The sequence below is a fragment of the Elephas maximus genome, chromosome 5, assembly GCF_024166365.1.
Source record: "Elephas maximus indicus isolate mEleMax1 chromosome 5, mEleMax1 primary haplotype, whole genome shotgun sequence".
NCBI lineage: Eukaryota > Metazoa > Chordata > Mammalia > Proboscidea > Elephantidae > Elephas > Elephas maximus.
The window spans coordinates 124,027,894-124,099,982 of record NC_064823.1 but is presented as its reverse complement, the minus strand read 5'-3'; positions in this window follow the sequence as shown (position 1 = coordinate 124,099,982).

Here is a 72,089-nt window from a genome sequence, read left to right as displayed (position 1 = left end):
ATGTTCAACAGCAAGTTTCAGAGTCTTCTGACATACATTTTGGTCTTCTCTTTCTTTCTTGTCTTTTTAATGACCCCTTTCTTCATGTATGATGTCCTTGCTGTTATTCCACAACTCCTCTGGTCTTCAGTCATTGGTGGTCAACACTTCAAATCTACTCTTGAGATGGTTTCTAAATTCAAGTAGGATATACTCAAGTATATCCCACCTGAATTTAGAGACCATCTCAAGGTGGCACAGTGGTTAAGAGCTATGGCAAGCTACAGTTGCTAACCAAAAGGTCAGCAGTTTGAATCCACCAAGTGCTCCTTAGAAACCCTATGGGGCAGTTCTACTGTCCTACAGGTCCCTATGAGTCTAAATTGACTCCATGACGATGGGTTTTTCAGGGGTTTTTCTACCCAATGTCATACTTTAGCTCTCATAGATTTGTTGAAATTTCTTCAACGTCAGTGTGAACTTGTGTATGAGTAATTAATGTTCTGTTCTATTGTTGGCCGCTGGCCTTGTTCTGCCTGATGATATTGAGCTTTTCCATGGCCTTTTTCCACAGATGTAGTCAATTAGATTTCTGTGTATTCCATATGGTGAAGTCCACCTTAGTCAGCATTTACATTGTTGATAAAATGAAGAAGTTGTTGGCCTTGCAAAATTCTATCATGGGATCTCCAGCATTGTTTCTATCACCAAGGCCATGTTTTCCAACTACTGACCCTTCTTCTTTGTTTCCAACTTTCACATTCCAATTACCAGTAATTAACAGTGTATTCTGATTGCATATTCGATCAATTTCAGACTTCAGAAGTTGGTAAAAATCTTCAATTTCTTCATTGTCAGCTTTAGTGGTTGGTGGGTAAATTTGAATACTAGTCATATTGACTGGTCTTCCTTGTAGGCATATGTATACAATCCTATCACTGACAGCATTGTACTTCAAGATAAATCTTTTTGACAATGAATGCAAGGCCACTCCTTTTCAAGCTGTCATTCCCAGCATGGTAGACCATATAATTGTCAGATTCAAAATGGCTGGTACCAGTCCATTTCAGCTCACTAATGCCTAGGATATCAATATTTATGCATTTCATTTTTGGCAATTTTCAATTTTCCTAGATTCATACTTCATACATTCCATGTTTCTTTTATTAAGGGAAATTTCCAGCTGTTTCTTCTCATTTTGAGTCATGCCACATCAGCAAATAAATGTCCCAAAAGTTTGACTCCATCCACATCATTAAGGTCAGCTCTACCTTGAGGAAACAACTCTTCCCTGTCTTCTTTTGAGTGCCTTCCAATCTGAAAGGCTCATCTTCTAGCACTATATCAGACAATGTTCCACTGCTACTCATAAGGTTTTTACTGGCTAATTCTTTTCAGAAGTAGACTGTCAGATCCTTCTTCCTAGTCTGTCTTAATCTGGAAGTTCAGCTGAAACCTGTCCACCATGGTTGACCCTTCCAGTATTTGAATATCCATGAAATAGCTTCCAGCATCACAACAAGACACAAGCCCTCACAGTAGACAAACTGACAGATGCATGGGGGTAAATAGGTAGACATTAGTGAGCTGAAATGGACTGGTATTAGCCATTTTGAATTGGACATTCATAGGGTTTACTATGCTGGGAATGACAAATTGAAGAGAAATGGTGCTGTGCTCATTGTCAAAAAGAACATTTCGAGACCTATCCTGAAGTACAATACTGTCAATATGGGATAATATCCATATGCCTACAAGGAAGGCCAGTTAAATGACTATTATCCAAATTTACGAATCAACTGCTAAGGCCAAAGATGAAGCAATTGAAGGCTTTTACCAACTTCTGCACTCTGAAATTGGTCAAACATGAAATGAGGATGCATTGAAAATTACTTCTGATTGGAACGGAAATTTGGAAACTTAGAAGAAGGATCAGTAGTTGGAAAATACGGTCTTGGTGAAAATGACACTGGAGAGTCCCTGATAGAGCTTTGAAAGACCAACAACTTCATTACAAATACCTTTTTTCATCAACATAAATGGCAACTATACATGTGGACCTCTCCAGAAGGAATATACAGGAATCAAATCGACCACATCTCTGAAAAGAAACCATGGAAACGCTCAATATCATCAGTCAGAACAAGGGCAGGGGCCAACTATGTAACAGAATATCAATTGTTTATATGCAAGTTCAAGTTAGAATTGAAGAAAATTAGAACAAGTCCAGGAAAGCCAAAGTATGGCTTTGAGTATATACAACCTGCATTTAAAGATCATCTCAAGAATAGACTTCACACATTGAACACTAATGACCGAAGACCAGAAGAATTGTGGAATGACAAATTTTACTCATATTATCAGCCAACCCCCAAATATGACATGTATCAGGGCAAGTATAACGTATGCTATTTTGGCAGAAACTGTTGTAACCTGTATCTATTTCCACCATCTTCCTTATAAATAAAACACAGAGCTTGATTGGGAGAGCAATATGTTCAGCTTTATAAAAACAAAAAACTCAACTCTGTAACCAGGGAGATGTAAATGTGGGTCTATGAGAAAGTCATCCCTTCTGAATAAAAAGGCAAAGCCTCTTTGCCTTTCATTCTTCCCTTTCTTTCTGCTTGGAATTCAGATGCAATACCTGATCATGGGGCAACTGTATTACAACCATTAGGATGAAAGTTGCATGTTTGGGATGGTACAGCAAGATATTAGGAGACTGAATCCTTCATAATATTACAGAGCTACTACTCATCTTTGAGAGTCTACTTCTAGACTTTTCATTGAGTGAGATAAATAAACCCTTATCGTTTAAGCTATTGTTTTCCATTTACTCTAAGTCAAGTGTATTCGTTTCCTGTGTGCCTTTAAACTAATAAATCACATATAAAAATAACTGTTTACCTTTATTCTATCATAAATATTGTTTTAATGCCAGAACATAAATCTGGAGTAAATAAATAGCTAATGTTTAAAAACTTCCCTGAAGTTTCGTACCTCTCCCAAGAGCCAGAAGGAAGAATTATTCACTTATTATTTACATGATGAACCAGACTTTCAATTCCTCCAGAACTAATCCATTATTTTGTGGTTATTGATTATTCAGTTTAGGAAAATTAGTACGCCATAGGTTGCTTCTTGCAAATCAGGTGCCAACTTCAATATCATCATCGCAGACAGTCCTTAGTACAAACTATAGCAGACACCTGGTTATTCTCAGCCATAATATCTTATTTTAAATTCTCTGCATAGTCTTTATCACTCTCTGATATTTTTTCTTATTTGTCTGTTTGTTTGCTTACTTTTAGTCTCTTCTGCCTCACACTAGTATAAGAGCAGAGAATTTGTCTGTCTTATTCACAAATACGGAGTTCCTGCGTGACACAAATGGTTAACCTCTGGGCTACTAACTGAAAGATTGGTGGTTTGAATCCACCCAGAAGTTCCATGAAAGAAAGGCCCAGCAATTTACTTGTGAAAGATCACAGCCATTGAAAACTCAATGGAGTGCAGCTCTGCTCTGAAACACATCGGGCCACCAGGAGTCAGAATCGAAATCGACTTGACAGCAACCGGTTTTATTTTTGATTTATTCACAGTTACATCCCTGGCACATAGTAGACACCCAGTCACGGCTGGATTAAGGTACGTCATAATCTGTGGTACCCCTCCTCTGCTTACTCAGGCATTCAAATGGGATATGTGAGTTATATATATATATGTGTGTGTGTGTGTGTGTGTGTGTGTTAGCGATCCATAATGTAACTTCTTTTTAAATGTTACTCTAATATTACCAATTGAACACAAAAGCGGCCTAAGCCATTTTGTCAGATTGAAATGAAATGGATTATGAAATTTCAAGGGAATGTAGGGTACTGAGATTTTTAATATATGCCATAGTTTCTACAAAAATATTCCACATATTCTACAAAAAAGAAAATGAGTCAGTGAACTTAGACGGTTCAACAATCAATGGAAAATTCTGTTGATCTCTCACAACAGAATATTGACATTTGCCAATTTTGTTTTAAACAGCTCATACTTCAATTTTGTTGCTTGTTTTGTAGTAAATGCTTTAATTATAAATGAACAAATAAAAAGATGTCATAAAAGAAAATTTAATAACCAGAAAACAAATATTACAACAAATTACTATGTTTTATTTTTAGATAGATCTTTCATCTCTGACATATTATAATTAAAAACATTTCTAGTCTTGGTTCTTACAAATTCTTCAATGATTTCATCACAATTAAGCTGCTGAACAATATCTATTTCCATACATAATAAGTGTAATGAATCAAGTCTTTCTTGAATCATCATTGTAGCTGAGGCTTTTTGAGTCTCTTTAGGGACGAAAATGAGCATTCAGTTGTACAGTTTGTCATCATTAAAATTAGGAATATGCATAAAGCAATTTCAAGATTGGGAAATACGCATTGTATTTTATCTCCTATTATGGAATGATACATACCTACATGAGTAAAATTTGTTTGTCCTGAATCTATAAACTTAGTTCTCATATAAGAATGAAATTGTCACACCTCTCCATTAAGGTTTATATTTAAATCATAGGATAAGCCTGTGCTAATTTCTTGGATGCCTTCATACATTCTTCATCAAGTATATCCACACTGTTTATGAAGGAAAATCTATTTGAAAGAATTTCACACACTTTTTGCTCTTCTTTTCATGTAAGATTAAAGTGTGTTAATGATGGTGTAGTATGATCTCTGGCACTCAATACTTCAGGAGCACTTCTGTCATTTACTTTTTTCTTTCTAATGCTTCTGTGAGGGTGAACTACTTGATAATCACTATTTGGCAGTATTTGTTTTGCTGTGTTTTCAAAATCTTCAATATCTTCTCTTAAATTATATAGATACCCTGCTATTGACTGGTAGAGATCTGTGCATGTCTTTAAATTCACTTCTGACTCTTGGAGCGGTTGATTTGTTTGATGAAAATGCTGTAATATATTATTCCACATAAACCAAAAACCGAACTCATTGCAGCCGAGTTGGTTCTTACTCAGAGTGAACCTATAGCACAGAGTAGAACTGCTCCATAGCGTTTCCAAGGAGCAGCTGGTGAATTTGAACTGCTGACATTTTTGTTAGCTTTATGGTTAAGCCAAACAACCACTGCACCACCAAGGGCCCCATTATTCCACAGAACCGACATAAATATATACTCTAGTGCTCGTATTTTGTTGGTGATATTTTCAACTTCTGTTTTGGTTTCTCCTTTTTGTGTCTGGTCTTCAGCAATATTTTATAAGGCATCTAGAATCTGAGTGTACAATTTCAAAATAGCACTCTTTGCTACAGTATGCACTTCCCAATATGTATTAAAAAGACATTTTAATACTTGATCATTGCCTAGTGTGTTTTAAGAACTTCACATCGGTGAGAAGAGGCAGAAACAAATGTGTACAATTATTGCACAGTAGAAGAAAAAATCAACTGTTTCTAGACAACAGTCTAGTGCACTATGTCCTATAAGATTTAAGGGAATGCACAGCATGAGGTATGAAAATGGCACATTCATTATGTTCTAGAATTTTCTGTCGCATACCTTTATATCACCTTGACATATTAATAGCATTGTCATAGGACTGGCCTTTGCACTTAGAAAAATCAATTTTGCAAACTTCACATAAATAGTTAAGTACTTGATTTACAATGTCTTCACTGGTATGACATTTTAAGCCAGTATATGTAATAAATTGTTTGACAGGTTTTCCATCTGTTGGAGACACACATCTTAAAAAATGACTTAGCTAATCTGTATGAGAAAGATCAGGAGCAGAATCTATAGACAAACTGAAATACCAAGCTATACTTATTTCACTAAAAACAGTTGATCGAACTTTTATCACTTACTAAATTTATTAATTCTTCACGTTTTAGACATATACGATGGGTTCCCCTTTCCTGTGTTACCATATTTTGAGAGGTGACCTGCTAAAATGGATCAAACTGAGCAACATGTTTAAGTTAACACAAAAGACTTCCATTTTGGGAGGACCCAAATACTTGATTTCTTCCTCAAAAAGATAGTCCACGTTTAGCAATTGTTATAATGACAGCAATGTAATGTGTTGAAAAATGGCTTTCCAATACTGATGTTCTTCAATAATTTGTGTTTCTAGTTTATCAGTTAAGCCAAAATTATGTCTTTAGTTAAAGATGACAATATACAATCTCTGTGAATTTAACTGTTTTCATATTTATCAAGCATATTTGAGTTGCATCAATAATTAAATCCACCCATAGCAAATTAAGAATTAAATGATTTAGGACACAATAGTTTGCAAACTAAACAATATACAGAGTTGACTGATAGAGAGTACAATAGCCACTCCCTCATAATTTTCACCATTAGCTTTGCACCCTAGAAATCTATTCTGGCTAAAGAACCTTGTTTGTTTACCATTCAGAAATTTTCAAATGCTCCATGGTGATGTTGACAATCACTTGGCTCTCTTTCAATCCAATAATTATCATTAGAAGAAAAAGTATTCCACAAAGCAGGATCTGTATTTCTGTTATTTGTGGAATCTTCAGATGTGACAATTTCAGATTTTAAAAGTTTCACTTTCTCTACCATTATTAGCATTTTTTACTACAGTAAGGAATGGATGCAGAATTTGGAACAGATGTTGTTATATTTGTATTGCTATTAGTAACTTCAGCACTAGCAGTATTAGTACAATGATTTAAACCCATTAAATACAACCATTCAGTGGAAAAATTCTCTTTGGATTCATTGTTTTAGAAAGGAAGTTAATTTTGGAATCATCTTTAGGGATTCACAAATCCTTTTCTTTTTATCTTCTGCAAGCTTTCATTTTTGTGCTCCACTTAGTTACTGCCATTTCATTTTACCTGGATATAAAATCATGTCACTTTTTAAATTTAGTTCTACCATAGCAGATAAATATGAATGAAAATAAAATTTACAAAACAAGTAAAATTTATAAATTAAAATGTACATTCAAATTTGGACATTAGACTTCCAGCCAACATGGCACCATAGACAGAAGCACCACCTCGTCCCTCCACAGCAAAAAACGAAGTAAAACAGAGACAACCATCATTCCTGAAAACTGAAGTGCCAAATGAAGAGAGAGAACTCAGCCAAGCACTGAATGGAGTAAGAAACTGACAGAGGACAGTGAGCAGAGATATGTACGGAGGACCCCATCAGCTAATGTAGCACGGATCCGCCAACTTGGGCTCCAGTTGGGGATTGGCAGACAGGGAGCACAGGAAAGCAGCTTTGCGGAACTCCCAGCAGGAGACAGAGAACCCAGTAACCAGTGATACACGCTTTCCCACTCCCTATTCTCTTCCTGCTGCTCTACCTCTGAGCTTCCTGGATGGCTGTGATGGCTCAACCAGCTGGTAAGTGCAGCATCCAAGCCACGTGGACTTGTACCACCTATGTCGGAGATCAGCAGACAGGGACTACAGGAAAGCAGCTTCACGAAGTTCCCAGCAGGAGAGAGAATACCCAGTACCAGGCAATATATGCTTTCCTAACCCTTCTCTTTCTTCCCTCCACCACTCTGGCCTTCTCTGCTTCCTGCCAGCTGCTGTCTCTTGGCTGGGAGGCAACTGCTTTGGCCTCAGGTTGCTTGGATTAGCCCTGCCCACACTAGCCAGGCCCATGAGCTGATGTTGGTTCTTTCCATCTCTTTTGGTCTCTTCTGTGCCTCCTACCACCTCCCCCTCCTTTCTCTGGAGCACCTGGCTCTGTGTGCCATCTTTGCTTCTTCCTCAAAGGCTGTGAAGCCACACTCAACTGGGAACCACTCCCCCTGGCCATGACACCATGCTGGTGGAATCCCCAGGGTTTTTTTTTTTCCCTTGTTTTGTTTTGCTTTGTTCTGTATCGTTTGTTTGTTTTCTTTTTGCAGTTTAGGAGCCCCTTCTAGCCAGGCTGCAGTGCACAGCTTAGGAACCATTTCCCCAATCTGTGCAGCAGCATAGGTGGGATCCCTGGGGGCATGTCTTTTTTTCTTCTTTCTTTCTCTCTTTTTTTTTTTCTTTTCTCTCTCTTTTTCCCTTTCTGTCTTCATTTCTCAGTTCTCATCTCTCTACACTTACCTTCTTTTCCTGTCTCCTGAATACCTGGAGCTGTGTGACATCTATACCCCCTCTAGCCAGGCTATACTGCACAGCCTGGGAGCTACTTCCCTGCTCTTAGCAGCCCCACCAGTGGGACTCTGGGACTCTTGGGGGCTTTACTTTTCTTTTCCAAGTTTTATCTAGTTATTTTTTTCTTTCTTTTTCCCTTTTTCTTTTTATCTTTCTGCTTTTCTCCATTTCTCGGTTTCTCTTTTCTCCACTCCAACAGCAAGCTCCCTTAGCACTCTTTTTTTTTCCTCTTTCTTTGTTTCCTTGTTTGTTTTTGGCTCCTGTTTTTCTCTCCTCCCACTCCTCTTTCCCACATCCATAATAGCTCCATACATCACAACCTCCTCCCTCTTTCCTGCCTACCTGCACCGTGCACTGAACATCACACCCCCAAGTAGCATAGGCACAGCCTACTGGAACCTCCCCAGCACTGATTCCTAGCCTGCCCTGTCGGCCCTAGTATGTGCCTCAAACCCACCCCAGGCTCTCCCCTCCAGCTGGACCTGCCCTGCTGCACCATAGTTAAGTGACTAGCCCTGCCCATTGGACAAGGAGGTGAAAAGTATCATGACTACAGATGAGCAAACAACAAAGAACGCACAGCCCGCCTGCTCAGACATAACCAAATAAAACAAAAATGCAGGATAAAACAAACAAATCTACAATCAAGAAATGAAGAAAATAACTACTGAATATCCCATAGACAGCAGAAAATATCAAAACATATTAAAAAACAGGACAGGATGGGTCCAGTAGGCCTCCAAAATAAAACACTAGATGACTTTTCAGTAGAAGGCACTAGAATTACCTGACAAGGAAAATTCAAATTTCTAATATTCAGAGTAATCCAAGAGTTGAAGCAGAAAGCAGACAAAAATGAGGAAAAAATAGATGAATTTTTGGAAAAGGCATAAAAATTCATGGAAAATACAGACCAAAAAATGGAACAATTCAGGAAAGTAATACGGGAACAAAATGCCAAAATAAATTCACAACTAGAAATCATACAAAAACAACAATTAGAAATCTAAAAGATAAACAACAAGATTTCAGAAGTGGACAGTATCATAGAAGGGCTCAGGAGCAGGTCTGAAACAATGTGAGACAGAATCAGTGAAATTGAAGACAAACACTTGGATACAACTCTGCTTGAGGAAAAATCAGAAAAAAGAATGAAGAAACCGTGAGAATTATGTAGGATACAACCAAAAGCAAAAATTTGCTAGTGATTTGAGTAACAGATCAGGGAGAGAAAATGGAAAACACAGAGAGGATCATTAAAGAATTGCTGACAGAAAACTTCCCTAATATCACGAATGATGAAGAGCTGACCATCCAAGAAGCTCAACGAACTCCATATAGGATAGACCCCGAAAGAAAAACACCAAGGCACATTATAATCACACTCGCTAAAACCAAAGACAAAAAAAAAATCCTGTGAGCAGCTCGAAAAAAACAAAAAGTCACATACAGAGGAGAAACAATAAAACTAAGCTCTGATTATTCGGCAGAAACCATGCAGGCAAGAAGGCAATGGGATGACATATATAAAACCTTGAAAGAAAAAAATTGTCAACCAAGAATAATACACCCCGCAAAACTTTTGTTCAAATATGAAGGTGAAATTAGGACATTTCCAGATAAAAAGAAATTAAGGGAATATGTAAAAACCAAACCAAACTTACAAGAATTATTAAAGGGAGTCCTTCAGTCTGAGAACAAACATCAGACCACGGCCTGAATCTAGGACACAAGATTGTACCAGCCAAATACTAACCTAGGAAATGAACTCTCAAGGACCATCCAAAGCCAAAACAGTTGTAACAGGGAACCAGAGAGGTTACCTTGTAAATGACAACAACATCAGAACAATAAAAGAGGAAATAAACCGTATAGGTACAGAACTCTCTAGTGGAGAGGAAGGCAAGGCGATACCAAGTAATAATAGACTGGATCAAACCTAGGAAGATAAGGGTAAATTTCAAGGTAACCACAAAGAAAGTTAACAAACCTATTTAACAAAATAAAGAAGAAAAACATAAAGTCTCAATAAAAACAAAATCTACAAAAACAAAAGAAATCCACAAACAAATGGAACTCAGCACAGGAGATTATGCTGAGTGAAATAAGTCAATCACAAAAGTCCATATATTGTATGAGGCCACTACTGTAAAAACTCATGAAAAGGTTTACATACAAAAAGAAACAGTATTTGACGGATACAAGGGAGGGGAGGGGTGGGGATGGAAAAACACTTAAGAAACAATAAATAAGCAGTAACTTTGGTGAAGGGTAAGACAGTATACAATACTGGGGAAGCCAGCACAACCTGTACAAGGCAAGGCCATGGTAGCTCCACAGACACATCCCAACTCCCTGAGGGACTAAATTGCTGGGCTGAGGGCTGAGGGGACCATGGTCTCAGGGAACATCTACCTTAATTGGCATAACAGAGTTTATAATGAAAATGTTTTACATTCTAATTTGGTGAGTAGCGTCTGGGGTCTTAAAAGCCTGTGAGAGGCCATCTAGGATACTCCACTGGTCTCATCCCTTCGGGAGCAAGAATGAAGAAAACTAAAGACATGAGGGAAAGATTAGTCCAAAGGACTAATGGACCACATCTAACACAGCCTCCACCAGACTGAGTCCAGTACAAGATGGTGCCCAGCTACCACCACTGGCTGCTCTGGCAGAGATCACAATAGACAGTCCAAGACAGAACTGGAGAAAATGTAGAACAAAATTCTAACTCAAAAAGAAAGACCAGACTGACTGGCCTGACAGAGACTGGAGAAACCTTGAGAGTATGGCCCCCGGACACCATTTAACCTCAGTAATGAGGACACTCCTGAAGTTCACCTTCAGCTAATGATTGAACAGGCCCATGGAACAAAACAAGACTAAAGGGGCACACCAGCCCTGGGGCAGACAGTAGGAGACAGGAGGGAACAGGAAAGCTGGTAATAAGGAACCCAGGGATGAGAAGGGAACATTTAGACATGTCATGGGGTTGTTAACCAATGTCATACAACAATGTGTGTACTAATTGTTTGATGAGAAACTAGTTCTATAAACCTTCATCTAAAGTTCAATAAAGAAGGAAAAAAAAATTGGACATTAACACAAAAAAAATTTACATTTAAAAATCATTAAGTAAAAAAAATTGATTTGGAACATGTAATTTTGTTCTTCAGGTCTGAGATAGTCGAAAGAAATAGTACTGTAAGGCAGTCAGAAATAATTTCATTCATTTGTCATAAAATGTTTGTTGGCGGGCCCTTCAAAGATCTCCATCAGTGTTTTTCATCTTGAAATACTTAAGGACTTTCGCACTCATTTTCCATTCTTTGATGCTGCATCTTTACAGTTCGTTGGACTATTGTTTATACCCAACAGAAGTGAGAGCTATTGCAAAGAGTATGATACAAACACAAGTGTATGCTCAACCTGAAGACTCGTTTTGGTTCACTTTGAGTAGGACCAGATACATCATGAGTCACATGATTATAATGCCACTGATGTATTCTTATATGGTCAACAAAAGAGAACTGAGTGTGAGATTACACGCAATCAGCCTGGAATGAAATGGAAAATGTAACTGTTATCATATACAAAAATTATAAAATGGTATCAGTTTCATTTACTGGCCTGCCAGTTCCCTTCCAATTCGGAGCTCACTTTTCCTTGTGTCCTCTCTGCTTGGCATTCAGGATCTTTGCTTTGGACAACTGGTGTCCCTGTTTTTAAGCACGTGTTCGTCTTGTTTATTGGGTAATCTGTCCCTGTACCCAATGAGTATTTGTTAAATTACTGTCTGAATGGATGAATCAATAAGCACTGTGAGAGAATCCAAGAATTAGTAGATATAGTTTACCTGAGTAAATTTCAAATATGTAGAGGAAGATGAGATGTTCACTTGAAAATATGAAGCGATACCAAAGCAGCAAGGACAAAAGGTAGGCTCAAAGCTCAATGAAGATGAGCAACAGCAGATTTTCTTCAGAGTTGAGTAAGCCATGCCTTCCATCAGGATGGAGGTAACAGCGACAGCAAAGCCACAGAGGAGGGCTGGAGCAAAGCACATTGGAGCACAACATAGACATGCATTTAATCAGAGAAAAAGGTTTGGTGTCACTTTTAGAACGTTTGTGCTGTGGTAGGGAAAATGTGAGCTCTACTCTGAAGATTGTGGTTTTAGGATTGCCTGGGCCACTAAATTAGCTGACTCATAACATCTCTGTGCCTTAAGTTCCTTAGCTGAAAGAAACGAGATTAAAAGTGCCTACCTCACTGAACTTTAAGAAGGATTTAAAAGGGACTTATGAAAGCAATTTTTGCAGCGTCAGTAGTTACAAAAATGGCTAACAGTTCTTGAGTTCTTATTATGTGTCAGGCACTAGACTAATCGCTTCACACAGATGATTTCTTTTAATTTTCAGAACAAAAAAAAAACCCACAGGAAAAGGCATTAACCAGGGTTTAACATCAAAGGGAAGGGAGAGAGCCTGAAGGGGGTGGGGTTGGGGAGCAGATGGAAAGGGGCTGTGTCTTTGGTTGATGAAGGAGGAAGCTCACAGGAACACCTGCCGTTCTTTGTACACTTAGTCTAACAATTTTTCTGATGATCCACAGTTTATTTCACATTTGGACCATGGGGATGACACCAAAACATGTCACCTGGGTGAGGTGTGGCAACATCCCATTCACACGAAGCATCTACTACTGTGCTTTGGCAAAGAATATACAGTCAGCCCCCTGTATCCATGGGTTCTGCATTCGAGAATTCAACCAAATACGAATTGAAAATATTTGGGGGCGGGGGGGGAGGGTTCCAAAAAGCAAAACCTGAATTTGTCACATGCTGAGGACTATGCTGAATCCACATGAAGGGTAGGCAATTCCCTGCTATAGCCTCCACCATTTCACAGATCCTCAGTCTCTGTCCTGCCCTCCTTGTTTGAGCATTGTTCACCTTGCATTCATTCGATACTTGTGTGCAACCCTTGTTTCTGTGGCTCCTATAAAGCAATTAGGTGGTAAAAGCAATCCCTCAAACGCTAGGTGTAAGGGGGTTGAGGAGAGAGAGAGGAAGGAGTTTAAGGCTAGTGGTGGATGGCTGGATGGCTATGTAAAGCGCCACAACCTCAAGAACTTCGGGATCACAGGTGAATCCGTGTTGGCTGATGCCCAGGCAGCATCAGTGTTTCCAGAAGAGCTCAAAATACTCTTACAAACTCAAAAGCAAGTCTTCCATTGTGAGGAAACAACTATTTACGCAGCATTTACATTGTATTGGAAACCCTGGTGGTGTAATGGTTAAGACAGAAGGCTGCTAACCAAAAGGTCAGCAGTTTGAACCCACCAGGCACTCCTTGGAAACCCTATGGGGGCAGTTCTGCTCTGTCTTTTAAGGTCGCTGTGAGTCGGAATTGACTAAGATGGCAACAGGTTTTTGGTTTTACGTTGTATCAGTTGTTTTAAGCAATCTAGAGTTGATTTGAAGTATAAGGTAGGATGTGCTTAGGTTACATGCAAATATTATACCATTTTATGTAAGGGACTCGAGCATCCACAGATTTGGGTATCTGCAGGGGTCTGGAACCTGTTCCCTGCCGATACCAAGGGATGACTATACATTCAAGAATTCTTCAACTTTATTATATGTGTCCAGTAGTTCACAATCCAAGCATATTTTAAAGGATAGAGTTCTTGGACTGCCATCATGTGCAAATATTTAAGGAAATTAGAATACTGCCAAACGTTCTACAGAAAAGTAGATAACTCTCACATTGAAAGAACGTATGTCATTAGTTTTAAAAAAAACTGCCACGGAGTGAGTCAGTTCCGACTCACGGCAACCCTGTATGTGTCAGAGGAGAACTGTGCTCCACAGGGTTTTCAAAAGCTGATTTTTGGGAAATAGGTCACCAGGACTTTCTTCTGAGGTGCCTGTGGGTGGACCTGAATCGTCAACCTTTTGGTTAGCAGCCAAGTGAGTTAACCATTTGCACCACCCAGGGACTTCATATCCATTAGTTAGAAAGTTCCAAGTATAATTCCAAGTACCTCCATCAAGATTTACCCCAGCACTATGGCACAGGGGTTGAGAGGGTCGGCTCCAGGGCTAGCAAATCTATTTACCACCTGGCTTTGCCACATGTTTGTTGTATGAACTTGGGAATGTTTATCACCACTTAGGGTCTTTATTTCTCATCTATGAAATGGAAACAATATTTCCCTCAAGTGTTACTATGAGAATTAAATGAGATGATGTACATGAAGCAAAGCATAATGTGTAGCTCAGGACAAGTACTGGCAACGGCAATTTTTCTTCTTATTAGTAATAATTTTAGATTTTCTCATTTAGTACCTAGAATTAAAAACTTTACCATACAACACTAGTGACAAAAGTAAAGCCATGATATAATTTCACTACTGGATAATACTTAAAGCATATGACCGCTTTGATAATTCTCATTTCAATATGAGTTGTCATTCAGTCCAAATTAGAATTACAAAAATGCTAAATTCTGCAAAGAATTTCTTTAAAGTTAGTTTTCTGTGGACTATGTGATAGTCCTTTATGGTTTAGTATCAGTCCAAATCAAATTTACAAAAAGGCTGAATGCTGCAATGAACTTCCTTAGAAATTATTTTTCTGTGGACTATATAATAGAACCCTGATGGTTCAGTGGTTAAGAGCTCGGCTGCTAACCAAAAGGTCAGCAGTTTGAATCCAACAGGCCCTCTTTGGAAACCCTATGGGGCAGTTCTACAATGTCCTACAGGGTATCTATGAGTCAGAATTGACTCAGTGGCAGAGGGTTTGGTTTGGTGGGCTATATGGTAGTTCTTACAATTTTGTACTAATTCCCAAAAGGGAAATATTACATGTGATCTGCTTACCCAGAAAATCCCAGTCAAACCTACCATTTAATACCTTAATAAATGTATCCATTTAGTACACGGACATAGTTCTAATCAGCATGGAATCATTAAGCCTTGATGCTCTCTTATTCTTTAGTAGGTTTTATTCTAGTTCTCAAGAAAGATTATTTCAGAATCATCTTAGGAATTCACTTCCTCATTTTCTTGAATCAATATATGCCAAAGGACTCTCCCTCTTTGCCAGAAAATTTGCATAATATGTTACTCTTCTAATTTGTGAGTCTTACTGCCTACGGAAAATATAAAGCAAATTTTAATCCAATTGTTGTTATATGGAAATGATATTCATGCTCATTACTGATGCTTTCCTATGGGTAATTATAAGAGTTGAATTGGTCCCTCATTTAAACTCTGATAATTAATTTGTCTCTCTTAAAGAGACGGATGACTCCTAATCAGAAAATAAAATTTCTACCTAGTTATTCATTTAAATATTTAATAGGATCTTCAGTACCAATTTTGAAACTTTACTCCATCATGGGCAGATTGAATTTTACATCTTGTGCTAATTGTAATCACACTGTGTAATTAAATTTTTGGTAGTCGTACTCATTCTTGTTTCTCCAACTAGAATGTGAATATTTGGTACATCCACCCCTACACATTAGCTATCTGAACATTCCAGAACACTTAATTGTGCTCATGAAGAAACTGTACATTGACCAAGAGGCTGTTGCTTGAACCGAACAAGGGCACACTGTGTGTGTCAGGGTTGTGTCCTTTTACCATACTTATTCAATCTGTATGCTGAGCAAATAATCCGAGAAACTGGACTATATGAAGAAGAATGGGGCATCCGGATTGGAGGAAGACTTATTAACAACCTGCAATATGCAGATGATACAACCTTGTTTGCTGAAAGCTAAGAGGACTTGAAGCGCTAATGAAGATCAAAGATTACAGCCTTCAGTATGTATTACACCTCAACATAAAGAAAACAAAAATCCTCACAGTTGGACCAACATGCAACATAATGATAAACAAAGAAAAGATTGAAGTTGTCAAGGATTTCATTTTAATTGGATCCACAATCAACTCTCATAGAAGCGGCAGTCAAGAAATCAAACGATGTATTGCACTGGGCAAATCTGCTACAAAAGACCTGTTTAAAGTGCTAAAAAGTTAAGGGTGTCACTTTGAGTACTAAGGTGTGCCTGAAACAAGCCTTGGTACTATCAATTGCCTCACATACATACGAAAGCTGGACAATGAATAAGGAAGACCAAAGAAGAATTGACACCTTTGAATTGTGGTGTTGGTGAAGAATATCAACCATATCATGGACTGCCAGAAGAATGAACATACGTGTCTTGGAAGAAGTACAATGAGAATCCTCCTTAGAAGCAAGGATGGCAAAACTTCATCTCATGAACTTTGGGCATGTTATCAGGGGAAAAGTCCCTGGAGGACATCATGCTTGGCATAGTAGAGCATCAGTGAAAAAGAGAAAGCCCCTCAACAAGATGAATTGACACAGTGGCTGTGACAATGGGCTCCAACATAGCAAAGATTGTAAGGATGGTACAGGACCAGGCAGTGTTTAGTTCTGTTGAACGAAGGGTCCTATGAGTGGGAATGGTCTTGACTGTACCCAAGTCATATACCTTAATCCTTATTTTCCTTCATAACTTTGTGTCTTGCTAATAATGGTCTTCTTCCTTGAATATTTTTCTTTTTTGATATTTTCCAATATTTTCTCTCACTGCTTTAACGTTTCATATTTTAAATGTGCATAACTTAAAATCATATGAAAATTTAAATATGTACATCTTTGAACTATAGATTTTTTAATTTGAAATTTAATCTAGGTAATAATCAGATTAGCTGTCCAAAATATTTTTAAACTTTTACTGCAGCATTTTATCACAGCAAGAAAATATAGAACAATTTAAATGTGTATCAGTAAGGTTGTAGCAAGGTTTTGACACGTGCAAAGAGCTGGAGATGGAAAACCAAAAGGGAAGAACACGCTCGGCATTTCTCAGGCTGAAAGAACTGAAGAAAAAATTCAAGCCTTGAGTTGCAGTAGTGAAGGATTCTATGGGGAAAATATTAAAATACACAGGAAGCATCAAAAGAAGATGGAAGGAATACACAGAGTCATTATACCAAAAAGAATGAGTCAATGTTCAACCATTTCAAAAGGCGGTATATGATCAGGAACCAATGGTACTGAAGGAAGAAGTATTCTCTGAAGGCACTGGTGAAAAACAAGGCTCCAGGAACTGATGGAATATCAACTGAGATGTTTCAACAAACAGATGCAGTTCTGGAGGTGCTCACTCATCCATGCCAAGAAATATGGAAGATAGCTTTCTGGCCAACTGACTGGGAAAGATCCATATTTACGCTTATTCCCAAGAAAGGTGATCCAGCTGTATGTGGAAATTATAGAACAATATCATTAATGTCACACACAAGCAAAATTTTGCTGAAGATCATTCAAAAATGGCTGCAGCAGTATATCAACAGGGAACTGCCAGAAATTCAGGCCAGTTTCAGAAGAGGATGTGGAACCAGGGATACCATCGCTGATGTCAGATGGATCCTGGCTGAAAGCAGAGAATACCGGAAGGATGTTTACCTGTGTTTTATTGACTATGCAAAGGCATTCGACTGTGTGGATCGTAACAAACTATGGATAACACTGCGAAGAATGGGAATTCCAGAACACTTAATTGTGCTCATGAGGAACCTTTACATAGATCAAGAGGCAGTTGTCAGGACAGAACAAGGGGATACTGATTGGTTTTAAGTCAGGAAAGGTGTGAGTTAGGGTTGTATTCTTTCACCATACCTATTTAATCTGTATGCTGAGCAAATAACACGAGAAGCAGGACTATATGAAGAAGAACGGGGCAACAGGATTGGAGGAAGACTCATTAACAACCTGCGTTATCCAGATGACACAACCTTGCTTGCTGAAAGTGAAGAGGACTTAAAGCACTTACTAATGAAGATCAAAGACCACAGCTGTCAGTATGGATTGCACCTCAACACAAAGAAAACAAAAATCCTCACAACTGGACCAATGAGCAACATCATGATAAATGGAGTAAAGATTGAAGTTGTCAAGGATTTCATTTTACTTGGATCCACAATCAACAACCATGGAAGCAGCAGTCAAGAAATCAAAAGACGCATTGCATTGGGTAAATCTGCTGCAAAGGACCTCTTCAAAGTATTGAAGAGCAAAGATGTCACCTTGAAGACTACGGTGTGCCTGACCCAAGCCATGGTATTTTCAATCACATCATATGCATGTGAAAGCTGGACAATGAATAAGAAAGACCGAAGAAGAATTGATGCCTTTGAATTATGGTGCTGGGGAAGAATATTGAACACACCATGGACCGCCAAAAGAATGAACAAATCTGTCTTAGAAGAAGTACAACCAGAATGCTCCTTAGAAGCAAGGATGGCGAGACTGCATCTTACATACTTTGGACATGTTGTCAGGAGGGATCAGTCCCTGGAGAAGGACATCATGCTTGGCAGAGTACAGGGTCAACGGAAAAAAGGAACACCCTAACGAGGTGGATTGACACCGTGGCTGCAGCAATGAGCTCAAGCATAACAACAATTATAAGGACGGCTCAGGACCAGGCAGTGTTTCGTTCTGTTGTACATAGGGTTGCTAAGAGTCGGAACCGACTTGACGGCACCTAACAACAACAACATGGTTACAATTAATAAATTATCTTATTTTTATTTTCATGTTATGATGTAGCATTCTATTTTTAGATAGACAAATGTTCACAAAATATTATAAAACATAAACGTATGTGAATTAATGAAGGAATAACTCTACCCTCAAAACACATACCTAATATGTCTGGAGCCCTGGTGGCACAGTGGTTAAGAGTTTGACTGCTAGTGAAAAGATCAGCAGTGTAAATTCACCAGCTGCTCCTTGGAAACCCAATCCTACTTTGTCTCATAGGGTCACTATGAGTCAGAGTCAACTCAACGGCAACGGGATTATTATCATGTCTGGAAGTCTAAGTTTTTCAGGATTACTTTATGTCTATTTTCATGATTTATTCAACAAATATTTTGAACTCTGCCATATTACAGGCAATGTGTAAAGTATTGGAAATCCAAATATCAATAAGAAATTTCAACATTTGGGATTGGGTTCAAAGAATAACAGGGAAAAAAATGTTTTTAAAAACATGCTTATTAGATTTAACCAAATAGAGTAGTTTTTTTTCCTACATAATGAAAAGTCTGCTGGTAGGCAATACAAGGCTGGCACCAGGTTCCAATTTAAGATCCTAGTGGCTCAACAATTAAGCCCTTGGCTTCTAACCGAAAGGTTGGTGGTTCGAACCCACCCATAAGCTCTGTGGGAGAAAGACTTAGTGATCTGCTCACATAAAGATTATAGCCTAGAAAACCCTATGGGACAGTTCTACTCTGTCACATGGGGTCACTGTGATGGTTAAGGTTGTGTGTCAACTTGGCAGAGCCATGATTCTCAGTGGTTTGGCAGTTATGATGTAGTTTGGCAGCTGTGTAATGATGTAATCACTTTCATAATGCGACGTGATATAATGTAATCACCTCCATGATGAAATCTGCTATGAGCAGCCAATCAGTTGAAAGGTAGTTTCCATGGGGGTGTGGCCTGCATCCAAAATAGGTAGACTTTCTGGCAAATTCCTTGGCCTTTGCTTGCTCTGGATACTCCAACTAGGCTCCTTATCTGACCTCTGGTTCTCAGGACTTCATTTCGTGTCTTACCTGAATCTTGAGATTCATCAGCCTCCATAGCCTGTGAGCCAGTGCTTGTCGTCTTCCCTGCTAATCTTGGGTTCACCAGCCTCTGCAGCTACATGAGTCAAGAGAATTCTCCAGCCTGATCCATGGACTTGGGACTTCCCACCTTCTACAGTCATGTGAGTCATTTCCTTGATATAAATCTCTCTCCATATATTTATATATATGTGTGTGTGTGTGTGTGTGTGTGTGTATTTCACTGATTTTGTTTCTCTAGATAACCCAGCCTAAGGCAGTTGCCATGAGTCAAAATCTACTTGATGGCTCGTAACAACATCAACATCTTTAGGATGACTACAATTTTCATGATCTCAAGCTGTCTCCTAGAGCTCCAGGCATCATGCCTGCTTTCTAGGCAGAAACAGGGAAATTGGAAAGAGCCAAGTCTGTCTCATTTTAAAGGGCTTTCCCAGAAGTCTTTTCCAGCAATGTCCACTTGCATCTCATTAGCCAAAATTGTGTAACATGACCATTATAATTTCCTTTTCCAGTGTCTCCTCAGTTGCCAGTCTCTAAACGTTGAACCATTCCAAAGCATGGTTTTCAGAACACTGATTCCTTGGTGATCTCATTCAGTCTTATGGTTTTAAACACCACATATGCATTGGTGATGCCTAAATTTATATTTCTAGCCCAGACTTTGCCTCTAAATTCCAGACTCATATATCCAACTGCTTATTCAGTGTCTCCACTGTAATGTCCAATATGCGCTTCAAAAAATATATCTATAATTCATCTCCTTTTTTCCCATGCATCCATCACCACCAATCCATTCTTTCTGTAGGATTCCTGTCTTAGGACATCAAAACTTCACCCTTCCAGTAGGTCAGACCGAAAATCTAGATATTTTAGTTCTTCTCTTTCTCTTATAATTGTAGGAAAATGCAGCAGGAAATCTTGGTGATTACACCTTTAAAATACATCTATCTGTTGCCATTGAGTTGATTCTGAATCATAGCGACCCTATACGTCAGAGTAGAACTGCCCCATAGGAATTCCAAGGAGCAGCTGATGGATTTGAACTGCTGACGTTTTGGTTAGCAGCCGAGTGCTTAACCACTGAGCCACCAGGGCTCCTAAAAAATATATCTAGAATCAAATAATTACTCATTACCTTCAAAGTTAGCACCCTGATCTAATAATCTTCCAACAAGATTACTAGCATTCGGAAAAAAAAAAAAAAAAAGGTTACCAGCATTCAGGACTTCCCAGCATATATGATATGACCATTGGTTCCAAGAATGTGTTACATGAACACCAAGATATGGGTCCCTTCCAACTTCAGTTGACCATACCTGTATACCTCCATGAGCCATAAGAGTATCCATCTCATTGAGTGACATCATGTGAAAGAGGTTGGGAATTCCTGTCCTAATAAATATGCCTGCTTCTTTCCTTGCTTCCCTACAATATATCCTCTACATAGAATGTACACTGATCCCTTTAAAATATGTCAGATCACATCACTTCTGTGTTCAAAATCCTCCAATGGTTTTGTGTCTCACATAAAGTAAAATCCAAAGTCTTTGCAGTGGCCTACAACTATTTACGCTGATCTCATGCTTCTATAATTCTATGTCTTTCCATTCTCCCCCCTACTCAGGTGTTTTACTCCACTGTGCTCCTTGTTTGTCTACATATATTCCTACCCCACTGCTATCTTAAATCTTTGAAGTTGCTGTTCCCTTTGTCTGGAATATTTTTCCACCAAATTTCCGTACAGTTTGCTATTTCGCTTCCTTCATGTCTTTGCACCAATATTAGCTTATCAGTGAGACCACTTTATATAAAATAACCGTCGCTACCGTCTGACATTCCCCCTCCCTCTTTCAGTTTTCTCCACAATACTTACCACTATAAATCACATTTTTATATACTTAAACCACCTTGCTCAAACAGACAGGGCCTTTACATGTTTTGTTAATTGCTCTGTTCTTAGTGTCATTAAGAGCATCCAACGAAAGAACACCGAAGAGGAAATAACCAAATCAATACCATTCACAGTAGCCCCCAAGAAGATAAAATACTTAGGAATAAATCTTACCAAGGATGTAAAAGACCTATACAAAGAAAACTACAAAGCTCTACTACAAGAAATTCAAAAGGACATACTTAAGTGGAAAAACATACCTTGCTCATGGATAGGAAGACTTAACATAGTAAAAATGTCTATTCTACCAAAAGCCATCTATACATGTAATGCACTTCTGATCCAAATTCCAATGTCATATTTTAAGGAGATAGAGAAACAAATCACCAATTTCATATGGAAGGGAAAGAAGCCCCAGATAAGCAGAGCATTACTGAAAAAGAAGAAGAAAGCGGGAGGCCTCACTCTACCTGATTTCAGAAGCTATTATACAGCCACAGTAGTCAAAACAGCCTGGTACTGGTACAACAACAGGCACATAGACCAATGGAACAGAATTGAGAACCCAGATATAAATCCATCCACATATGAGCAGCTGATATTTGACAAAGGACCAGTGTCAGTCAATTGGGGAAAAGATAGTCTTTTTAATAAGTGGTGGGGCATAACTGGATATTCATTTGCAAAAGAATGAAACAGGACCCATACCTCACACCATGCACAAAAACTAACTCCAAGTGGATCAAAGACCTAAATATAAAGACTAAAACGATAAAGATCATGGAAGAATAAATAGGGACAACCCTAGGAGCCCTAATACAAGGCATAAACAGAATACAAAACATTACCAAAAATGATGAAGAGAAACCCGATAACTGGGAGCTCCTACAAATCAAACATCTATGCTCATCTAAAGACTTCACCAAAAGAGTAAAAAGACCATCTACAGACTGGGAAAGAATTTTCAGCTATGACATCTCTGACCAGTGCCTGATCTCTAAAATCTACATGATTCTGTCAAAACTCAACCACAAAAAGACAAACAACCCAATCAAAAAGTGGGCAAAGGATATGAACACACATTTCACTAAAGAAGATATTCAGGCAGCCAACAGATACATGAGAAAATGCTCTCGATCATTAGCCATTAGAGAAATGCAAATTAAAACTACGATGAGATTCCATCTCACTCCAACAAGGCTGGCATTAATCCAAAAAACACAAAATAATAAATGTTGGAGAGGCTGCGGAGAGATTGGAACTCTTATACACTGCTGGTGGGAATGTAAAATGGTACAACCACTTTGGAAATCTCTCTGGCATTATCTTAAACAGTTAGAAATAGAACTACCATACAACCCAGAAATCCCACTCCTCGGAATATACCCTAGAGATACAAGAGCCTTCACACAAACAGATATATGTACACCCATGTTTATTGCAGCTCTCTTTACAATAGCAAAAAGCTGGAAGCAACCAAGGTGTCCGTCAACGGATGAATGGGTAAATAAATTGTGGTATATTCACACAATGGAATACTACGCATCGATAAAGAACAGTGACGAATCTCTGAAACATTTCATAACATGGAGGAACCTGGAAGGCATTATGCTGAGCGAAATTAGTCAGAGGCAAAAGGACAAATATTGTATAAGACCACTATTATAAGATCTTGAGAAATAGAAAAAACTGAGAAGAACACATACTTTTGTGGTTACGAAGGGGGGAGGGAGGGAGGGAGAGGGTTTTTTACTGATTAATCAGTAGATAAGAACTGCTTTGGGTGAAGGGAAAGACAACACTCAATACATGGAAGGTCAGCTCAATTGGACTGGACCAAAAGCAAAGAAGTTTCCAGGATAAAATGAATGCTTCAAAGGTCAGCGGAGCAGGGGCGGGGGTCTGGGGAACAGGGTTTGAGGGGACTTCTAAGTCAATTGGCAAAATAATTCTATTATGAAAACATTCTGCAACCCACTTTGAAATGTGGTGTCTGGGGTCTTAAATGCTAACAAGCGGCCATCTAAGATGCATCAGTTGGTCTCAACCCACCTGGAGCAAAGGAAAAGGAAGAACGCCAAAGTCACACGACAACTAGGAGCCCAAGAGACAGAAAGGGCCACATGAACCAGAGACCTACATCATCCTGAGACCAGAAGAACTAGTTGGTGCCCGGCCACAATCGATGACTGCCCTGACAGGGAGCACAACAGAGAACTCCTGAGGGAACAGGAGATCAGTGGGATGCAGACCCCAAATTCTCATAAAAAGACCATACTTAATGGTCTGACTGAGACTAGAGGAATCCCGGCGGCCATGGTCCCCAGACCTTCTGTTGGCACAGGACAGGAACCATTCCCGAAGACAACTCATCAGACATGAAAGGGACTGGTCAGCGGGTGGGAGAGAGACGCTGATGAAGAGTGAGCTAATTATATCAGGTGGACACTTGAGAGTGTGTTGGCAGCTCTTGTCTGGAGGGGGGATGGGAGGATAGAGAGAGAGGGAAGCTGGCAAAATTGTCACGAAAGGAGAGACTGAAAGGGCTGACTCAATAGGGGAAGAGCAGGTGGGAGTACGGAGTAAGATGTATGTAAACTTATATGTGACAGACTGATTGGATTTGTAAACGTTCACTTGAACCTTAATAAAAGTTAATAAAAAAAAAAAGAGCATCCAATGCACAGCAGGTGCTGAAAAATATTTTTAAATGAATGAACAAATAAATTTATATACGGATGAGTGGACTCTAGTTTAAAGGAATCAGTAGCACAGAAAACAGCTGGGATTCTTTTATAATAACCTAATCATAAGATATGATAAAACACTAAATCAAGACATCAGCAGATGGAGATAAAAATTGGGCTTGAGAATATTTCACGGGGTGGAGTTTATTATTGGACACGGATTGAGCAACTGAACCATGAGGAAACACACAAAATGGAAGTTCACTATTTCTATAAATTAATTTCAGAAGTGACATCCAATCACTTTTGCCATATTCCATTCATTAGAAGAAAGTTACTTAGTACAGCTCACACTCAGGGTGAGAGAAATTTAACTCTACTTCTTAAAAAGGGAATTTAGGGACATATTTTTGAAAACACCACAAATACCAACCTCTCGAAAGGAAGAAAAGAAGAAAAATAACTTGTTATGAGACTTGAGGAGAAATTATCAGGAATCTAGATGAACATCAAGGAATTAATAACGTCCAGGAAGTCAGTTGATGTAAATGTGAAATCTGTGCTAATATGGCAGAAAGAACTATTATTTACTGAGTGCCCACTATGTATCAGGCATTGTCCTGCATGCATTATTTAAGTATCTCATTTTCTTGTCACTAACAACATGTACTTCCAGTTTCCTCACTAACTGGTATCCCAAAGTAACTGCATGGGTTAGGATTTATTTTTACTTTAATTGGGATTAAAACACAAGGGATGAGGACTTATTATTTTAATGGGTACAGAGTTTCTACCTGAAATGATAAAAAAAAAAAAAAGTTTTGGGGAAACAAGTAGTGGTGATGTTTGCATAGCCTTGTGAGTATGATTAATGCCACTGGACTGTACATATGAAAATGACTTACAAGGCAAATTTTATGTTGTCTGTTGGAGCCCTTGTGGCACAGTGGTTAAGCATTCAGCTGCTAACCAAAATGTCAGAAGTTAGAATCCACCAGCTGCAACCTGGAAGCCCTATGGGGGCAGTTCTACCCTGCCCTATAGGGTCGGTATGGGTCAGAATCAACTCAACGGCAAAAGGTTCAGAGTGGGTTTTTATAAATTACTACAATAAAAAAATATTTTAAACAGAATGGATTTTTTCCCTGCCACATAAAAATCTGGAAGTAGACCAACTATAGTTGAAGGAATGGCTCTGTTCCATTAAGTCTTTCGGGACCCAGGTACCTTGCAGCCCACTGACCCACCATCCTTAAAGTGTGGCACCAAGTGTCATGACACAGGATCACATCCAGAGCTCCAGTCATGCCACACACACTACAGACAGCAGAGGGAGGAAAGACTGTAGAGGAAAGGAGCAAAGGAAATGTGTCAGCTGTCTTTTAAGGCAGCTTAACTGGATATTAATGCCCTTCATTACGTAGATAACATAATCTTACTTGCTGAAAGTGAAGAGGACTTAAAGCACTTACCGATGAAGATCAAAGACCATAGCCTACAGTATGGATTACACCTCAACATAAAGAAAACAAAAGTCCTCACAACTGGACCAATAAGCAACATCATGATAAATGGAGAAAACATTGAAGTTGTCAAGGATTTTATTTTATTTGGATCTACAATCAACACCCTGGAAAGAGCAGTCAAGAAATCAAAACACATTGCATTGGGCAAGTCTGCTGCTAAAGACGTCTTTAAAGTGTTGAAAAGCAAAGATGTCACTTAGAAAGCTAAAGTGTGCCTGACCCAAGCCATGGTGTTTTCAATTGCCTCATATGCATGCGAAAGCTGGACATTGAATAAGAACGATGGAAGAAGAATTCACACCTTTGAATTGTAGTGTTGGCAAAGAATATTGAATATACCATGAACTGCCAAAAAAATGAACAAATCTGTCTTGGAAGAAGTACAACCAGAGTGCCTCTCAAAAGCAAGGATGGCGAGACTATGTCTCACATACTTTGGACGTGTTATCAGGAGAGACCAGTCCCTGGAGAAGGACATCATGTTTGGTAAAGTAGAGGGTCGGCGAAAAAGTGGAAGACCCTCAATGAGATGGACTGACACAGTGGCTGCAATAATGGGCTTAAGCATAACAACAATTGTGAGGATGGCACAGGACTGGGCAGTGTTTCATTCTGTTGTGCATAGGATCACTATGAGTCGGAACCAACTTGATGGCACCTAACAACAACTAGAAACTACCAGACAATACATTCACTTGCATCTCACTGACCACAACTTTTCCATTGGCTGAGAAATACCTTTATCTTGGTAATCATATGCCCAGCTAAAAATAACAGAAGGTTATTATTGTAGAAGAATGGATATATGGACATAAATAATAGTTTTTACAAAAGTAGCATAGAGAATTACGAAAAGCACTCTACCACAGAGAATCTTTCAAAAAAAATATTAGCCTCTTGTTTCCCATAGGCATTGTCTTTTTTAATACAATTTCTCAAAACAGCCTCTAAGGAGTTTTTGACCAAGGTTTATAGATTATGTTGTTGCTGTTAGGTACATCAAGTCACTTCCATCTCACAGTGACCCTGTTACAACAGTACAGAACGAAACACTGTTGGGTCCTGTGCCATCCTCATAACCGTTGATATGCTTGAGCCCATTGTTGCAGCCACTGTGTCAGTCCATCTCGTGGAGGGTCTTTCTCTCTTTTGCTGACCCTCTACATTACCAAGCATGATGTCCTTCTCCACGGACTGGTTCCTTCTGATAACACAGATTATGCTCTTATTCAAATTGCACAATTATCTTTCAGTTTAGCCACCTCTCTGGCTATCTTACATTATCACCATGAAAGAGGAAAAGATATGTCTGCCTACAAATGTCAAATTTTGTCTCCAGTTCAGCAATCTTTGTTCTCAGATGTTCTATCCAGTAGTGATATCTTCTTCTGGTTAGTTACTAGCATTTCATACAGAAACAACTGGGAGAACCATAAAGTATACATAGATGTATATTGATCCTAAATAAATCACTCACATCTATTAGTGCCCTCACTATCAACAGGACAATGTACAAAATTATGTAACTTTAAATATCTGTGATTTGCGCAAGTCCCACAAATAATAATAAGGACCCGGAGCCCAGGTTGAACAATTTTAATTATTTATTACTGATATTTTGAGACAAGAAGAAGTGTGATTTTTCACTTTCCATTGATATGGAAAATGCAGTATATTGGTAAACTTTGAATTGCTGCCCAAAATTTCCTGTGGAGAAAAACACAGGCCAAAGCAGGCTAGGGACAGGTTCTTGCCCCTTAAGCTCATTGGTATAGTTTACACCAGTTCCATTTGTCCCCTTTTGTAAGCCTACCTCAAAAATATTTCATCCTTACTGAGCCTCAGAGAAATAAAATATCATGCCCTCTTGATTTATATTCTTTCCACTATAACATTCTTTCCACTACAGGTAACTGGTTGGAGAGAGACTTGGATGCTATCATTTTTTTTTTTTTTTGACACACAGAATTTGAAAGCAATGTCCTGGATCTTAAGTGTACTTTTGTTTGTAAGTTATTAAATTCCATCTTATTTACATTTAAATAAATAGAAGCCACAGTATCCAAGGTTTATCGTTTTTTGTTTTTTCTTGGTCATTTTTTAACGTAGTTATCCAATCCTGTAAAATACAATGGAACTACAGCATGACATCTAAAAAAAGGGAAAATCTAAATTATTAAAAACTTGAATGGATATAATTTGACATATGTGTATCCTCATATATAACTATGCTCAATTTCAAAGAGAGAGACTTAAGGGCACTGAATCATTATGTCTAGCTGACACTGTGTCCCTGGGTGCCTCTTAATTTTCTAGATCACTGTACTTGGCAAGGTTAGCAAGAAAGGATTAATACATTTTAATCTTCACTGATTTAGTCTTATTTTTCTTCTTGTTCTTGTAACTTGACTATATTTTTCAGTCTTCAACATTTCCTTTCCATCTGGTTAACTTAAACAAATTATATATTTCCAGAGCCTACAAATCTTTATAAAGACTTTTAAAATCTCTTCATGTAGATTATTTTAAAATGTATTTTAACATGATCAGTGTCTTCAATTTTCTTTCCCTTCAATTGTATTTGCTTGTATCTAATCTGCTGAAATACAATTTGATCATGTTGTCTGATATAATGCAAAAGGAGAAAGAGATGTAAGAGGGAGGCATATCGACCTTTTAGTAGTTTATACAATTTCAGAATAATATAAACAAATCAGAAAACTATTTTTCAATGGGATATTTGTGTTTCATGACTTTAAACCCGTTGCCATCAAGTTGATTCTGACTTACTGCAACCCTATAAGACAGAGTAGAACTATCCCCATAGAGTTTCCAAGGAGCATCTGGTAGATTTGAACCACCAACCTTTTGGTTAGCAGCTGTAGCACTGAACCACTATGCCACCTGGGTTTCCTTCATGACTTTAGAGAAATTTAAAATAGGAAAATGTCAAATTTTATCAAAAGTTCCCAATATTGCTTTTTAATCTCAAATGTAATTTTCCATTTAATTTCTTTTTTAAAGCTATATTATTTTCACAGGAATTTGGGGGGAATTGTAAAAAATTAAATTTCTGACTTCATTTCATGGGCAAAATTATTAACACTTAGGTTCTGTGATTTTTCCAAGTCCCCAAATAATAAATAAGACCTAAAACGTGAGAGCCCAATTCCCATTTATAGACATTTTCTGCAATCCCTGATCTCTATGTACATAAGGAACCAAAAAAATACTAAGATTGCAGAATACACAGTAGCTCCCTGATCTATATAAGTATTAGATATACCTGGAGAGAATTAAATAATTCTTACTCCTGCCCACTTTCCCACTGCCTACCACCACTTCAACGTATCTACTGAGTTTGAAACTCTGGGAGTGAGACTCAGAAACCAGGTGATTCTGAGGCAATTTTTGTACAGTGCTGAATGCAACGGACCACCTGTCCTTCCTTTAACCCATATTTCTAGGCCAGGGTCACATTCATAAATGCTACCAAAGGCCAGGTATAGGATCATGTACATACATTGTGTAAACTGCTAGAAAGTGGGACTAACAAGAAACAGCCCAAATCAGCTACATGTTATTAATTTCCCAGATAACCAAAAATTTAGACATTTGTGTTATAAATCCCAAATATTTTAATTGCATGAACCTATTACATGTTTTATGTATACAGGGCCCCATGGGCTACAACTTACAGTATCTGTCTTCCATCTGAGAGATTCTATAGTGTTTGGGGTCTTCCATTTTGGGGCCTGAACCAAGGGTGCTCTGAAACTGAGTTAGTTTAAAAAATGGTCCAGAGGCACACCGTAGGTTGCCAGGTTGTTGGGTTCCAATTGGTGCGTTTAGAGTTCTGTGGAGGAGGCAGCTGTTTGGTTTATGCAGCATCATAGTAATATTTTGCTTATGGCAGATATGAAATTGATAGGTATACATAAAAAAAAATTTTCTTATACATACACAAGACCAAATGAACTGTATGTAAGCAATTTGTCAATTGCAAGACTTCAATGGGGAATATATGTTATCTTAGAGAATTTTTGTTCGTTTCAAACATATGAGAAAACTTGAGCTTGGTTTAGATGTTGGCTTAGTAATGGCACAGACACTTAAAAAGTTTGGCTTTTACTATTCGTTTTGTGAGATGGAAACAGGAAATCCTTAGCCTGAAAAATGGGCATCACCTTTTCTGTCAAGTGTGAGTTAGTTGATAGATTAACGAATGACAGATCAGCACAGAGAATAAAACCTTTCTTTTTTCTAAATCTGTGTGATCAGAGGTTGAACTAAAACACCTGCCTCTGCTATTTGACAGATGTCAGCAGAATGGACGTTTCAGAGGTAGCCATGCTATTATTTACCATGGATTGAGATCCTGTTTCCAAAGACTTTCCACAGTACGTTTTTGGGTAAACTAGTCTCCAAATCAGATACGCGTTGCTTTCCAATTACTTTAGTAAGGACAAACACAGACCATGGCAGCAGATGCTAAATATCAATACGAATAGCTTAGTCCTTCCTGGTCTTCATAATATTCTCAAACACTGTGGAAACTCATTCAGGAAAAAATTTAAAAAAACACTTCTGAGTGCATTTTTCAAATTTCTCTTGTTTCTTTTCTCAACAACTGGAATATAAATTTCCCAATGTTTTCAATTTACAATAGACTCCTCCAAAGTACCTTACCTATAGAAGAAGTTCAACAAATATTTGTGAACTGCTCAGTTATTAGGCATAACAAAATAAATGACTCTCACTTAAGGCCAATATAAGACCTAAGTCAACATGCTTTTTGTTTCGTTTCAAAAAGCTTTTCAACAAATGCATGTAAATTCTTTTTAGAAAAAAATTCCTAATGCAGCATATTTAGAAGCACACTCTCCTTGCTAAGTTAATGACATTTACAAATAAAGCACGTTAAAATCAAATAAAATTATGGCAATGACCAGGTCCTCTACTAAAAATGATTAATATATAATTTCTAAGCTACGAAGAATCCAGCAATTCTGAATACAGTAAACTATTGATTTTATGCCATTGTGTCTTCCCTGAAATAAATGACGACATTTATTTAACATATATACAACTTTTCAAGTGGCTATATTCTTAAACACGAGGTGTGAAAGAAGAATACAACCCCCAAAATGATCAAAATTTAGAAGGTAAAATAAAAGATTCAGTGGACAAAGATACAAAAAGTTTTTTGTTGTTGTTTTTGTTAGGTACCCTCGAGTTGGTTCCTACTCATAGTGACCCTATGTACAACAGAACGAAACACTGCCTGGTCCAGTGCCATGCTCACAATCATTGTTATGCTTGAGCCCATTGCTGCAGCCACTGTGTCAATCCATCTCCCTAAGGATCTTCCTCTTTTTCACTGACCTTCTACTTTACCAAGCATGATGTCCTTCTCCAGGGACTGGTCCCTTCTGATAACATGTCCAAAGTATATAAGTTAAAGCCTTACCATTTTCACTTCTATGAAGTATTCTGGTTGTACTTTTTCCAAGACAGATTTGTTCATTTTTTTGACAGTCCATGGTATATTCAGTATTCATTGCCAATACCACAATTCAAAGGTGTCAATTCTTCTTGGGTCTTCTTTATTCATTGTCCAGCTTTCGCACGCATATGAGGCGATTGAAAACACCATAGTTCGGGTCAGGTGCACCTTAGTCCTCAAAGTGACACCTCTGCTTTTTTACACTTTAAAGAGGTCTTTTGCAGCAGATTTGCCCAGTGCAACGCATCCATTGACTTCTTGACTGCTGCTTCCATTAATGTACATTATGGATCCAAGTAAAATGAAATCCTTGACAACTTCAATCTTTTCTCCATTTATCATGATGTTGCTTATTTGTCCAGTTGTGAGGATTTTTGTTTTCTTTATGTTGAGGTGTAATCCATACTGAAGTCCGTACTCTTTGATCTTCATCAGTAAGTGCTTCAAGTTCTCTTCATTTTCAGCAAGCAAGGTTGTGTCATCTGCATATCGCAGGTTGTTAATGAGTCTTCCTCCAATCCTGATGCCACGTTCTTCGTAAAGCCCAGTTTTTGGATTATTTGCTCAGCATACGGATTGAATAAACATGGTGAAAGGAACCCTGACAAATACCTGTCCTGACTTTAAACCACGCAGTATTCCCTTGGAAACAGTGGTGGCGTAGTGGTTAAGTGATACAGCTGCTAACCAAGAGGTTGGCAGTTCAAATCCACCAGGCACTCCTTGGAAACTCTATGGGGCAGTTCTACTCTGCCCTATAGGGTCGCTGTGCTGGATTTGATTCGACGGCACTAGGTGTGTGTGTGAGTATTCCCTTTTTCAGAAACCCTGGTGGCGTGCTGGTTAAGTGCTACAACTACTAACCTAAAGGTCGGCAGTTCAAATCCACCAGGCACTCCTTGGAAGCTCTATGCGGCAGTTCTACTCTGTCCTATAGAGTCGCTATGAGTCAAAATCGACTCGACGGCAATGGGTTTGGTTTGTTTCTTTTTTTATTTCCTTGTTCTGTTCCCACGACTGCCTTTTCATTTATATACAGGTGCCTCATGAGCACAATTAAGTGTTCTGAAATTCCCATTCTTCCCAATGTTATCCATAATTAGTTATGATCCACATAGTCAAAAGCCTTTGCATAGTCAATAAAACGCAGGTAAACATCTTTCTGATATTCTCTGCTTTCAGCTAGGATCCATCTGATATTTACAATGATATCCCTTGTTCCATGTCCTGTTCTGAACCCAACTTGAATTTCTGGCAGTTTGCTGTGGATATATTGCTACAACAGCTTTCAAATGGTCTTCAGCAAAATTATACTTGCGTGTGACATTAATGACAGTGTTGGATAATTTCCACATTCTGTGGGATCACCTTTCTTTGGAATAGGCACAAATTTGAATCTCTTCCAGTTGGTTGGCACAGTGGTTAAGAGATCGGCTGCTAGCCAAAAGGTTGGCAGTTTGAATCCGCCAGCCACTCCTTGCAAACACTATGGGGCAGTTCTACTCTGTTCTATGGGGTCCCTATGTGTGGAAATCAACTCAACAGCAACAGGTTTGGTTTTGGGTTTTTCTTCCAGTCCGTTGGCCAGGTAGCTGTCTTCCAAATTTCTTGGCATAGAGGAGTAAGCACTTCCAGCACTGCATCAGTTTGTTGAAACATGTCCATTGGTATTCCATCAATTCTAGGATCCTCGTTTTTTGCTAATGCCTTCAGTCCAGCTTGGACTTCTTCCTTTAGTACCATTGGTTCTCGATCATATGTTACCTCCTGAAATGAATGAAGTGACTCCGTGTATTCATTCCATCTTCTTTTGATGCTTCCTGCGTCGTCCAGTATTTTGCCCATAGAATCATTCACTATTGCAACTGGAGACTTGAATATTTTCTACAGTTCTTTCAGCTTGAGAAATGCTGAGCATGTTCTCCCCTTTTGGTTTTCTAACTCCAGGTCTTTGCACATTTCATTATAATATTTCACTTTGTCTTCTCTAGCCTTCTTTTGAAATATTTGGTTCAGCTCTTTTACTGCATTATTTCCTCCTTTTGCTTTAGCTACTCAAATTTCAAGAGCAATTTCCAAAGTATCTTCTGACATTCATTTTGATTTCTTTCTCTCCTGTCCTTTCAATGATCCCTTGCTTTCTTCATGTATAATGGCCTTGATGTTATTCCACAACTTGTCTGTTCATCTGTCATTAGTATTCAATGCACCAATCTATTCTTGAGGTGGTCTCTAAATTCAGGTGGGATATACTCGAGGTCATACTTTGGCTCTCGTGAACTTGTTCTAATTTGCTTCAGCTTCAGCTTGAACTTGCATATGAGCCATTGATGGTCTGTTCCACAGTCGGTCCCTGGCCTTGTTCTGGCTGATGATATTGAGCTTTTGCATAGTCTCTTTCCACACAAGTAGTTGATTTGATTCCTGAGTATTCCATCCAGCCAGGTCCACAAAGTTGCTGTTTGTGCTGTTGAAAAAAGGTATTTGTAATGAAGAACTCATTGGTCATGTAAAATTCTATCATGTGATCTCTGGCATCATTTCTATCACCAATGCCATATTTTCCAACTACGAATTTTTCCTGTTTCCAACTTTCACATTCCAATCATCAGTAATTATCAATGCATCCTGACTGAATGTTTGATCAATTTCAGACTGCAGAAGTAGGTAAAAATCTTCATCTTTGGCCTTAGTGGCTGGTACATAAATTTGAATAATATTTGTATTAACCGGTCTTCCTTGTAGGCGTATAGATAGTATCTTATTACTGACAGTGTTGTACTTCAGTATTGATCTTGAAATGTTCTTTTTGACGGTGAATGCAATACCATTTCTCTTCAAGCTGTCATTCCCAGCAAAGTAGACCACATGATTGTCTGATTTAAAATGACCAGTAGCAGTCCATTTCACCTCACTAATGCCTAAAATGGAAACCCTGGTGGCGTAATGGTTAAAAGCTGCAGCAGCTCACCAAAAGGTCAGCAGTTCAAATCCACCAGGCACTCCTTGAAAACCCTCTACTCTGTCCTATAGGGTCGCTATGAGTTGGAATCAACTCAATGGCGATCAGTTTGGGTTTTTTTGGTAATGCCTAGGATAGCAATGTTTATGCATTCCATTTCATTTTTGACGATTTCTAATTTTCTTAGATTCATACTTTGCACATTCTACATTTCAATTTTTAATGGATGTTTGTAGCCGCTTATTCTCATTTGAAGTTCTGCCACATCAGCAAATAAAGGTCCTGAAAGCTTGACTCCACCCATGTCATTAAGGTTAACTCTAAGGAGGTAGCTCTTCCCCAGTCCTCTTTTGAGTGCCTTCCAACATGAGGGGCTCACCTTCCAGCAGTATATCAGACAATGTTCCTCTGCTATTCATAAGGTTTTCACTGGCTAATTTTTTTCAGAAGTAGACCGCCAGGTAACTCCTTCCCAGACTTTCTTAGTCTGGAAGCTCAGCTGAAACCTGTCGGCGTGTGTGACTCTTCTGGTACTTGAATACCGGTGGCATAGCTTCTAGCAACACACAAGCCCTTATGGTATGACAAACTGACAGATGCTTGAGGGATATCAAAATTAGGAAGGGTAAATGGCTTATGGTAGAACAAGAGATGAAAAGAGCTTTTAAAAAGTACGTGTGCAGGTGTTCCCATAGTGAAGATTTAGAAGATGTCAGAGTTGGGAGATAATAACACATCAGCTAGTATAATCCTTAAACCCATTAAACTGGTTGCTGTCAAGTCAATTCTGACTCACAGTGACCCTATAGGACAGAGTAGAATAATTCTTAAGTGACACATAAATATCCCTTCTGCAGCAACTTCTATGTGGTTATATGGTATTAATACATAAACAATTCCAGTTCTGTGTGCCTCACAACTTCCTGAGGTAACCCATTCCATTGTTGACAACTTGAATTAAGAGAAAATTCTTCCCATGAGTCAAAACTTGCTTCCTTAACATTTCCACCTATTGGTCTCCATTACGTCTTCTTTAGCCAAGCAGGCACAAGTTTTCCTTTTGTACCTAGCAGCCCCTCGAATACTGTAAGCTTGATATTACAACCACCTTTCAGTCCACTCTTCTCGAAATGGACTAATTTTTTTAGCTCCTTATCCTCAGGTGGAGCTCCAGGTTTTGGTCATTTTGGTTGGAGCTGATCTCCTCTCTTAAACTACACCATACAGAACTGGTCACCAAAGCTCAAGTTTTCTCTAAAGAGTACCTAGTAGCATTTATTAGTGGTATTTATGCTCCCTGTTCCTGCTAAAAATATCCTAATTTCTCATTGGGAATCTCTCTCCTCACTTAGGTGTTATTTGAGTGATATTGCCCAAATCCTCTGCTTTAGCCAATTACTCTATTCCGCTTCAGAGCGCATAATCCCATACAAATTAATCAACACAATAAATATTTGCTGAGGCTGCTGGGAAAGAAGAACCACCTGGTCTCTGAAGAAAGTCAAGAATCGGCTTCTACCAGCTAGATATTAAAGAGGAAGGTTGTAGCCTAGGAGTTACTGGAAATCATCTTTCAAATGTGATTGAAAACTCATCTAAGGAGGCAAAGTCAAGAAATGAAGAGCTATGTAGGCCATCTTTCAGTTCTGTGTACTCACCACCCACACCTGCCACCACATACATGCTCACACACACTCATGCATGTTATTTTTTAATGTTATTGCCTCTCCCTGAGATGATCTTCCCACTCCTCTTTCCTGTTTTTACTCCTATCCATTCTTCACATCTCATTTCTTGTGTCACTTCCCCAGAGAAATCTTTCTTAATTCCCTGACTAGGTCAAATCCCATTATCATCATGTATCATCCCATATCACCATATCTTCATGTACTTATCACAACAGCAATATTACATTTATCTGTATGATTATTTGATAATTGTATCTCCTCTGGAATGTATGGTTCCTTGAGATCTGAGGTCTTGTCTGTCTTCTGTATGCAGTACTCCCAGGAACTGGCATACAATAAACATATGCATTATACATTTTTTGAATGAATGAATAATGAATGAATGATACAGTAAAGACCAACACATTAAACAAAGTTTCCACATAGATACTGAGCTCATTCCGGATGGTGGCAGCATGAAATTATGAACAATATCACCTTCCATAAATGAAAATACAAAGAAGTTTAGTGAGTGCAAGGAATCATGATGAGTGTTGAGTGCCAATGCCACAAACCTCAAGAGAGAAGAGTTTTTAAAATGGATGAAAAAGTACTGGTTTAGAAACAGAATGAGAAAGTAAGGAGGGCCTCTGCCCTCAACACTCCACCTTTTTGGGGAAATGGTATCTTCTGACTGCTAGTATTAAGGTGGAAGACTTAGTGAGTGTTCATAGAATAAATTAATAACACAGGTGAATTGACTTCAGAGGACCCAGAAATCAGAAGGTAGAGGGAGAGGAACTGGAGTTGAGGGCAGGGTGAGTGAGGAAGAGGAAGCAGAGGAGGCTATGAGAATCAAGGTAGACATCACTTGTTTAAGAAGGCTCAAACAAGTGACATATTTTACACTATGAAGATAATTCATAATAGGTTCCATACTAGAATGCAGGTCTTCTGCCTTCTTAGACCAAATACTATTTTGCCAAATATATAGCAAAGTTTTTGATAGAGAAGCAATAGTCTCAGAAAATTAAAGTAATATTTGCCTTGCCATTGTGTGTGTGTGTGATTAGAATAAAATCTGAAATACACTTAACTAGTGAAATTATGTATTATGGTTAAAAATATTTTTTTCTACGTTATAATCAAAGCTCCTGAACAATCCCTACATCTTGTACAGTTTCAATAAAAACCGACTGAACATGAATAAATTAACTAAGAGTAGTTGGAAAATGTCAATATTCCTAGATACTTATGGTCAGAATAATGACAGCAATTAAGAGTTGATCGACAGATGTCCTAATACATAGCTGAGACATAATTTTTGAAGGCTTAGAGATCCAAGAGCAGAAGGAGGTATTAGTACAATGAAACAATTGTTTGATGAGTCCAGCCAGAAATGTGTGTGTGTGTGTGTGTGTGTGTCTGTGTGCACCTCACGGTAGATAGAATACAACTTGCTAATGATTAGAATAAAATGTATACAAGTGTTAACAGGACATAGAAGAAGGAGCTGCCAACTCTGCATTGAGGAGGTAGGAGAAGAGTTCATTCATTCATGCAACAGATACCTATTGAGCACCTTTATTAGTACTAGGTACTTATTAGGTACTGTTATGGGCATTGGTGATATAGCAGTGAACAACGCACTGGAAATACTGCAGTGAAAAATAGAGTCAAATATCCCTGCCCTTGTGTGATGACATTCTAGCAGGGAGAGACAGAAAATATATGTCAAGTGTTGATAAGCACAGTGCAGAATAAAAAATGAGAGTGAAAGAATGAGAATGAGGACCTAACAGGGTAGTCATAAAAGGCTCCTCTGATATGGTAACATTTAAGCAGACCCTGACATTTGAGATGACATTTGATTTGGCTCTAAAGAGACATATAGAAAGTCACCAGAAATAGAGGTGGGAAGGAATTTCCAGACATAGGAAATAAGTACTTAAAAAGCTTACGGACCCCCCCCAAAATTTTGTGAAATAAGTTGTTTTAACCTGATGATCATATCCTGAAATTCCTTTGGGAAACCACTTCCCCCATTCTCAGTCCACGTATTTCAGAGTAGCAGTGAAACATATATCCCAGCCCTGACCAATTAAAGCGTCCAGTTCCCCTATAGTGACTAGTTCAGTGACGAGAAACTCAAATTTGTTCAATTACAGTGAATTCCTGGATGTTCTCTTTTCTCCACTGAGATTGCCAATAGCTATGATGACATGACCCTGGAGATTCTGGATACCATCATGCAGAGCCACAGTATGAAAATAACATAATGCAAAGTAGAGCCAAAAGACAAAGTGAAGCCTGATCTTCATTTTTGAGCTCCTAGCTGAAAGCTTGTCTGAAGCTAGCCTTAAACCAAACCAAACCCATTGCATTCAAGTCGATTCCGACTCATAGTGACCCTATAAGACAGAATAGAATTACCCCACAGGGTTTCCAAAGCTGTAAATCTGTATGGAAACAGATTGCCACATCTTTCTCCTGCAGAGCAGATTGCAGGTTTGAACCGCTGACCTTTTGGCTAGCAGCTGAGCGCTTAACCACTGTACCAACAGGGCTCAGAAGCTAACCTTAGCCAGGTATTTTTAAGTTATGTGAGCCAATAAGTTTCACTTTTTGGTAGTTTGAACTTGATATTCTATCACTTGCCAATCAAAGAGTACAGATACAAAGTATATACTATGTTCAAGGAAAGGGATGTCAGATGCTATTTTAGAAATTACGATGGTACTTAGGTGAGTGTCCCAGAAAGATCTCTAGGAAAACTTCATTCTTGCCATTCAAAGAAAGTAAGTGACATTGTAGAAGCACTGAGAAAATGGGGGAGGGGGCGAGGTGGTCATTTGGAAAGTATAGAGGGAAATGTGATGTGTTAAGAATGCCCATCTACACAACTCGAGAGAAGGCACATTGTCTGGATTTCTTATGGGTAAAAACGCATGCATGTGTAGAGAAGTTGCAGCCCTCATCTATTGCTGGTGAGAATGCAAAACAGTATAGCCACTGTGGAAAACAGTTTGGCAGTTCCTCAAAAAGTTAAATTAAACGTGTAATTATATGACTCAGCAATTCCACTCCTAGGTATATACCCAAGAGACATGAAAGCAGTGACACAAAGAGACACATGTACACCAATGTTCATTGCAGCAATAATCACAACAGCCAAAAGGTGGAAACCACCCAAGTGTCCATCAACAGACGAATGGATAAAAAATATGTGGTTTATACACCCAATGGAATACTACTCAACCATAAAGAGAAATGAGGTCCTGATACACACGAACCATGGCTGAACTTTAAAAACATTATGCTGACTGAAGAAAGTCAATCACAAAAGGTCAAATACTCTATGACCCTACTTACATGAAATATCTAGAATAAACAAATACATAGAGACTAAAGTTCGTCAGTGGTTACCCGAGATGAGAGAAGGAAGAAAGGGGGAGTCATTATTCAGGAAGCATTGAGTATCTGTTTATGGTGATGGAAAACTAGGCAGTAGATACAGGTGGCAGTTGCACAACACGACTAATGTAATCAGTGTCACTTAACTGTTCGTGTAAAAAGTATTCTATTGGTAAATGTTGTGTTATATATATTTTTACCATAAAGAAATACAGTCATGTGTTAAGCACACTCAGTACTGTGGTAAGCAGCAGTGTGTAGATTCAAAAATAGATTTAACATTTATATATGACCACAAATTTCAATGTGTTTACAATCATTCTTTGCTTGGCTGGTGCTGCTATATTAAAATAACATGAGAGCTGGGGGAGTATTTTTCACAGTAAAAATGACAGCTCACTTAAGGATCTTGAAAAATTACCTGCTGTTTTAAATTCAGCTAAAGCCATACTTCCCATTTTTCCTATACATTTAATATTATTGTCACTGAACTCTAAGCCACATAAAATTCAAATATAATATACCCTCATCTACCAGGCTATCGGAAACCCTGGTGGTGTAGTGGTTAAATGCTACGGCTGCTAACTAAAGGGTTGGCAGTTCAAATCCGCCAGGCGTTCCTTGGAAACTCTATGGGGCAGTTCTACTCTGTCCTATAGGGTCGTTATGAGTCGGAATCGACTTGAAGGCACTGGGTTTGGTTTTGGTTTACCAGGCTATCTAAATATTTCTTTGGTAGTGCTTCCCTTAAAGAATGTTTTAAAATTCACGTGTATCAGAATCACCTGGGATACTTGTTAAAGAGTCAGACTTGGGGCCACTGAATCAAAATTTCTGGTGTGATGCTCTAGAATGTGCATTCTAATAAAAATTTTTATGCACACTAAGGTGTAAGAGCTGTTCAAATATGGAGTAGAGTAAATACAAGTTAGATTTTAGATAAAACAAGGAGACTAACATTTATAGATACCTATTATATTCTTTATATGCCTTATAAACTCAACATCATTTAATTATCACAACAGAACAATGAGGCAAACACTCTCTCTACTTCAGATGCTCAGACGTACCAGGATACATTCTTCCCCTTGCTCTTACTTCTTGGATTATTCCACAAGGGTGTCCCATCCACAAAAGCATTTTCTAAAGCATTAACAGTACTAATCTGAGTTGGAAATATAGTTCATATGGCTGGGTTGATCACTGACCTCAGAGGTCATCGGAGATGCTTCCCAGATTATCATTTCTTTATAAAAAGTAGTCAGTATTAGACATCTTAAACCTATACCTGCCGCTCCTTGTGACTCCAGGAATTCCCCAAGTCTCAACCAGCCCAGTAAGCTGCCCACTTCCAACGCTGCCTTATAATTCTGACAGGTGGGCTAAAAGAAGATAATGTAAAGAATCTCTAATTTCTTTAACATCTAATTTCATCCAGATGCTTTTACCACTTCAGGAAATTGTGATGCCTTGACCGTTTTAATGTGTTCAATTAAGTCACCATTCTGAAAATAATAAGTCTTTTATTATGAATGTAACATTTCGTGCACTGAACCAAACCCCAGGGGCTCCTGAGAAACCTCGCTCTCCAGGCAGCATGACAGACATTAAATATATAATTATAGTATAATGGATTGTGTTTGCATATCTACGAAGGGATGTATGCAAAGGCATGACCTCTGCCTGGTGAAGTGGTTGAAAGCTTTGCAGAGAAAAGATGTTTGTGCAAAGAGATCACCAGCAGAGAAATAATGAAGGCCATTCCAAGCAAGAGAACAGCATGTATTTACACAAGAGACTTCAAGTGATACAGTGCTTGCCTCTTAAATATCTGCCTCAAATTATTTTCTATCTTCTTCACTCAGCCCATCAGGGATCCAAGGTAGGTGACCTCACCTGCTGTCTCTTTTAGAGCCCAAAATTCAAACTTAACCATTTTTGCTTAGTTTATTGAATCAGCATCATCAGTTATTCAGATTTTAAAGAAACTGTTTATGTTAAGCACTAAATCCATGTTTAGTCCTTCTATCACCTTCAATTGTACCAGAAAGCATTGAATTAGAATCTAGGAAGAATTTCTTACAGAACATGGGAAAACTAGTTGATAAATATTTGGTTATTTCTTCCTAGTAATACCTGGAGAAAAATTATGAAGTGTTTCTGAAACCGAAAGTAGGAGCATGCAAGCATATGGTCTCCAGAAAGTTTATTAATATATTATTAATACTAATGTACCATTAATATGAACTTTATGTTAAACTGCCTTTGATAGAAGGAGTGGGAGGATGAGGACTCAAAACATTCTTGGATATAATTGGTTAATCTTGATCATCATGTCAGCATGATTAGTTTCCTGTGGACTTGACCTATTTTCTCTGAATTACCACATGTGGAAATATCATAATTCTAATTTCTCCAAATAACCACATTTCCACATGTGATAATTCAGAGAAACTAGAAACTCTTGTTTTTCAACTGCAATTGCCTCTTCTTTTTAAGAGCATTTTCTTGAAATAAATGCTGGTGTTATTATTTAAATTAGAAAAATCTCTGTTTCAGCACTTCTGCGTCTTGATTTGTAACTATATCTCAAACCTAAATGATTATCTACATGACTTATAAGTACTTACACTATTATCCCATAACACTATGGAAAATAATTTCAAGTAAGTAAGAACAGAAAATGGGAAAATATATTTTCAAGAGAAAATAGCACATAAATATTCCCTCTAATTCTTGTTTTAGAGGGAATGCTGTGACAGCATATTACAAATTCAGAAACACTAAATTCAGTCTTGAAAACCTATGATCATCTACAAAATATCTGACTGCAAAGAATCACATTATATTTTTCCCACGGCACAGACTTTACTATATTCTTAATGATATGAGATGAGGGAAGAACTAGGCATTTAGGTCAATCATCAGGAAACATAGGTGTCAGGGAAATATTCTTAAACAATTCGGTGGCACATATGGTTTGTACCCAACTTCTAACCTAAAGATTGGTGGTTTGAATCCACCCAGCAGCTCCATGTAAAAATGGTCTGGAAATATGCTTCGGTAAAAACTACAGCCAAGAAAACCCTACAGAGCAGTTCTCCGTGACACATGGGGTCACATTAACTCAATAACTCATTCATCATTCACACCCTGGAAACTGTCATCAACTAAGCTTGTTTGTTGTTGTTGTTAGGTATCATCAAGTTAGTTTCGACTCATAGCAACCCTATGTACAATAAAATGAAATACTGCCTGGTCCTGTGCCATCCTCACAACTGTTGCTATGCTTGAGCCCATTGTTGAAGCCACTGTATCAATCCATCTCATTGAGAGTCTTCCTCTTTTTTGCTGACCCTCTGCTTTACCAAGCATGATGTCCTTCTCCAGGGACTGATCTCTCCTGATAACATGTCGAAAGTATGTGAGATGAAGTCTTGCCATCCTTGCTTCTAAGAAGCATTCTGGCTGTACTTCTTCCAAGATAGATTTGTTCATTCTTTTGGCAGTCCATGGTATATTCAATATTCTTCACCAATACTACAATTCAAAGGCATCAATTCTTCTTCGATCTTCCTTGTTCATTGTCCAGCTTTCTCATGCATATGATGCGACTGAAAGCACCAAGGCTTGGGTCAGAGGCACCTTAATCTTCAAGGTGACATCTTTGCTTTTTGTCTTTGGCTGAGTTCTCTAGAGAAGCAAAACCAGTGAAGTGTATCCATATACAAAGAGAGAGATTTATATCAAAGGAACAGCTCACACAATTGTAGAGGCTAGAACATCCCAAATCCTCAGATTAGGATAGAAGCTTCTCCCAATTCATGTAGTTGGAGAATAGACTCTACCTTTGTACAGAATCTTATGTTTTCTCCTCTTTGGAGTATTTTGTGAATTAGTAGAAAATCCACAAAATTTGAGAATAGATCCGTATTCAAATAATATTTATTCTCCTTATTTACTTTTGTGACCTTAAACAATTTTCTTTTCATGAATTGTATGTAGTTGTACCCACTATTTAGAGTAGGTATGGGGTGGAGAAAAACTCCTAGCATCTCAGATGAAGTTAGAAGTTATAAACCAGAAACTACCTTTTCCCAGGGTGATTAGCTGAAAAAACTTTGTAAAAATTGGAAGAGAATAAAATATGAGGCATAAATATTTGAAGACCACACAGTTATATATTTGGAAAACTCAAGAAAATAAACTGAAAAAAAATATTAAAAACGGTAGGAAAGTTCATATGATAAAGCTAACTACAGAATAAGTGTGTATATATATATAGCTTTGTGCCACAGAAGTACCATAGCCAATGAGGTTTATGTGAGGTATGATTATTGCTAAGCAAAAACTTTTCCCAAATTAACATATAAAAGTTAACCATTTGCTATTGAGTTAACTTGGAGCCCTAGTGGCACAGTGGTTAAGCACTTGGCTGGTTAGCAATTTGAACCCACCAGCCACTCTACAGGAGAAAGATGTGGCAGTCTGCTTCCATAAAGATTTGTGACCTTGGAAATCACATCAGGGCAGTTCTACTCTGTCCTACAGTGTTGCTATGAGTCAGACTCAACAGCAGTAGGTTTTTTTTTTTATTTGTATTGAGTAAACTGCAACTCCTGGTGATGCCATGTGTTTAAGAGTAGACCTGTGCTCCTTAGTGTTTCCAATAGCTGATTTTTCAGAAGTAAATTTCGAAGGGTTTCTTCCAAGGTGCCTCTGGGCAGGTTTGAAACTCCAACTTTCCATTATCAGCCAAACATGTTAACTATTTACACCACCCGTGGATTCCACAAAATAGCTGTTTTATATTTCAAGAATAATTAATTTGAAAATACGATGGAAAAAAATCCTGATAACAACTAAAACATAAAATACCCAAGAGTAAGCCTAACAAGAAATGTATATAATTATTTAAGGAAACAATAAAACTTTGCTAAAGTATATCAAATAAAACATTAACACGTGATGTCCAGCAATGAGTCATTGTTTCCGGGAATGCTAGTTCCCTTTCTGTAGGCTCCAAGGACTATAGGTTATAATGAAGACAACATTATAGCCCCCATCACAGCCTCCTTAGTTCTTTTCTCTCAAAGCAGGTGTGGCAGATGTCATCAAATGAGAGGTTGGAAAGTGTCAGCAATTTTATTTGTAAGGAAAAGTCAATAAATGAAAATGTAACGCGGAAACCAGTTAAAAGGCCCATGGAGGCCATTTCTTACCAGAGAAGATTGAAAGAAATCTAGAAACCTACCACCCCAAACTGATTAGAGTCAATGATTAGAAAGGATATAATATAAAGCTTCAGCTTTCAACAAATTATTCTGCCCATGTTTAAAGTCAGTTGAATAGCTTACTTTTCTGAAAATGTAGCATTCAGAGGAAAAAACAACCCAAGCAAATAGAAAAGGGTAGCTGTTCTTTAGTTTTTCAGAAGGAAAGCATACACCTGTTTGGGGAGTGTTGGGTTCATTTTAAAATTGTTTCCATGGTTTTATATTTGGTTCAATGATATGATCTTGATATTATTATGGTTATAAGCTGCATTTGCTAACTATGTTGCACAAGATAATTATTGGTTGTTTTGAATCTAGAGGCTTAGAGAAAAATGTTTAATCATATGCTAAATTGATCATAATTATTCCTTTTTTGGATTTGGATTTTCATCGAGTCTTGGATTGGAAAGATAATCATAGGCTTCCCAAAGGTGGCAGGACACTTGTCCCATTTACAGGTCAATCACATTTTTACTCTTTGGTGGGAACATTTTTTTCAGAGACTTGTCCACAGAGCCTGGTACTCATCTTCCAATATTGTCTTGTTCCCCCTAAATCCTGATTTTTAGCTGAGTTTATGGCCAACTGAAAAAAGACAACATTTCCAGAGTCTCTTGTAGTATCAAAATATGACTACACTCTAGCTGATGGCTTACAAACAGAAGTCTTGTGTTTAACTTTTCACAAGAGGGTTTGCCCTCCTTTTTTCTTACCTCCATCCTGCTAAGTGGAAAACTTCTTCACGCATGTGACAAAGAAATACACTTTTATTTTGTTTAAGCTGCTGTTATTTTGAGTTTACTGTCACTTAACCCAGACTTCGTTATAAAACCCTTTTGCTGTTGAGTCAATTCCAACTCATCGTGACCCTACAGAACAGAGTAGAACTGACCTATAGCATTTCCAAGGAGCACCTGATGGGTTCAAACACAAAATTCAAGAAATACAGTAGAGTGAAAAAATAAATAATAATATAGCCACCTTGATGTTAAAACCAAACCAAACCAGTAGCCATCTAGTTGATTCTGACTCATGGTGACCTCATGTGTCCCAGAGTAGAACTGCACTCCATTAGAGTTTTCAATGGGTGTGATCTCTTGGAAGGAGATCATCAGGTCTTTCTTCCAACGTTCCTGTGGGTGGATCGGAACCACCAACCTTTAGATTAACAGCTAAGCACATAACCATTTGTGCCACCCTGGGACTAACCTTCATGTTGTTGTTGTGGTTGTTAGGTGCTGTCAAGTTGGTTCTAACTCATAGCTACCCCATGTGCTACAGAATGAAACACTGCCCAGTCCTGCATGGTGCCTGAGTCCATTGTTGTGGCCACTGTGTCATTGAGGATCTTCCTCTTCTTCACTGACCCTCTACTTCACCAAGCATGATATACTTCTCCAGGGACTGATTCCTCCTGATAACATGTCCAAAGTATGTGAGATGAAGTCTCACCATTCTTGCATCTAAGGAGCATTTTGGTTGTACTTCTTCCAAGACAGATTTGTTCATTATTTTGACAGTCCGTGGTATATTCAATATTCTTCACCAATGCCACAATTCAAAGGCATAAATTCTTCTTCTGTCTTCCTTATTCATTGCCCAGCTTTCACATGCATACGATGCAATTGGAAATACCATGGCTTGGGTCAGGAGTACATAAGTCTTCAAGGTGACATCTTTGCTTTTCAACATTTTAAAGAGGTCTCTTGCAGCAGATTTGCCCAGTGCAATGAGTCTTTTGATTTCCTGACTGCTGCTTCCATGGGCATTGATTGTGAACCCAAGTAAAATGAAATCCTTGACAACTTCAATCTTTTCTCCAATTATCATGATGTTGCTTATTGGTCCAGTTGTGAGGACTTTTGTTTTCTTTATGTTGCAGTACAATCCATACTGAAGGCTGTGTGGTCTTTGATCTTCATCAGTAAGTGCTTTAAGTCTTCTTCACTTTCAGCAAGCAAGGTTGTGTCATCTGCATAATGCAGGTTGTTAATGAGTCTTCCTCCAACCCTGATGCCCTGTTCTTCTTCATATAGTCCAGCTTCTCAGATTATTTGTTCAGTATACAGATTGAATAGGTATGGTGAAAGGATAAAACCCTGACGCACACTTTTTCTGACTTTAAACCACGCAGTATCCCTGTGTTCTGTTTGAACAACTGCCTCTTGATCTATGTACAGGTGCCTAATGAACACAATTAAGTGTTCTGGAATATCATCCATAATTTGTTATGATCCACACAGTCTTCATGTATGATACCCTTGATGTCTTCCCACAACTCGTCTGGTCTTTGGTCATTAGTGTTCAACGTATCAAATCTATTCTTGAGATGGTCTCTAAATTCAGGTGGAATATACTCAAGGTTGTATTTTGGCTCTCGTAGACTTGTTTTAATTTTCTTCAGCTTCAACTTGAACTTGGACAGGAGCAATGATGGTCTTTTCTGCAGTTGGCCCCTGGCCTTGTTGTGACTGGTGATACTGACTTTTTCCATCATCTCTTTCCACAGATGTAGTAGATTTGATTCCTGTGTTTTCCATCTGGTGAGGTCCATGTGTATAATCACTGTTTATGTTTTTGAAAAAGATATTTGCAGTGAAGAATCTGTTGGTCTTTCAAAATTCTATCATGTGATCTCCAGCACTGTCTCTATCACCAAGGCCATATTTTCCAACAACCGATCCTTCTTCTTTTCTAACTTTCACATTCTAATCACTAGTAATTATCAATGCATCTTGATTGCATATTTGATCAATTTCAGAGTACAGAGTTTGGTAAAAGTATTCAATTTCCTCACCTTTGGCATTAGTGATTGGTGTGTACATTGAATAAATGATATATAGAGAGAAACAATTTAAAAACTTAAATAACTTCAATATGCGAGGCATAGATAAACTAAATAAAACGTATGTGTTAAACTCAGAAAAAGCTGGGACAACTAAGATGCACTCAATATACCTGTTACACTAAGTATACAAACCCCCTTGCCATCAAGTTGATTCTGACTCATAGCGAGCCTGTAGGACATAGTAGAACTGCCCAATAGGGTGTCCAAGGAACAGTGAGTGGATCTGAACTGCTGACCTTCTGGTTAGCAGCTGAGCTCTTAACCACTGAGCCACTAGGGCTCCAATGAAATGTTCAAGTATCATGAGGTCTTAAATGGGCTACCTACTCTGGCCCCATGTATTCTCTGCCTGAGAAATACAAGTAAAACCTATAGTTGCTTCTCAGGCTAATTATCAAGACACAGTTATACTCAGGCATGCTTACCTACGTAAGGCTCTGACAGAGCAAACGTACGTGTTGGCTGCAGGAAATTTCCATCTTTTGGGCCCCACTGCTCAAAACTCAACTGTGGCTCTCATATCCACATCATCAGCCAGGAAGGCTGATGCAGCAGAGGAAGACAGGACACATGATCATTGCATAGGTGAGTGTGTTCTTTCTACCTCATTTGTACTCTAAGAGTGTTAGTCTACCTTATCTTCCCCTTTTTGTTTCTCTCTGTGTGTTCTAAAATGGTTTAATAAGCCATGTGACTTGATTATCTTAATTTGATCTATGAGGTTTTCTATTTGGCACCCACTGGAAGACCTTGTCAGTGGAGTAAGTGGAGGCTATCATTACATCAAGATCAGCTCCCACACAAAACAATGCACTCTGTTCTTGAGAATTTAGATGCTTGTGGTATAAGTCCTAAAATTAAGGCCCAATATTATGTGTTCCTTAATATCTAGGGGAAACTAGGAGGGCCTCAAATGGCTTCAGCTGTTAGTTCCTTTCTCCACTCTGCTCCTGTGGATAAGGTCCTCTTGCCAAAGAACTCTCCTTATCAAATGGACCAAGTCCAGTTCATGTTTATCCACATGTAACAGGCTTCAGCTGCCTGCCAGCCCATAGAATTGTTCAAATAAGCCAATCACATCCTCCCAAAGGAATGAGAAAGCACTCCACCCTCTTGATACTACAAAGCCTGCCTCCCAGAGACCCTGGTTGTTCACTCTGTTCCGAAGTGCAATCCCCATGTGGCCCTGCATGGTGTGCAGCATCCTCCTCCGGGCCGTGACTGTATGTGACTGATAAGCTGCTGTCAATCTCATCTGCCCAGTGTTAAGTATCATGTATTTAGCCATAGCCTTAGATGGGAATCCCTCCCTTACCGATGGGGCAAAGAGGAGATTGATTACACTAATGCTGAATATATCATTTCATTAATTTTGTTCTACCATGCTCTCTGATATTCTGGGTCATTTGATGTTCTGGACCTCCTTTTCTCATAGGTACTATGGGGAATTGGGTGGGCAGATGAATTTGTTCATGTTTTCCACTTCCTACAATGTATAATTCTGATTCTGTTGTCTTCCTCTGAAGAGTTAATCCATTTTCATCTCTGCTTTTTAACACTTTAAAAAGTCTTCTACAGCAGATTTGCCCAATGTAACATGTCTTTTGATTTCTTGGCTACTATTTCCATGGGTGTTGATCATGAATCCAAGCAAAACGAAATCCTTGAGAATTTCAATCTTTTCTCCATTTATCGTGATGTTGCTTATTGGTCCAGTTGTGAGAGCTTTTCTCTTCTGTCATTACTGGACACATAGGCTTCACATATGTGCACAGTGCTTATGGTGACAGTAATATTGACCAGAGGATCTGAATCGTATTTTTTTTTCTTGTTTATGATTTTATAAATTTCCATATGTCTTTTTCAATATATATAGTTTACCTAATCACTCAGGAGAGGGCAATGATAAAGAATAAGAACAAAACAACAGAAGTAGTAAGAAAGGATTATTATGAAAGTTCCAAGACTGTGATCTTTATGGAGGCAGACTGCCTCACCTTTCTCCCGCCAAGTGGCTGATGGGTTTGAACCGCCAAGCTTTCGGTTAGCAGCTCAGCACTTAACTACTGCACCACCAGAATTCCTTTTTTGTTTGTTTGTTTCATTTTATTTTGGTTACTGATTACATACATTATCTCTATGTCTATTTTGTTATTTGACACCTTGGTAAAGAGGTGAGACATGCAGGCAAAGCTCTGATTAGTTCGGTAGGTTGCACAAACAGATTTTAAAAAGCCTTTAGGTGGGTTGTTTGTATTTTATTTAGCCCTCCAGTTGCTCTCCATTTGCTACAACTAAGAGTTGATAGCTTAGTTGAACTGACTTTTTAAACTTTTATTTTACTTTTCAGAGGGAAAACTGTAAAGGCTTCAAATACAGACAAAGGTAGGAATCCTGAGATCATTATCATGTATTGCCCAGTCAGATGGTCAGAACTACATTTGAGATTTGCTCACTATTCCTTTTGAAGCACCTCCCTGGTTCCGCATATACACATATTCCTTGGTTGGCTTATAGTTTTTCACTGCAAGAGTATACACTAGGCAGTGTATACCAGTTCTATTTGCTTACTCAAAGACTTTGCCAATCAATTCTATTATAAGAATAGTCAAACTCTGATGCATCTGCTCACTCACTGAACATGGCTCCTTGCAGCAAACTTCAGACTTCAGAAGATAAGTGTCTGGTGCACTTACTGATCCTTGAGCTGAAGAAAGCATTGTAGGATTAATAGACTGCTTATAATAAATGTGGCTGTCACTATCAACAGAACAATGAAATATTAGAGGCCTGGATCCACTACTTCAGAGCAAATAACAAAATGGATTAACTCTTCAGAAGAAAATAACAGCTATGGCCTGATTATTTCATCATGCCATCAATTGAAATGGCAAAGAATCTAAAAACAAATTTATCAGTAGCTTGGTAGAAGAGATTAACAGCCTACACATTAATGAATTAAAAACAAGAGTCTGTCATTATAATGCTCCATGAATAGAAACAAAAGGTTTTTAAATATTCCCAACACTTTTAGGTTTGTAAAATTATTAAATTTAAAACGTCTCCCCCCCCCCCGCCCCCGCCACATACACGGAAATCTGTATTTGGATATCTACCCTATATTTCTTTAAAGATTCAGAAACTTCAATGATGCGTGTAGGAGACAACTGATGCTGCCAAAACTTGGGTTTTTATCAATAGCTCTGGCTTCCCTGTCTCTGATCTTTTCTCTCTCCAAACTGTTCTCCACACTGCCACCAGATAACCTTTTTAAGTGGACAATCCATTATTTTACTTCTTTGTTTAAGACTCCTGACTCCCTACAGGATAGAATTCAAAGTCTTTTGCATGACAAATAATCCGTCACAATGCAACTGACTTTGAGACCTTATTATCAGTCTGTATGTTCTCTACGCTCCATTCCCATGATGCCTTGGGCAGTCAACCAACTATGTCACCAGTCCTGGTAAGTACTCCTACACAATATGGCCTTCCATTGCTTACACAACCTTCTTTCTTTAGGCGCTTTCACCCAATACTTTCCAGACAGTAGCCTCATAGCTTTGAGGCCTCCCGATATTTCTGGTCTTCCCTCTGACTTTTTTTTTTAATCTCATTCTTTACAGCATTTGTAAGCACAGGCACCAATGTCTCTCAAAGTGTGGTCTCTCTATGTCCTGTACATATTACCCTAGGTAATTACAGACAAAAATTACTTGTTGCTACCTAAACTTGCTGGATCAGATTTCCTGGGTTTATCAAGCCCAGATGGCTTTTATGAACACTCTAGTTCAAAACTGATAACATAAATAATAATCTCCACGAAGGCAGGGATGCTACCTATTTTGTTCAATGCTGAATTCCCTGTTGGCTGGCTCGGTTCCTTGAGTGTACTAGGCTCTCAATAAATATATGTGAAATGAATGAATAAATTAATCATTCATTTTATGAACAGAGTCATTAGGGAAGTTTTATTTTATTTGCAGAAATTTACTTTAGTCCTGTAGGTGTTTCTCTGTTTCTTCAGGCAGTCTTTTTCAAACCTATTTGAAAATCTAAAAATCACCTGGAGAGCTTCATAAAAGTCAAATTCCAGAGCTTACCCCAGATATTACTTAATTAAAATGCTGGGCAGTGGGGCCTAGAGGTATGTATCTTTTATGAATATTAAAATGTTACCAAGGGAGACGACTTAAGAATTTATTTCCTTAATATCTCAGCACCATAAGACCATATTTAAAAAGACTGTGTTTGTTTTGACAAGATGTCAGGTGGCTGTTTTAAGCTTAAAAATAAGAAAAGGATTAAATTTCCATTTCCAAGCACGAGGGAGCCTGTGGTGCTATTGAGCACTGGTCTTAATCATATCCTCTTCTACTGTAGCCCTAAATTTTTATGAGGAGCATAAGAGCAGGGCCTGCTGAGATTTTAAATGCAACCTCAGCTACTGCTGTGTTCTGACATCTAGAGGCATTGAGCTATTAGCATTTGTATCAAGTACTGTTAAAGTCAAAGTTTGGCCCCACCAGAACTTCTTGAATAAGACTGTGATAAAAAATATTAATAAAATGCTTTATTTTCAGCACATATGGGATTATATCCTCAGGATGGTGGGCAACATTTAACCTATCATCCCAGGGGTACTTATGGTGCATACCCTTATTTAAATCTTCTGAAAACCAGATGGAAAAATGAACTGTCTGTATAATTATTTTAACTGGGATTAAAAAGGAAAAGAATACCCATTAAATAGTATTAATTATTATAACTCTCAGAGAGCTGATGAGCAAACCTCTACATCTTACATTATGAAAACTGCAGTTTTATTCAAATGCTACGAAGATTATAATAAAAATAATGTCCAATGCTGGTTCAGGGCTCACTATGTTCCAGGCATTCTTCTAAGTGGTTCTTGTGTATTATTTCATTTAATCTTCAAAACGGTTCTGTGAGTTAGGTACTATTATCATACTCATTTTACCAGTGAAGACACCAAGTCTCAGAGAAGTTAATTAATCTGCTCAACTCTATACTGCTAGTCAAGACTTCAGATGCAGAGGACTTTCTCCAGAGTCAGCACTAAACGTAATACTTTAAAACAGTGGTTCTCAACAGGGGACAATTTTCCCCTCACTCCAGGGGATTTAGCAATTCCTGCAGACATTTTTGTTTGTCATGAGGAGCAGGGGAGGGAGTGCTGCTGGCATCTTGTGAGTAGATGCTGAACATCCTACAATGCACAGGACAGCCCTCCATAACAAAAATTATCTGGCCCATATTATCAGTGGTACAAAGATTGAGAAATCCTCTTTTAAAATAAAACCTGAATACAACAGCATCTAAAAGAATAAAATATCTAGGAAAAAATTTACCCAGGGATGTGAAAAACTTCTACAATGCAAATTATAAAACACTCCTGAAAGAGACTAAAGAAGACCTAAGTAAATGGAAAGACATTTCATGCTCAAGGATTGGAAGACTTAAGATAACTTGGATGTCAATAGTACCCAAAGCGATCTACAGAAAACGCAATCCATTCAAAATTCCAACTGCATTCTTTACAGAAATGGAAAAACTAATCCTCAGTTTTACATGGAAAGACAAGAGACCCCAAACAACCAAAGCAATTCGGAAGAAGGAAAACAACAAAGTAGGAGGCTTACACATCCTGACTTCAAAACGTAATCGAAACAGCCTGGTACTGGTTTAATGACAGACATATATACCAATGTAATAGATTAGACCCTGGTGGCACAGTGGTTAAGTGCTATGGCTGCTAACCAAGAGGTTAGCAGTTCGAATCCACCAGGTGCTCCCTGGAAACTCTATGAGGCAGTTCTACTCTCTCCTATAGAGTTGCTATGTGTCAGAATCGGCTCGACAGCAGTGGGTTTGGTTTGGTTTAACAGATTAGAAAACACAGAAATAAACCCAAACACCTGTGCTCAACTGATTTTTGATGAGGGAACTAATGCCATTCAATGGGAAGTGAACATTTTCTTCAAAAATTGTGCTGACAAACCTGGATTTCCTCATACAGAAAAATGAAGCAAGATTCATACCTCACACTATACACAAAAAATATCCAAAATGGATCAAGGACCTAAATGTGACATCTAAAACCATAAAATTCTTTGAAGAAAATATAGGAGCAAAGCTATGGGACCTAATTTTTTTCAATGATAGATCATCAAATGCAACAACAAATGCACAAGCAACATAAAACAAAATAGATAACTGGGACTTCAAAAAATCAAATACTTATGTTCATCAAAAGACTTTATTAAAACAGTAAAAAGGTAACCTACAGATTGGGACAAAAATATTTGGGAACAATATAATTGATAAGACCTAATATCTAAAATGTATATAAAACTTCTACAACTTAACAACAAAAAGACAAACAGCCCAATCAAAAAATGGACAAAATAGCTGAACAGACACTTCACCAAAGAGGATATTAAAATGACCAACAAATGGGTGAAAAGATACTCATCATCATTAGCCATCCGAGAATTGCAAGTCAAAACCACAATGAGATACCATTTCACACCCATTAGGATAAAAAATAACTAAGGTAAAAATAAAAAATGGAAAATAACAAATGCTGACAAGAATGTGGGGAAATAGAAACCCTCATCCATTGCTGGTGGGAATGCAAAATGGTACAGCCATTGTGGAAAACAGTCCATGGTTCTGCAAAAAACTAAAAATAGAACTACCATAAGACCCAGCAACTCCACTCCCAGGTATCTAATAGAAGTGACATTAACAGACATATGCGCACCTATATTCATTGCAGCACTATTCGTAACAGCAAAAAGACGGAAACAACCTAAATGCCCATCAATGGATCAATAGATAAGCAAGATGTGGTATGTACATGCAACAGAATACTACTCAGCCATAAGGAAAAATGAGTTCTCAAAACATCTTGTAACATGGATGAACCTGGAGGACATTATGTTGAGTGAAATAAGTCAAACAAAAAGACAAATATTGTATGCTCTCACTTGTATGAAACGACAAGAACAGGTAAACATACAGAGGCTAATGTTCATTGTTGGTTATGGGGACTGGGAGAGGGAAGAGAGGGCAATTTCCTAGGCAGTAGTCACTTTTATTTATGGCGATGTGAAAGGTGGCACCAAATGTGGGTGAAGTTTGCACAGCTTGACTAATGTCAATAAGCTGTACATAAGAAAAAAGAATGAATTGGCAAATGGTAGGCTATATATAATTTTGCAATAATAGCTACAAACAAAAAGGGGTGGGGGAGTGTTACAGATGCTGATACTACTTAGACATAACCCATTACCTCACGGGATTAGCTCTCTTGGTTTGAATGCTTGGAGTCATGGTCTTGTGGAACAATCTAGTCAATTGGCATAAGATAGTTCTTAAAGTTTATGTTCTACCTTCCAGTAGGGTAGTAGTGTCTGGGGTCTTAAGAGTTTACGAGCAGCCATCTAAGATACAACTCTTAGTCTCTTACTCGTCTGGAACAAAAGAGAAAGAAGGTCAAGAATCAGAAAGGGACCTGGACTACAGGATTCATTATTTTCCGTGGACCCCTGCCTCCTCTGCCTTGAGACCAGAACTAGTTGGTGCCTGGCTACCACTACCAAACGTTCTTACCAGGGACACAGTAGATGGATCCTGATACAAAGGGAGAAAAATGTGGAAAAGAACTTCAAATTCTTAAAGAATCCAGACTTACCAAACTTATGGAGGCTAGAGGAGTTCCCGAGACTATTGCCCTGAGTTACTCTTTAAACCATGAATAGAAACTATCCCTCGAAGTCACCTTTTAACTAAGTAATAAAAAGTATTACATTCTTTTTAAAAATTATTTAAATAAGACTAAACGAACAACAACTATTTTAAAGCATAGATGAGAAGCTTTGGGGATGCAGAGAGTGTAAGTCAATGGGAGTGAAACAACTAGAACAGAAACAACAAGAAGTTTGACACAAAATGAAGAATGTATAATGTCACTGATCATTGTCTAGAAACTGTTGAATGGGAGTGGGCTTTGCTGTGTATATATATTTCACAGAAAATAAATTATAATATTAATAAAAAATCTAAATAAAAAATAAAACCTGAAATTAGTTTCAATGGCAAACTACATTGGAGTGCTTGACATCATTGAGAAATCCTCTAGGCCTAATGAGCTAGTGAGAATTTCTCCCCATCGAACCAGAGACTAAAGAAACATAGACTCTGTTCTGTTAACCCAAGCTGGGTGGGGTGGGACTGAGCACACCAGTAGCAATTTTTCCTTTCCAAGGGGAGTAGGTTGGTCTTGAGAGGGACCCTTTCATGCAAGCTAATGAAAGATAAGAAAGATGCTTAGCTCTCTAAAAAATAAAACCTCTTGAGGTTAATATTTTATGAGGAAGAGAATGTATATATACATGTATTTGGTCCTGAGAATGTGTCCCATCCCATTAAAAAGGAAAACCCATACAGGCAGTCCCCAGGTTACGAACGAGATCCATTCCTAAATCTGTCTTTAAGCCAAATTTGTAGGTAAGTCAGAACAGGTACATACAGTTTTTATTTAGTGTCAGTTAGTCAAATGAACTGCCAAAGAACAAACAAATCTGTCTTGGAAGAAGTACAACCAGAATGCTCCTTAGAAGGGAGGATGGTGAGACTTCGTCTCACGTACTTGGATATGCTGTCAGGAGAGACGTGTCCCTAGAGAAGGATATCGTGCTTGGTAAAGTAGAGGGTCAGCGAAAAAAAGAGGAAGCCTGTCAAGGAGATGGATTGACACAGTGGCTCCAACAATGGGCTCAAGCATAACAACAATTGTGAGGATGGCACAGGTCTGGGCAGTGTTTCATTCTGTTGTACACTGGGTCACTATGAGTTGGAACAGACTCAAGGGCACCTAACAACAGTCAAATGTTTCTCTTAGTATATAGGATATGTTTTACCTTTCTATGTATATAAAACACTTAAGAAAACACTTCCCAACTGCACAGTGTTTTCATGTGTATTACAAAGTAGCGTGCACATTTGTTACTATGAACCCTTGTATTTAACTCAAAATTTTAATATAATAGGCTTTATGACAGTCAGTTCTTAAGTATGAGTTGTCAGTAAGCTAGACTTTCATAACCGAGAGACTGCCTGTACTATCGATCTCAAGCTTCGTTGTAGTAATAGGAGACAGGAGAGAACACTTGAAAACTAAATCTCTCTGGAATATTCAAAATCTTTATTTTAGTCAAATGTTTCACCAAACCACTTGCCAGAACTGTTGATTACAAAGCTGTCTGTTTCCACAGAGAATCTCTGACTAAATCAATTCTACCAGATGTTTTATTTCATGAATAATTGTTATCATCAAAGAGATTTTCATTTCAGAGGAAGAAACGTTAAAAGGTTAGTTTCTGTGAAAATGAGGTGACTGAGGTAACATACCTTCAATGTTATATTCATTAACAGTTAAAATCTTATTTAATTATGATTAAGATGACTTTCCTGATTTAGAATTAAATTTGGATAAAAGCAAGCAATTCAAATATGGCAAAAATCTTAAGACATTAAAATCAACATAATTTTTCTCTCTCCTTGCTTGATTTTTGTGAACACATGAATTCAAATATATTCTAATTGGAAAAGGAATAAAAATGAGTTAGATTCTGTCAGAAATTAAGTTTAATCTTTCTTTTTAAGGACACAGCTGACAAACTTTGGGAAATATCTAAGCATATTTTATACTTTTTTAAATTAATTGAATAAATGAATATTTCTTTCTCCAGTCATATTTCAAAGTCAACATACCTAAGCTGTAGGCATTTAATAAAAACCAAAAACCAAACATGTTGCCAAAGAGTCGATTCTGACTCATAGCAGCCCTATAGAACAGCGTAGAACTGCCCCACAGGGTTTCCAAGGAGCACCCGGTAGATTACAACTGCCAACATTTTGGTAAGCAGCTGTAGCTTTTAACCAGTATGCCACCAGGGTTTCTGCAGGCATTCAATATATATTTCAAATGTTTGAATGAGTCCTTTCCAGGCAGCAGATGACAATAAAATGAAATTCTTCTTATACTTCTGATAACTAAATCCTTTTGTATGGAATCCAAATATTTTCAGATATATCTTTCTAGCATAATAGTTCTCAGTTGTTACAATAGTTTCCTGTCAAATGTAAAATGCTGCATGTAAAATATTTTCCAAATTTAAAATGGTTATGAATGAGCAATCAATATGTATGTTCATCTGCAAAGAGGAGGAAGGAAGTTATTACCACATAAAGCAATTTTACATCAAGCAGAGCCTTAAAAGTTGACCTAGTGCCATCCAATTCTTTTGCAGCTGAGACCATTGAAGTCAAAATGGGTGACTTTTCCAAAGTGACAGAGTATAGAGCTGGGACTGAAGACCAGGCCCCTGATTCAAGGCAGCCCTTCTCAGTATATTATGCCACTATTCTCAGAAAGCAAAAACAAAGTTTTTTCCCATTGAACATCTAGAGTGCCAAGTATGGTATAATGTACCAAACTAGTTTTGTGGCCAGCATATGCCAAAGATTTGAAAATCTAATTTGAAAAGTTCCAAACAGAAGAGACAGTGAATGGTAAGTACTACACGGCCCAGATAAGAGTAAAGGAAGACCATTTCCAGTTGTGAAGAACAAGGACATCTTTAAGACCCTTGGTTTATTTGAGTCAGTTCTTCAAGTAGGAATGAGATTTCAGGAGAAAGAGAGGAAGTGGAGGGGGTTTCTGATGGGAGAACAAATGTGAACAAACAGAGGTAGAGAAGCATGGATATAGTTGGAAAAAAAATGAAAAGACTAATTTTGCCAGTCCATATGTTTTGCATAGAGAAAAGTGGTGATGAAATTAAGAAAGACCCGCAGCAGTCAAGAAATCAAACAATGCATTGCATTGGGCAAATTTCTTGCAAAAGACCTCTTTAAAGTGTTAAAAAGCAAAGATATCACTTTAAGGACTAAGATGCACCCGATTCAAGCCATGGTGTTTTCAATAGCCTCATATGCATTCGAAAGCTGGATGATGAATAAGGAAGACTGAAGAATTGATGCCTTTGAATCACGGTGTTGGCAAAGAATATTGAATATACCATGAACTGCAAGAAGAACAAATCTGTGTTGGAAGAAGTACAGCCAGAATGCTCCTTAGAAGAAAGGATAGTGACACTTCATCTCCCATTCTTTGAACACGTTACTAGGATGGATCAGTCCCTGGAGAAGGACAACATGCTTGGCAAAGTAGAGGGTCAGCAAAAAAGCGGAAGACCCTCAGTGAGGTGTATTGACACAGCGGCTGCATCAATGGGCTCAAGCATAATGATTATGAAGATGGCACAGGATCAGGCAGTGTTTTATTCTGTTGTACACAGGGTTGCTGTGAGTTGGAACCGATTCCATGGTACCTAACAACAACACAAACAAGTTCTGGATGTGTCTTAAGCCTGATCACTTTTGAGTTCTAAAAAGAGCAAATTAGATAAAGAAGTAAGCAAAGAAGACAAAAGGGGGAAGACAGAGGCTATCTGACAATAACAGAGGTTGAAGAATCTATAAACACATGTAGTCCAAGGATTGCAACTAGTAGAATCTGAAATAGACAGAAAAAGACCTCTCCTTAGAGCCAAACTTTGAATTCAAACTTCTAGGATTCTGAACTGTTTGAAATAAATTTCTGTTCTTTAAAGCCACCCACTTGTGACATTTCTGTTACAGCACCACTAAGAAACTAAGATACCAGGTAAAAAGTAAACTTTATGAACTGATGGAAAGTACTCCATGTAAATTTTTGAAGTGAGATTTTTTAATTTCTGATGATTCTTGATATTAATTCAGTTGTATTTTTGACATTATAAGTGAATTCCAGAAAATTATAGAAGTAATGAATTATGGTTGTATTTCTACTTAAAGTTGTTAAACACTTGGAATTCAACAGTGAAGTCTTTTGGGATAGAAAAATAATAATTAATGGCAAAAAAAATAAGGAATGAAAAGTACTTTAAATAAAAAACCTAAAAAATTATATTTGTCTTGGTTCTGCTTTCATTGTTAACATTTATACAAGAACCCAGGGATTCTATTACTGCGCAACTTGGAAGAGATCCTTGGAAGGATCTCTTTCTCTTACTAGTGTTAAAACAAAAATCATATTAAGCTAATAATAGAAACTTATTAAAGTTAATTTAATATACAATTTGCAAATCCGGCAACATTTCCAACTAAAACAAACAAAAAAACCCAAACCCACTGCTGTCGAGTCGATTCCAACTCATAGCAATCCTGTAGGATGGAGTAGAACTTCCCTATAGGGTTTCCAAGGAGTGCCTGGTGGACTCAAGCTGTCAACCTTTTGGTTAGCAGCTGAACCTTTAACCACTATGCCACCAGGGTTCCCCATTTCTAACTAGCCCAAGCCAAGCCCAAGCCCAGTGCCATCGAGTCGATTCTGACTCATAGCGGCCCTATAGGACAGAGTAGAACTGCCCCATAAAGTTTCCAAGAAGCGCCTGGTGGATTCGAACTGCCAATCCTTTGGTTAGCAGTCGTAGCTCTTACCACTATGCCACCAGGGCTTCCCATTTCCAACTAGAGAGTCAAAAATGTTCCAAAGAAGAAAGACCTTTCATAGATTTTTATACTCTATGGTAGTAAGTATTCATCATGGAAGAAGGGAGAGAAGAGAACTGATAAAACAATCGTGGTCATGCAGAATTCCGTACAGCGTTGTCTTAAAGAGCAATTAATTACTGATTGACCATAAGGTAGAGCTTCTGGTCTGACCTTTGAAGTTTCTGTTTGTCAAAACTAACTGTATGTAGATAATTCTATTAAAGAGCACAATGCCCAAGGCTAGACTGTTTGACTTAAAGGTGATTTTTAAGAAGTCAGCTTTTTCAAGGCTCAAGGTTCAAAGATCATCTCAGGGTGGTAGCTTGGGCGGGTCACCTCAACCTCCAGATATCTGGATTCCCTGGGAATTAAAAACTCTGTTTCTCACTAATCAGTTGTTCTCACGCTGCAAGGGAGATTTTCTAGGTCAGTACACATTTGAGTCAATTCTAGGATGTTTGAGCCAAGGGTATGAGCATTTATTTTTATAAAATGAAAGATTTTCAAGCTTGAGACAATATTTTGATTTGAACCCATGGTTTTAGTTGACAATATAAATCATGTAGCTCTACAATTAATAACAACCTACTGCCGCCAAGTTGATTCCAACTCCATAGGATTTGCGAGGTTGTAAATCTCTACTGAAGGAGACTGCCACAAATTATCACATCTTCCCTCCTTGGAGCTGCTGGTGGTTTCAAATGGCAGACCTTTCGGTTAGCAGTCGATAGCTTTAACCACTGCGCCACCAGGGCTCCTTACAAATTTTTTTTGTCTTGGTGCCTATTTAGCACTTACTATCAGACATTACTCTAAGAGGTTTACATGTACTGAGATAAAAACCCTATCAGGTATCGCACAGAGGGATGAAACTGAAGCACAGAGAGGCTACATCATCACAAGTTGGGACTGACTCAATGGCAACTAACAGTAAGAAGAATGAGTAGGGAATACATCTGTATTTTATATACTATTTTTAAAAAGCAGAATGCTTCTCAAAGAGACAGTTAACATTTTAAATATGGTTTTTTATTAGCATCTTTCCCCAAGAGGTCTGTGGCAGAAAGCGGCTAACCATTGACGAAAGCTACTTCCCCTTTTCCCTGGGTACAACATAGCTTGACTACATTTCCCAATTTCCTTTGCAGTTAGGTGTGGCCATGAGACTGAATTCTTGCCAATGGAACGTAAGCGGAAGTGGTGTGCTCTACTTCCAGATCTGAACGTAGGAAACTTCCCATGAGTGATGGTCCACGTTCTTTCCCCTACAGGACTGAGGCAGACAAGCATGGTGACCTTGGAAATCTGGAGATGAAGATTGTAGAGACGCTGGAGGCAAAAAGCCTTTATCACTGATTGGAGGGAAAGTATCATTATTATATCTGTTTGAAATTTAAGTTAGTGAGAAAAAACTCTTATCCTGTTTGAGTCATTATATGTTTTGGAGTTTATCAGTATAGCTAAATGTGCTATCACCTGATTTCCTAAACAACCTTCAAATACGAACAGCTGCTTCCACCTGCTCTTTCCATTCCCTTCATCATGGGTGTGCTTCTGCTTTTCATCTGATCTCTTGAATTCGCAAGGTGCTAGGGGATAGTGACTTGCAAGGTGACTTTTGCTTACTTATTATACTTTCAGAACTTGGAGGGATAGAGAGTTCAGGCTTCAGAGAAAGTAACAAACAGAATAGATAGTGATAGCCTGGGAAACTGTGGAGGCTGTATTCAATGACATGTGTTACAAATGAATATCAAGGAGCAAGACAAATGGGAAAGCAGAACGCACTATCCTTTCTCCATGTTCCAGACCAAAAGGAAAAATTCTGGGTCATTATAATCAGACATAATTTAAAATAATTCACCTTTTTCTTTCTCTGACCATCTTTCAGTGATTACATCTTTCTTACAGTCTCTGTCCAAATGTCATTCTCTCCTTGATCCATTCCTCCTCTCCCACCATTTAATTTTTCTTATTGAAGTTGAGAACACTGAGAAAGATTGCATGAAGGCAACTTTTTTTTTTTTTTTGGCGGAGGTGGGGTGTTGGGAGAAATCATCCTCCTGGGGCACAAGGATTTTTAGGATTGTGGCCAAGGTTGCACCCTCCTTCTTATAACAACATGCTAATGACCTTTACACTATATTCTTAAAGGGCTGAATAAATAATTGGCTGACCCTCTTTATGTCTCTCCAAACACACTGAAGTGGAGTAGGGTTTCTCTCATTATTGCCTTGGTCCTTTGAAAATAATGTCATCAAGTCAGTTCCGACTCATAGAGGCCCTACGAACAAAAGAATAAAACACTGCCTGGTCCTGCGCCATCCTCACAATTGTTGTTATGCTTGAGCTCATTGTGGCCACTGTGTCAGTCCATCTCGTTGAGGTCTTCCCCTTTTTCACTGACCCTCTACCAAGCATGATGTCCCTCTCTAGCGGCTGATTCTTCCTGATACTTGTCCAAAATATGTGAGGCATAGTCTCACCATCCTTGCTTCTAAAAAGCATTCTGGCTGTATTTCTTCCAAGATAGATTTGTTCATTCTTTTGGCAGTCCCTATTATATTCAATATTCTTTGCCAGCACCATAATTCAAAGGTGTCAATTCTTAACTTCTCTTTCTTTTTCATCGTTGAGCTTTTGTATGCATATGAGACAATTAAAAAGACCATGGCTTGGGTCTGGAATGCCTTAGTCATCAAAGTGACATCTTTGCTTTTTAAAACTTTAAAGAGGTCTTTTGCAGAATATTTCATTTGATTTCTTGACTGCTGCTTTCATGGTAATTTTAATTCTCCCACACAGTCTGTACTGGAAGATTTAATCTAAAAACTCATCATTGATCCCACCTGGGCTTGAAGTCAGACTCGTCACTAGCTAAACCGGCCTATCAAAGATCGTTTGTTCAAGTAGGCTCTATACAGTAGTGTACATGCCAGCGTACAAACTTATCAAGTTTGGTATAGCCTAAAAAATAAAAGAACTGGTTCTTTAAATACACCGTCTTATTTATTTTCATTAGAACTTAACTAATAAACATTAGCAGGGCCCTCACTGGAGACCGTTCACATGTGTATTTATAGCTGAGCCTAAAGATGCAAGAAGGGCTGCTTGGACCAAATTCCAGGTGCTCAGAAATGCAAAGTGATTTGCTATTTTAATTAATGACTAAAAGTAAATTGCATTAAGACAGTCTGCAAAAGACAAGATCACCTTAATAAAAAAAAAGCTTCTCCTATATGCCCACTATGTGCAATCTGGAAACCCTGGTGGTGTAGTGGTTAAGAGCTAAGGCTGCTAACCAAAAGATCAGCAGTTCAACTCTACCAGGTGCTCCTTGGAAACTTTATGGGGCAGTTCTACTCTGTCCTATAGGGTTGCTGTGAGTTGGAATCGGCAACAGGTTTGGGTTTTTTTAATGTGCGATCTAAACAAGCCTCTTGAACAGATTTTAAATTTTCTATTCTTTGGTACCAATAAAGCAGTTTTCATCTGGTCCCCTACAATACCCAATAAGCATGTGCTATATTTTTACGCAAATAACACACACCTTCTACGTCTGTTTGCCAACTGTGCCCTCCCCTCATGAGGTATTTTCATAAGTGTGCTATGCTAATTTTTTTTTAAACGTATAAAAAAAAATTGGGCATGGTGGTGCTTATGAAAATACCTCACGGAGGAGGGCACAGTTGGCAAACAAATGCAGAAGGCCCGTGTTAATTTGTGTAAAAATACAGTACCATTTTCTGGAAAATATGATTTTTGATCCACTGCCATTAAAAAAATTTGTCTTGTGAAATCACTTTGGAAATACTATATCATCCTGTCACCACCAATTTTAGAGACCAATGCCCTTAAATTTATAGCTGAGGGGGTCCTGAAGAATCAAAAAATCTCCTCAAACTGGGTCTGGGCTTACCAAAAAGTTAAATAGCATGGGGAAGCTATTACTGAAAGTGTCCGCTACCCAGCTGTGAAACATTTTCCATTTAAAGACTAAAAGCTGAATAACCAACCCAAACACCCAATCAAATGAGGAAGTTAGAGACCTCTCAACAATTTCTTTAAAATTCCACTTCATCTCTACAGAGAAAGAAATAAGTTGGGACTCTTAATTGGCACATCCATTAGGTGTCTCTTTTATGAAAAGCACTCAGCTGGCTTCTGTGAAGCAAAGATCAGTAAGAGTTGCCCCTGCCTTAACAGACTAGCCACCTGGTGATGAGATAGAAAAGCAAAGGACCCTGAAGAAAAATCACGTGCTTAACTAATGATGCAAAACCCAAGTCCTGGAACATGTGATAAAGAAAGACCCACTCACCCAGCTCACAACGTACTTCCTTGTAAGATTTTTCTTTCTTTTTTTTTTTTTAGAAGGACCTGCCCGATCTGGTCCCTACAGCATGCGCAGGCATCTGCAAGTTGACCAGTGGATGACCTCCGCCTGATGCAAGTACCCATGGCAGAAACTGAACCAGCACGGGGCGGGGGGCACTGTGCAATAAGTCCTGCCACCCAGTCCGAGAAGCCTTTGCTACAGGTTCCATCTTACAACCAACCTGCACACATAGTTAATTTCCCTAACCTCGCCATCTCCCAGAAAACCCCGACTTTTCCCTCAAAAGCAATGACTAAAACACCTAAAAACTTTTATAAGCCCCAGCAAAACCTTTGTTCAGGGCAACAGAGGCTAGCATTGCCTGGTCCCCTTCTGTCCCCACTTGCAAGCCTTTACTTTCTTTTTGCCACTAATAAACCTTTGTGTGGAATCTTTGAGGTTCTCCTAGTCATTCTTGGTCAGTAGAAAGCAAGAACCTAGGCAGGGCTTAGTCCCAAGCTGGGAAGCCTTGGACTGCAACAGTAAGAGTGACAGAAAAGCAGGATCAAGGATGAGACAGAATCTTTCCTAGGAATGTGGAGAAGAGACATATTGAATAGTTCCTTTCTATGTTATAGGGAAAGATGGGCAAGGATATGGTCAAAGAATGAGTAGAGATCTACATATTCATATATGTTATGCTGGGCTTTTAAAACTAACTTCACTGAGATGTGCTTAAAAGCAGGAGAGTAATTCAGAATATTTAATAACTCCTACAGTTTGAGCACCACCAACACAACAGTGCAGGTCCCAAGTCTAAGCAACTGATCTGGTATCACTGGTGAGTTCCAGCAGCGGGCACCCTGTTCAAAAGGTAAACTGAACACAGTGTATGAACAAGATTGTCATAGAATAGAGGCATCTCAGTAAAGCAAAGAGGTGGGACTGGAGGCTGCCTAGGCAGACCTCTGGAAGAGAAAACACCAAACACATGAAGCTGATTTTTTGTCTTTGCTGTGCAAGGAGACCAGTTCTATCATCATGTCAGGAGATGGGGGCTAGATAAAATAAAGCCACTCATGCGGACTGAGACTCTGTGATGCTGTGATCCCCCTAAGCTATCTGGAGGCCCCAGGTCATCTGCTGGTAATGGTTGCATTTCCAGTACCTTGGGGTTTGAACATTTGGGTTGTAAATGAACTATTGGAACATTAAAGAAAATGGTTGTAATGGTTTATTTTAAAAAGAATACAAAATTGGAAGAAAAAAATGCTGAATTATCCTGTTGAAATATTTGTATTTGGAATGTTTAGAGGGTCACCTAGAATAGAATCAAACAGTGATTTAGGGAACTTTTCCTATACCTCCACGCCTCTCGGACATACACACACACACACACACAAGCTTTTCTCAAATATTATAACTTCCTAGCTTCTTTTCAACCTGTGTATCTCTTTATCCTTTTCTCTATTTTTTTCATAATACACATCATTATCTAAAATCATATTATTTGTGTGTTTGCATCTCCTTCAGTAGAATATAAGCTTCATGACAGTGAGGCTTTGTCTTTGTTTTTGTTGTTTCTCACTGCTGTGCCTCCAGTGAGTAGAATAGTGTCTGGCACACAGTAGAATCTCAATAAATATTGGCATATTTATGAATAAATAATAACAGTAATTGTTATCTAGTAAAGACCTAATCTGTTCCCGTAGTAGTAACCTTATATACATTACATTCTTTAATATTTTGTAGCCTAAATGTCCTTAGAAGTTTTTGGACTAAAGCAGGGTCACATCAACAATGGTCCCCACAGCACTCCCAATCTGGGGTTTCCATAATGAAATCTCGAAAATTTGCTCACAAACGGGTCCTAAGTTTAGTTCACCCTGAGGTAGCTTCTCTGGTGTTTTTGTTTCCCATGCCCCTTTTCAACGTGTTTAACGTCCACTGTCCTTTAAGTCATGGGAAAGTGCTTCCCCCTTGCTATAGGAAAAGGTTTTCACCATGAAAATATCCATGGTCATTGTTACGGATTGAATTATGATCCACCAAAATATGCCTTGAAATCCTAATCCCTGTACCTGTAAATACGGTCCTGCCTAGAAATAGGGGTGTTTCTTTTGTTGTGTTAAAAAATCATGTCAGTGTAGGATGAATCCTAAATCTAATCACTTTTAAGTTATAAAAAAGATCAGAACAGACCCAGAGACACAGACAGAGAAGACAGGAAATGGTGAGGATCTGCTACTACAAGCAACACAATGCCAAGAATTGCCAGCAGACACCAGAAACTAGGAAAGAGGCCCTCAGAAGGCATTGATATGGCTGAGAACTTGATTTGGACTTTTAGCCTCCATAATTGTGAGAAAATTAATTTCTGTTCATTAAAGGCACCCACTTGTGGTATTTCTGTTGAGGCAGCATTGGGTGACTAACACAGTGGTGCTGTCTGCATCTCTCAGAGTCTAGAGTCATGAAGGTGCTAGAACAGTACTGAGGCCCACGCAGAAGTTAGGAAAATGGCCCTCTGTTCCAAATAGTATCACTGTAACCTAAAGATTCAAGTAGTACTTCTTTGTCTACACCTGTTTCCAACACCTCTGTCCACAGAGACCAAGATCAAACCGAGGAACTGGGAAGATGGCAAAGATTATGGCACCCCCTCCACCTCCTTCATCTAACACATCTTTCCCTCTACTTGCTTAATAAGCCCTCCTGAAAATTTATTTTCTCTACTTTTAGTAAAATCAAGCCTCATTTATATGAGTCGCCAACACACCAGTTCCAAAAACATCACATTGTGAGTCTCATTTTGAATTCTTCTCCAATACCTTAATATACTAATATACTACTATCATAGTACTTTTTTTTGGTCAGCTTATAGTGACCCCATGTGCGTCAGAGTAGAACAGTGCTACATAGGGTTTCAAAGGCTGGTTTTTGGAAGATCACCAGACCTTTCTTTCAAGGCACCTGTGAGTACAGACTTGGACTTCCAATCTTTTGGTTAGCAGCCAAGTGTATTAGTCATTTGTACTACCCAGGGACTCCATAATATTACTAAACCAAAAATAAAGCCAAACTCATCGCCACTGAGTCAATTCCAACTCATGTGACCCCATGTGTTACAAAGTAGAACTGCTCCATAGTTTCATTGGCTGTAACCTTTACAAAATCAGATCACCAGGCCTTTCTTCCTCAGTGCCACTGGTGGGTTTGACCTGCCAAATTTTAGGTTAGTAGTCGAGCACAAACTGTTTTCACTACCCAGGGATCTATAAAACTATATTAGGTAGTCACTATTTCCATTTTATAGAGGAAGAAATTGATGTTTATTCATTTAAAGTAACTTGCCTAAAACCATAAAACTAGAAGTGATAAATGATGAAAGTGGAATTCAACCCCAGGATTTTTCTTAAACCTCAAGTCTCTTCCCTGAATTGGAAACCATATCTAGTTAAAATAAACATACTAAGCAGTACTACTTTCTTAATGAAACACATCAATAGGGAAAGAGGGAAGCAAACTAATTCTTAGAAAGCTAGAAAAGAGAGGTTCAGGTATCATATGAGCAAGGCTGATAATGACCATGAGGTAAACTATAATCATTTCAATTGGGACAAGGTGGGATTCTGATTTCATCTTTGATCCCAGCCTTCCGTCAGTCTCTTAGGCGGTTAACAAAGTCAGAGGGCTGACCTCTACCTAGGATACTTTAGGAGAGCTCTGTTACCTCAGCACCCATCAAGGCCTATCTCGTTTAAAACAACTGGTCTCATTGTCAGGCCAATTAAACACTGCTATACTTCATTTTTTGGTTATACCTTATTATTTTAAGGGCCTAAGAATAAAGCCCTAATGGTTTCCTAAATTGTTATCGGTTCGATTTTATAAACTGTGTAATCAGGTCCTTTAACGTGTAAAACTGGGTTATGATTACTGAATAAAAGTAGCTAAGGAAAATTTGTGAAAATGATAATCTCATCAGAGTAAATAGTTGGGACTTTAAGTCCAAGAAAGGCAGTTCCTTTCCCTCCATGTAAAAGTGGAGAGGGCTTTGAGGTGTTACGTATATTTATGTAATATACATCATTTTCTAGTTTAGAGTCTTAGCATAGCACTTGCAGTGGTTAAAAATGTTTATAATTAATTTAGAAACAACTTTGCATCATCTCATCTGTCTTTTTGCTAGGAAAAGGTAATCTCAGGGTTATAGTTATTTTTGTTTTATAATTTTAAATTTCTCAATTTATAGGCAGTTTAACATTCTTTAGAAATTAAATCAGAGGAAGAAAAAAAAGAAGAAAGTATCAAATAGTAATTAAGCTTAACTCCAGCCCAGTTCTTCATAAGTCTCCCAAAATACCTTGCAAACGCTATATTTCAGGCAAATTTAGAAAGCTGCTTGTACAAGTGTATATTAAAAGAGTGTCAAGGGAAAATGCAAATTTGCATGCCTGAGGCAAAGACTGTGCCAAAATACCTGGAGGCTACAGAGCAATAAAGCATTAACAGATGTGAGATTGGCACATTAGCATACAACTTCTGCTGGAGGGGGCACTGATTAGAACCGGGATTTTTCCCAGTCACCATTCAGTGATTGAATCTCTACTCCCCATCCTTTTCCCTCTTCTGGTCTTCCTTCATTAAGCCCTCTGGCTTGCCTCCATTCACTTCTCCTTTCTCTTCTACCCCCTTGCATTTCCCTCTTCCTTCTCTCAACACACAAAATGTGAAGAGGGCAGGTAGCAGGGCGATATTGTAAAGGGGTTGCAAAGAGATTGTAAAATTTCCTTTCCTACCTCAAACCCTGAGCAGAGCCCACAACTGCCAAGCTAGTCAGGGTTAGGCTGAGCCTAAAATAGGAAGTGCAGATGGAAATAGAATAAATCTTTGTATTTTTTAGCTCTCTCCAGTAAGGTTTGTTTGGTTTTTTTCATTTTTGTTTCCAACAATAACCAACAAGATTCAGTCTAAGGCTTTCTGATTAACTTACAATTAAATCATATAAAAATCTCTCTAACAATTTTAGAGAAAAGTTTTGTGATAAAACATGACTCTCATAGTAAATGTCATTCCTCAGGGTTTAGGATTATCAAAGAAGATCCCTGCATCCAGGGATGTTGGTAGGCAACCTACCAACAGCCTCAAAGCGTGGCCTTGAGAACAAAGAAAGGTATCATTAACCGGGTGCCTTTAACAGGCCGGCACTGGTGTTATACATGTGTTACCTTATTTACATAACCTTTGAAGAGAGAATCTTTTTTATCCTCAATTCACAAGTAAGGCAAGTGGAGACTGAAAAGATTAAGTGACTTATCTGAAGTTAGATAATGAGCGCCAGAGCTGGGATTTGATCCCTTGTTTGTGTGATCACATAGCCAATTTAATTAACAACTGAAAACAACTGAGCCATTGTAAAATCATTGCTACTGATCTGAACTTTCCCCTCTCCATCATTTTCCAGGGGCTTTCCTATCATTGAGTCTACTTCTGACACCCTAGATCAGGCACCTGTGTCTCATGAATCTCTCTCTCCTACTTCCTCTTTCATCATCAAGTCTCTACCATCTAGTTCCCTTGGATGAACTACTTTGTGAAGAATGATGGTAACCATCAGCTGCCCTGCACAAAACAAGAGATCAGTCTCTAAGGTGGTTCCAAGGCATGATCCAGGGCTCCTATTAAAAGGCAAGTCCTCTCAGTTTCTTCATTTTCAACCAGTTCCCATACAAATAAAAATAATAGATGACATACCAGACGTATGTCATCAAGTGACCAATGGGAAGGATGGACAGGCCAGGGAGGGGGAGGTCTACATTGGTTAGACCAACTGCCATTTGACAGGAGCAAGATAAAGGTGAGCCTTGGGAAGGATGAGAAAAGAACAAGGTCCAACTAATAACCTCTCCAGGGGAAGGATAGAGTTCACTCTTAGGAATACAGTGGTACTGGTGAATGGAGCTTGTTTCATGGAGGCAGCCACACCTGATCCCCCTCCCCAGGCCTACAGAGTGTGCTGTAGTCCCAAATTACAGTGGTCCATCTGATTTCTACCTTTCCCAGGTGTAACATAAGGAAAGCAGGGATCATACTCAAAGTCTTTGGTAAGGACTAGTTCCAGGCATTGCAGGTTGTAGATACCTAAAGACCCACTGACCCAGAAATCTTGGTCTGATAACGTTAACCCAAGAAAATGCCTTGGGGAAGAAGAGGGAGAGGAAGTGGAAGGAAACCCTAGGGAGAAGTTCTGAGTGAGTCAAGTCCCTAGTAGCTCTGGATTATAGTAAGATAAAGGAACATAAACTAATACTGGAAGGATTCTCAAACTTGAGAACCACTGTCAGACCAGTACCTCAGCCCACCTTACCCCTCCCTTGCAAGTAGTATTAGCATCAGATGGCAGGATCACCAAAGAGTCTGCAAACACAACAGTCAGCAGACTTCCCAAGGTTCTCTCCTCCTGAAGATAGGAACCAGTACTAGCGCCTTAGAGTGAGAAGCTCTGAGGCAAGGACTTACCTTCCTAAGGGAAGAAAGACATGTTTGCAATAGGTGTCCTAGGGACCCAGTCACTTAATTTGAATATTATAAAGGATATAATTTCATTTTGTACTCCAAGCTGGACAAGGTCACACACACCTACCCGCAACCACTGCAGATTCTCTAGGCTGGAAGCCCAAACCCCCGCCTACAAAATTCATCTTTATTTATAGTAGACATTGTACTGTGAACACACACACGCGCACACACATGAACACCAAGCCTATTGCCACCCAGTCAATTTTGACTCATAGTAACCATATAGGACAGAGTAGAACTGCCCATAGGTTTTCCAAGGCTGTAATCTTTACTGACTGGAAGAGATCCATATACATGCCTATTCCCAAGAAAGATGATCCAACTGAATATGGAAATTATCAAACAATATCATTAATATCGCACAGAAGTAAAATTTTGCTAAAGATAGTTCAAAAGCAGCTACAGCAGTATACCAACAAGAAACAGCCAGAAATTCAGGCTGGATTCAGAAGAGGACGTGGAACCAGGGATATCATTGCTGATGTCAGAAGGATCCTGGATGAAAGCAGGGAACACCAAAAAGATGTTTACCTGTGTTTTATTGGCTATGCAAAAGCATTTGACTGTGTGGGTCATAAGAAATTATGCATAAGATTGTGAAGAATAGGAGTTCCAGAACATTTAATTGTGTTCATGAGGTGCCTGTACACAGATCAAGAGACAGTCATTCAAACAAAACAAGGGGAAACTGCGTGGTTTAAAATCAGGAAAGGTGTGCATCAGGGTTGTTTCAGTTCATCCTACCTATTCAATCTGTATACTGAGCAAATAATCCAAGAAGCCGGACTCTATGAAAAAGAACAAGGCATCGAGATTGGAGGACGATGCATTAACAACCTGCTTTATGCAAATGACACAACCTTGCTTGCTGAAAGTGAGGTAAACTTGAACCACTTACTGATGAAGATCAAAGACAACAGCCTTCGGTATGGATTTACACCTCA